Below are 69111 nucleotides of genomic sequence, written 5' to 3'. Positions count from 1 at the left end.
TTAAGATTGTTCAATGCTGGTCGACTACTCTCGACATATCGTAGACACTCGAGTCACGACCCTGGGGTTAAAAAGAAGGTCCCCTTCACCCCGAGTAGTCCGAGTTGCACTGGCTACCCCCCCTCCTAAGTGCAGGAAAAAATAAAATACCTTAATATCAATACCCGAGAATGTGCTGGGGAAACAGCCTCGCCGGTAGCGCAGTGGTTATCGCACCAGACTGGTATTCTGGAGAGCGTGGGTTCGGATCCCAGCCGGCGGGCATTTATTCACCACTTTCTTTTCGACTAAAAAAAATCTTCTTCTCTTTCTATGACCCACTACAACCTCCCCTTTGCTTTCCGAGGTTTTCTTGACTGCCAGCCCTTATTTTCTGTCTTATTTCAGGGAGCCCCTCATTTCCCATTTTTTGATTCGCTACATGCTAAGCGACGGCCTGTGTTCTGGCAGTCTTGGTGCCAAACGGAGCTTAAGAGGGTTCAACGCTTGTCTACTACTCTCGACATGTCGCAGACACTCGAGTCACGATCCTGGGGTTAAAAAGAATGTCCCCTTCAACCCGAGTAGTCCAAGTGGCGCTGGCTACCCCCCCCCCCCCCTAAGTGCAGGAAACACTAAAATATCTTAACACAAATACCCGAGAAAGTGCTGGGGAAACAGCCCCGCCGGTAGCGCAGTATTTATCGCACCAGACCGGCTTTCTGGGGGTCGTGGGTTCGGATCCCACCCGGCGGGCATTTTTTCATCTCTTTCTTTTCGACTCAAAGTATTCTTCATCTCTTTCTATGACCCACTACAAGCTCCCCTTTCTTTCCGAGGCTTTCTTGACTCCCAGCCCTTATTTTCTGTCTTATTTCACGGAGCCCCTCTTTTCCCATTTTCTGATTCGCTACATGCTTAGCGAGGGCCTCTGTTCTGGCAGTCTTGGTGCCAAAGGGAGCATAAGAGGGTTCAACGCGTGTCGACTACTCTCGACATGTCGTAGACACTCGACTCACGACCCGGAGGTTTAAAAAAAGGTCCCCTTCACCCCGAGTAGTCCGAGTGGCGCTGGCTTCCACCCCCAAGTGCAGGAAACAAATAAATGTCTGAACATAAATACCCGAGAAAGTGCTGGGGAAACAGCCCCGCCGGTAGCGTAGTGGTCATCGCACCAGACTGGTATTCTGGAGAACGTGGGTTTGGATCCCACCCGGGGGGCATTTTTTACCACTTTCTTTTCGACTCAAAAAATTATTCTTCTCTTTCTATGACCCACTACAACCTCCCCTTTCTTTCCGAAGTTTTCTTGACTGCCAGCCCTTATTTTCTGTCTTATTTCACGGAGCCCTTCATTTCCCATTTTCTGATTCGCTACTATTTAGCGAGGGCCTCTGTTCAGGCAGTCTTGGTGCCAAAGGGAGCGTAACATTGTTCAATGCTGGTCGACTACTCTCGACATGTCGTAGACACTCGAGGCACGACCCGGGGAATAAAAAGAAGGTCCCCTTCACCCCAAGTAGTCTGAATGGCGCTGGCTTCCACCCCCAAGTGCAGGAAACAAATAAATGTCTGAACATAAATACCCGAGAAAGTGCTGGGGAAACAGCCCCGCCGGTAGCGTAGTGGTCATCGCACCAGACCGGTATTCTGGAGAACGTTGGTTCGGATCCCACCCGGCGGGCATTTTTTCACCACTTTCTTTTCGACTCAAAAGATTCTTCATCTGTTTCTATGACCCACTACAACATCCCCTTTCTTTCCGAGGTTTTCTTGAATCCCAGCCCTTATTTTCTGTCTTATTTCTCGGAGCCCCTCTTTTCGAATTTTCTGATTCGCTAAATGCTTAGCGAGGGCCTCTGTTCTGGCAGTCTTGGTGCCAAAGGGAGCGTAAGAGGGTTCAACGCTTGTCGACTACTCTCGACATGTCGTAGACACTCGAATTACGACCCGGGGGTGAAAAAGAAGGTCCCCTTCACTCCGAGTAGTCCGAGTGGCGCTGGCTACCAACCCCAAGTGCAGGAAACAAAAAAATACCTTAGCATAAATACCCGAGAAAGTGCTTGGGAAACAGCCCCGCCGGTAGCGTAGTGGTTATCGCACCAGACAGGTATTATGGAGGTCGTAGGTTCGGATCCCACCCGGCGGGCAATTTTTCACCACTTTCTTTTCTACTCAAATAATTCTTTTCTCGTTCTATGACCCACTACAACCTCCCCTTTCTTTCCGAGGTTTTCTTGACTCCCAGCCCTTATTTTCTGTCTTAATTCACGGAGCCCCTCTTTACCCATTTTCTGATTCGCTACATGCTTAGCGAGGGCCTCTGTTGAGGCAGTCTTGGTGCCAAAGGGAGCTTAACATTGTTCAATGCTGGTCGACTACTCTCGACATGTCGTAGACACTGGAGTCACGACCCGGTGGTTAAAAGAAGATCCCCTTCACCCCAAGTAGTCTGAGTGGCGCTGGCTACCACCCCCAAGTGCAGGAAACAAATAAATGTCTGAACATAAATACCCGAGAAAGTGCTGGGGCAACAGCCCCGCCGGTAGCGTAGTGGTTATCGCACCAGACCGGTATTCTGGAGAACGTGGGTTCGGGTCCCATCCGGCGGGTATTTTTTCACCACTTTCTTTTCGACTCAAAGAATTCTTCATCTCTTTCTATGACCCACTACAAGCTCCCCTTTGCTTTCCGAGGTTTTCGTGACTGCCAGCCCCTATTTTCTGTCTTATTTCATGGAGATCCTCTTTTTCCAATTTCTGATTCGCTACATGTTTAGCGAGGGCCTCTGTACTGTCAGTATTGGTGCCAAACGGAGCTTAAGAGGGTTCAACGCCGGTCGACTACTCTCGAGATGTCGTAGACACTCGAGTCACGACCCGGGGGTTAAAAAGAAGGTCCCCTTCACCCCGAGTAGTCCGAGTGTCGCTGGCTACCACCCCCAAGGGCAGGAAACAAAAAAATATCTTCACATAAATACTCGAGAAAAAAGCTGGGGAAACAGCCCCGCCGGTAGCGTAGTGGTTGTCGCACCAGACCGGTATTCTGGAGGTCGTGGGTTCGAATCCCACCCGGCGGGCTTTTTTTCACCACTTTCTTTTCGACTCAAAAAATTCTTCTCTTTCTATGACCCACTACAACCTCCCCTTTCTTTCCGAGGCTTTCTTGACTCCCAGCCCTTATTTTCTGTCTTATTTCACGGAGCCCCTCATTTCCCATTTTCTGATTCGCTACATGCTTAGCGAGGGCCTCTGTTCAGGCAGTCTTGGTGCCAAAGGGAGCGCAACATTGTTCAATGCTGGTCGACTACTCTCGACATGTCGTAGACACTCGAGTCACGACCCGGGGGATAAAAAGAAGGTCCCCTTCACCCCAAGTAGTCTGAGTGGCGCTGGCTTCCACCCGCAAGTGCAGGAAACAAATAAATGTCTGAACATAAATACCCGAGAAAGTGCTGGGGCAACAGCCCCGCCGGTAGCGTAGTGGTTATCGCACCAGACCGGTATTCTGGAGAACGTGGGTTCGGGTCCCATCCGGCGGGCATTTTTTCACCACTTTCTTTTCGACTCAAAGAATTCTTCATCTCTTTCTATGACCCACTACACCTCCCCTTTGCTTTGAGAGGTTTTCTTGACGGCCAGCCCTTATTTTCTGTCTTATTTCACGGAGCCCCTCATTTCCAATTTTTGGATTCGCTAAATGCTTAGCGAGGGCCTCTGTTCTGGCAGTCTTGGTGCCAAAGGGAACTTAAGAGGGTTCAACGCTTGTCGACTACTCTCGACATGTCGTAGACACTCGAATTACGACCCGGGGGTGAAAAAGAAGGTCCCCTTCACTCCGAGTAGTCCGAGTGGCGCTGGCTACCAACCCCAAGTGCAGGAAACAAAAAAATACCTTAGCATAAATACCCGAGAAAGTGCTTGGGAAACAGCCCCGCCGGTAGCGTAGTGGTTTTCGCACCAAACCGGTATTCGGGAGGTCGTGGGTTCGGATCCCACCCAGCCGGCATTTTTTCACCGGTTTCTTTTCGACTAAAAAAAATTCATCTCTTTCTCTGACCCACCACAACCTCCCATTTGCTTTCCGAGGTTTTCTGGACTGCCAACCCTTATTTTCTGTCTTATTTAACGGAGCCCCTCATTTCCCATTTTCTGATTCGCTACATGCTTAGCGAGGGCCTCTGTTTTGGCAGTCTTGGCGCCAAAGGGAGCTTAAGAGGGTTCAATGCTGGTCGACCACTCTCGACCTGTCGTAGACACTCGAGTCACTTCCCGGGGGTTAAAAAAAAGTCCCCTTCACCCCGAGTAGTCCGAGTGGCCCTGGCTACCACCCCCAAGTGAAGGAAACAAAAATACCTTAACATAAATACCCGAGAAAGTGCTTGGCAAACAGCCCCACCGGTAGCGTAGTGTTTATTGCACCAGATCGGTATTCTGGAGGTCGTGGGTTCGGATCCCACCCGGCCGGCATTTTTTTCACCGCTTTCTTTTCGACTAAAAAAATTCATCTCTTTCTCAGACCCACCACAACCTCCCCTTTTCTTTCCGAGGTATTCTGGACTGCCAGCCCTTTTTTTCTGTCTTATTTCACGAAGCCCCTCATTTCCAATTTTTTGAATCGCTACATGCTTAGCGAGGGCCTCTGTTCTGGCAGTCTTGGCGCCAAAGGGAGCTTAAGAGGGTTCAACGCTGGTCGACCACTCTCGACATGTCGTAGACACTCGAGTCACCGCCCGGGGTTTAAAAAGAAGGTCCCCTTCACCCCGAGTTGTCCATGTGGTGCTGGCTACCAGCCCCAAGTGCAGGAAACAAAAATACCTTAACATACCCGAGAAAGTGCTGGGGAAACAGCCCCGCCGGTAGCGTAGTGTTTATTGCACCAGATCGGTTTTCTAGAAGGCGAGGGTTCGGATCCCTCCTGGCTGGAATTTTTTAACCACTTTCTTTTCAACTCAAAAATTCTTCATCTCTTTCTCTTACCCAACACAACCTCCCATTTGCTTTCCGAGGTTTTTTTACTGCCAACCTCTATTTTCTGAATTATTTCCCGGAACCCCTCATTTCCTATTTTGTGATTCGCTACATGCTTAGCGAGAGCCTCTGTTCTGGCAGTTTTGGCGCCAAAGGGAGCTTAAGAGGGTTCAACACTGGTCGACCACACTAGTGATGTCGTAGACACTCGAGTCACGGCCCGGGGGTTAAAAAGAAGGTCCTCTTCAGTTCGAGTAGTCCAAGTGGCGCTGGCTACCACCCCCAAGTGCAGGATACCAAAATACCTAACAGAAATACCACAGAAAGTGCTGGGGAAACAGCACCGCCGGTAGCGTAGTGGTTATTGCACCAGACCGGTTTTCTGGAGGTCGTGGGTTCGGATCCCACGTTGCCGGTATTTTCTCACCACTTTCGTTTCGACTCAAAAAATTTTTTATCTCTTTCTCTGACCCACCAGGACCTCCCTTTTGCTTTCCGAGGTTTTCTGGACTGCCAACCCTTAATTTCTGTCTTGTTTCATAGAGTCCCTCATTTCCCATTTTCTGATTCGCTACATGCTTAGCGAGGGCCTCTGTTCTGGCAGTCTTGGTGCCAAAGGGACCTTAAGAGGGTTCAACGCTAGTCGACCACTCTCGACATGTCGTAGACGCTCGAGGCACGGCCCGAGTGTTAAAAAGAAGGTCCCCTTCACCCCGTGTAGTCCGAGTGGCCCTGGCTACCACCCACAAGTGAAGGAAACAAAAATACCTTAACATAAATACCCGAGAAAGTGCTGGGGAAACAGCCCCGCCGGTAGCGTAGTATTTAATGCACCAGATCGGTATTCTAGAGGTCGTGGATTCGGATACCTCCCGGCGGGCATTTTTTCACCACTTTCTTTTCGACTAAAAAATTCTTCATCTCTTTCTCTTACCCAACACAACCTCCCCTTTGTTATCCGAGGTTTCTGGACTGCCAACCCCTATTTTCTGAAATATTTCACGGAGCACCTTATTTCCCATTTTGTGATTCGCTACATGCTTAGCGAGGGCCTTTGTTCTGGCAGTCTTGGCGCCAAATCAAGCTTAAGAGGGTTCAACGCTGGTCGATCACTCTCGACATTTCGTAGACACTCGAGTCACGGCCCGAGTGTTAAAAAGTAAGTCCCCTTCGCCCCAAGTAGTCCGAGTGGCGCTGGCTACCACCCCAAAACAGGAAACAAAAATGCATTAACATAAATACCCGAGAAAGTGCTGGGTAAACAGCCCCGCCGGTAGCCTAGTGGTTTTCGCACCAAACCGGTATTCTGGAGGTCATGGGTTCGGATCCCACCCAGCTGGCATTTTTTCACCGGTTTCTTTTCGACTCAAAAAAATTCATCTCTTTCTCTGACCCACCACAACCTCCCATTTGCTTTCCGAGGTTTTCTGGACAGCCAACCCTTATTTTCTGTCTTATTTAACGGAGCCCCTCATTTCCCATTTTCTGATTCGCTACATGCTTAGCGAGGGCCTCTGTTCTGGCAGTCTTGGCGCCAAAGGGAGCTTAAGAGGGTTCAATGCTGGTCGACCACTCTCGACCTGTTGTAGACACTCGAGTCACTACCCGGGGGTTAAAAAAAAGTCCCCTTCACCCCGAGTAGTCCGAGTGGCCCTGGCTACCACCCCCAAGTGAAGGAAACAAAAATACCTTAACATAAATACCCGAGAAAGTGCTGGGCAAACAGCCCCACCGGTAGCGTAGTGTTTTTTGCACCAGATCGGTATTCTGGATGTCGTGGGTTCGGATCCCACCCGGCCGGCATTTTTTTCACCGCTTTCTTTTCGACTAAAAAAATTCTTCATCTCTTTCTCAGACCCACCACAACCTCCCCTTTTCTTTCCGAGGTATTCTGGACTGCCAACCCTTTTTTTCTGTCTTATTTCACGAAGCCCCTCATTTCCCATTTTTTGAATCGCTACATGCTTAGCGAGGGCCTCTGTTCTGGCAGTCTTGGCGCCAAAGGGAGCTTAAGAGGGTTCAACGCTGGTCGACCACTCTCGACATGTCGTAACACTCGAGTCACGGCGCGGGAGTTAAAAAGAAGGTCCCCTTCACCCCGAGTTGTCCATGTGGTGCTGGCTACCACCCCCAAGTGCATTAAACAAAAATACCTTAACATACCCGAGAAAGTGCTGGGGAAACAGCCCCGCCGGTAGCGTAGTGTTTATTGCACCAGATCGGTTTTCTAGAGGGCGAGGGTTCGAATCCCTCCTGGCAGGCATTTTTTAACCACTTTCTTTTCGACTCAAAAATTCTTCATCTCTTTCTCTTACCCAACACAACCTCCCATTTGCTTTCCGAGGTTTTTTTACTGCCAACCTCTATTTTCTGAATTATTTCCCGGAGCCCCTCGTTTCCCATTTTGTGATTCGCTACATACTTAGCGAGAGCCTCTGTTCTGGCAGTTTTGGCGCCAAAGGGAGCTTAAGAGGGTTCAACGCTGGTCGACCACTCAAGTGATGTCGTAGACACTCGAGTCACGGCCCGGGGGTTAAAAAGAAGGTCCTCTTCAGTTCGAGTAGACAAGTGGCGCTGGCTACCACCCCCAAGTGCAGGATACCAAAATACCTAACAGAAATACCACAGAAAGTGCTGGGGAAACAGCACCGCCGGTAGCGTAGTGGTTATTGCACCAGACCGGTTTTCTGGAGGTCGTGGGTTCGGATCCCACGTGGCCGGCATTTTCTCACCACTTTCGTTTCGACTCAAAAAATTTTTTATCTCTTTCTCTGACCCACCAGGACCTCCCATTTGCTTTCCGAGGTTTTCTGGACTGCCAACCCTTAATTTCTGTCTTGTTTCATAGAGTCCCTCATTTCCCATTTTCTGATTCGCTACATGCTTAGCGAGGGCCTCTGTTCTGGCAGTCTTGGTGCCAAAGGGAGCTTAAGAGGGTTCAACGCTAGTCGACCACTCTCGACATGTCGTAGACGCTCGAGGCACGGCCCGAGTATTAAAAAGAAGGTCCCCTTCACCCCGTGTAGTCCGAGTGACCCTGGCTACCACCCCCAAGTGAATGAAACAAAAATACCTTAACATAAATACCCGAGAAAGTGCTGCGGAAACAGCCCCGCCGGTAGCGTAGTGTTTATTGCACCAGATCAGTATTCTAGAGGTCGTGGGTTCGGATCCCTCCTGGCGGGCATTTTGTCACCACTTTCTTTTCGACTAAAAAATTCTTCATCTCTTTCTCTGACCCACCACAGCCACCCATCTGCTTTCCGAGGTTTTCTGGACTGCCAACCCTTATTTTTTGTCTTATTTCAAGGAGCACCTCGTTTCGCATTTTTGTGATTCGCTGCGTGCTTAACGAAGGCCTCTGTTCTAGCAGTCTTGGTGCCAAAGGGAGCTTAAGAGGGTTCAACGCTGGTCGACCACTCTCGACATGTCGTAGATGCTCGAGTCATGGCCCGAGTGTTAAAAAGAAGGTCCCCTTCACTCCGACTAGTCCGAGTGGGGCTGGCTACCACCCCCAAGTGCAAGAAACAAAAATACCTTAACATACACGAGAAAGTGCAGGGGGAACAGCCCCGACCGTAGCGTAGTGTTTATTGCACCAGACCGGTATTCTATAGGTCTTGGGTTCGGATCCCACCCAGCCGGCATTTTTTCAGCAGTTTCTTTTCGACTAAAAAATTCTTCATCTCTTTCTCTCACCCAACACAACCTCCCTTTTGTTTTCCGAGGTTTGTGGACTGCCAACCCCTATTTTCTGAATTATTTCCCGGAGCCCCTCATTTCCATTTTGTGATTCGCTACATGCTTAACGAAGGCCTCTGATCTAGCAGTCTTGGTGCCAAAAGGAGCTTAATCGGGTTCAACGCTGGTCGACCACTCTCGTGATATCGTAGACACTCGAGTCACGGCCCGGGGGTTAAAAAGAAGGTCCCCTTCAGCCCGAGTAGTCCAAGTGGCGCTGGTTTCCACCCCCAACTGCAGGATACAAATATACCTGACAGAAATACCACAGAAAGTGCTGAGGAAACAGCACCGCCGTTAGCGTAGTGATTATTGCACCAGACCGGTATTCTGGAGGACGTAGGTTCGGATCCCACCCGGCCGGCATTTTCACACCACTTTCTTTCGGACTCAAAAATTCTTCATCTCTTTCTCTGACCCACCAGAACCTCCCATTTGCTTTCAGAGGTTTTCTGGACTGCCAACCCTTAATTTCTGTCTTGTTTCACGGAGTCCCTCATTTCCCAATTTCTGATTCGCTACATGCTTAGCGAGGGCCTCTGTTCTGGCTGTCTTGGCGCCAAAGGGAGCTTAAGGGGGTTGAACTCTGGTCGACCACTCTCGACATTTCGTAGACACTCAAGTCACCGCCCTCGGTTTAAAAAGAAGGTCCCCTTCACCCCGAGTAGTCCGAGTGGCCCTGGCTACCACCCCCTAGTGAAGGAAACAAAAATACCTTAACATAAATACCCGAGAAAGTTCTTGGGAAACAGCCCCGCCGGTAGCGTAGTATTTAATGCACCAGATCGGTATTCTGGAGAACGTGGGTTCGGGTCCCATCCGGCGGGCATTTTTTCACCACTTTCTTTTCGACTCAAAGAATTCTTCATCTCTTTCTCTGACCCACCACAACATCCCATTTGCTTTCCGAAGTTTTCTAGACTGCCAACCCTTATTTTCTGTCTTATTTAAGGGAGCCCCTCATTTCACATTTTCTGATTCGCTACATGCTTAACGAAGACCTCTGTTCTAGCAGTCTTGGTGCCAAAAGGAGCTTAAGAGGGTTCAACGCTGGTCGACCACTCTCGTGATGTCGTAGACACTCGAGTCACGGCCCAGGGGTTAAAAAGAAGGTCCCCTTCAGCCCGAGTAGTCCAAGTGGCGCTGGCTACCACCCCCAAGTGCAGGATACCAAAATACCTAACAGAAATACCACAGAAAGTGCTGGGGAAACAGCACCGCCGGTAGCGTAGTGGTTATTGCACCAGACCGGTTTTCTGGAGGTCGTGGGTTCGGATCCCACGTGGCCGGCATTTTCTCACCACTTTCGTTTCGACTCAAAAAATTTTTTATCTCTTTCTCTGACCCACCAGGACCTCCCATTTGCTTTCCGAGGTTTTCTGGACTGCCAACCCTTAATTTCTGTCTTGTTTCATAGAGTCCCTCATTTCCCATTTTCTGATTCGCTACATGCTTAGCGAGGGCCTCTCTTCTGGCAGTCTTGGTGCCAAAGGGAGCTTAAGAGGGTTTAACGCTAGTTGACCACTCTCGACATGTCGTAGACACTCGAGTCACGACCCGGGGGTTAAAAAGAAGGTCCCCTTCTCCCCGAGTAGTCCAAGTGGCGCTGGCTACAACCCCCAAGTGCAGGATACAAAAATACCTGACAGACATACCACAGAAAGTGCTGGGGAAACACCCCGCCAGTAGCGTAGTGGTTATCGCACCAGACCGGCATTCTGGAGGTCGTGGGGTCGGATCCCAACCGGCGGGCATTTTTTCACCACTTTCTTTTCGACAAAAAAAATTCTTCATCTGTTTCTATGACCAACCACAACCTCCCCTTTGCTTTCCGAGGTTTTCTGGACTGCCAACCCTTATTTTCTGTAATATTTCACAGAGCCCCTCATTTCTTATTTTGTGATTCGCTACATGCTTAGCGAGGGTCTCAGTTCTGGCGGTCTTGGTGCCAAAGGGAGCTTAAGAGGGTTCAGCTCTGGTCGATCACTCTCGACATTTCGTAGACACTCGAGTCACCGCCCGGAGGTTAAAAAGAAGGTCCCCTTCACCCCGAGTAGTCCAAGTGGCCCTGGCTACCACCCCCAAGTGAAGGAAACAAAAATGCCTTAACATAAATACCCGAGAAAGTGCTGGGGAAACAGCCCCGCCGGTAGCGTAGTATATAATGCACCAGATCGGTATTCTAGAGGTCGTGCGTTCGGATCCCTCCCGGCGGGCATTTTTTCACCACTTTCTTTTCGACTAAAAAATTCTTCATCTCTTTCTCTTACCCAACACAACATCCCCTTTGTTTTCCGAGGTTTTTGGACTGCCAACCCCTATTTTCTGAAATATTTCACGGAGCCCCTTATTTCCCATTTTGTGATTCGCTACATGCTTAGCGAGGCCTCTGTTCTGGCAGTCTTGGCGCCAAAGGGAGCCTAAGAGGGTTCAACGCTGGTCGACCACTCTTGACATGTCGTAGACACTCGAGTCATGGCCCGGGGGTTAAATAGAAGGTTCTTCAGCCCGAGTAGTCCAAGTTGCGCTTGCTACAGCCCCCAAGTGTAGGAAACAAAAATACCTAACAGAAATACCACAGAAAGTGCTGGGGAAACAGCACCGCCGGTAGCGTAGTGGTTATTGCACCAGACCAGTATTCTGGAGGTCGTGGGTTCGGATCCCACCCGGCCGGCATTTTTTAACCACTTTTTTTCGACTCAAAAAATTCATCTCTTTCTATGACCCACCACAACCTCCCCTTTGCTTTCCGAGGTTTTCTCGACAACCAACGCTTATTTTCTGAATTATTTCACGGAGCCCCTCGTTTCCCATTTTGTGATTCGCTACATGCTTAGCGAGGGCCTCTGTTCTCGCATTCTTGGCGCCAAAGGGAGCTTAAGAGTGTTCAACGCTGGTCGACAAACTCTCGACATGTCGTAGACGCTTGAGGCACGGCCCGAGTGTTAAAAAGAAGGTCCACTTCGTCCCGAGTAGTCCGAGTGGCACTGGCTACCGTCCCCAAGTGCAGGAAACAAAAATACCTAACAGGAATACCCCAGAAAGTGCTGGGCAAACATCCCGCTGGTAGCGTAGTGGTTATCGCACCAGACCTGTATTCCGCAGGTCGTGGGCTCGGATCCCACCCAGCCGGCATTTTTTCACTATTTTTTTTTCGTCTCAAAAAAATTCTTCGTCTCTTTCTCTGACCCATTACAACCTCCTATTTGCTTTCCGAGGTTTTCTGGACTGCCAACCCTTATTTTCTGTCATATTTCAAGGAGCCCCTCATTTTCCATTTTCTGATTCGCTACAAGCTTAGCGAGGGCCTCTCTTCTGGCAGTCTTGGTGCCAAAGGGAGCTTAAGAGGGTTCAACGCTAGTTGACCACTCTCGACATGTCGTAGACGCTCGAGGCACGGCCCGAGTGTTAAAAAGAAGGTCCCCTTCACCCCGTGTAGTCCGAGTGGCCCTGGTTACCACCCCCAAGTGAATGAAACAAAAATACCTTAACTTAAATACCCGAGAAAGTGCTGCGGAAACAGCCGCGCCGGTAGCGTAGTGTTTATTGCACCAGATCAGTATTCTAGAGGTCGTGGGTTCGGATCCCTCCTGGCGGGCATTTTTTCACCACTTTCTTTTCGACTAAAAAATTTTTCATCTCTTTCTCTGACCCACCACAACCACCCATCTGCTTTCCGAGGTTTTCTGGACTGCCAACCCTTATTTTTTGTCTTATTTCAAGGAGCACCTCGTTTCGCATTTTTGTGATTCGCTGCGTGCTTAACGAAGGCCTCTGTTCTAGCAGTCTTGGTGCCAAAGGGAGCTTAAGAGGGTTCAACGCTGGTCGACCACTCTCGACATGTCGTAGATGCTCGAGTCATGGCCCGAGTGTTAAAAAGAAGGTCCCCTTCACTCCGAGTAGTCCGAGTGGGGCTGGCTACCACCCCCAAGTGCAAGAAACAAAAATACCTTAACATACACGAGAAAGTGCTGGGGGAACAGCCCCGCCCGTAGCGTAGTGTTTATTGCACCAGACCGGTATTCTAGAGGTCTTGGGTTCGGATCCCACCCAGCCGGCATTTTTTCAGCAGTTTCTTTTCGACTAAAAAATTCTTCATCTCTTTCTCTCACCCAACACAACCTCCCTTTTGTTTTCCGAGGTTTGTGGATTGCCAACCCCTATTTTCTGAATTATTTCCCGGAGCCCCTCATTTCCATTTTGTGATTCGCTACATGCTTAGCGAGGGCCTCTGTTCTGGCAGTTTTGGCGCCAAAGGGAGCTTAAGAAGGTTCAATGCTGGTCGACCACTCTCGAGATATCGTAGACACTCTAGTCACGGCCCGGGGGTTAAAAGGAGGTCCCCTTCGCCCCGAGTAGTCCGAGTGGCGCTGGCTACCACCCCCAGTGCAGGAAACAAAAATGCATTAACATAAATACCCGATAAAGTGCTGGGGAAACAGCCCCCCCGGTAGCGTAGTGGTTATCGCCCAGACCGTTATTCTGGAGCTCGTGGGTTCAGATTGCACCCGGCGGGCATTTTTTTCACCACTTTCTTGTCGACTCAAAAAATTCTTCATCTCTTTCTATGACCCACCACAATCTCCCCTTTGCTTTCCGAGGTTTTCTCGATTGCCAACCCTTATTTTCTGTCTTTTTTAAGGGAGCCCCTCATTTCACATTTTGTGATTCGCTACATGCTTAACGAAGGCCTCTGATCTAGCAGTCTTGGTGCCAAAAGGAGCTTAAGCGGGTTCAACGCGTGTCGACCACTCTCGTGATATCGTAGACACTCGAGTCACGGCCCGGGGGTTAAATAGAAGGTCCCCTTCAGCCCGAGTAGTCCAAGTGGCGCTGGTTTCCACCCCCAAGTGCAGAATACAAAAATACCTGACAGAAATACCACAGAAAGTGCTGAGGAAACAGCACCGCCGTTAGCGTAGTGGTTATTGCACCAGACCAGTATTCTGGAGGTCGTGGGTTCGGATCCCACCCGGCCGGCATTTTTTAACCACTTTTTTTCGACTCAAAAAATTCATCTCTTTCTAAGACCCACCACAACCTCCCCTTTGCTTTCCGAGGTTTTCTCGACAACCAACGCTTATTTTCTGAATTATTTCACGGAGCCCCTCGTTTCCCATTTTGTGATTCGCTACATGCTTAGCGAGGGCCTCTGTTCTCGCATTCTTGGCGCCAAAGGGAGCTTAAGAGTGTTCAACGCTGGTCGACCAACTCTCGACATGTCGTAGACGCTTGAGGCACGGCCCGAGTGTTAAAAAGAAGGTCCACTTCGTCCCGAGTAGTCCGAGTGGCACTGGCTACCGTCCCCAAGTGCAGGAAACAAAAATACCTAACAGGAATACCCCAGAAAGTGCTGGGCAAACATCCCGCTGGTAGCGTAGTGGTTATCGCACCAGACCTGTATTCCGCAGGTCGTGGGCTCGGATCCCACCCAGCCGGCATTTTTTCACTATTTTTTTTTCGTCTCAAAAAAATTCTTCGTCTCTTTCTCTGACCCATTACAACCTCCTATTTGCTTTCCGAGGTTTTCTGGACTGCCAACCCTTATTTTCTGTCTTATTTCAAGGAGCCCCTCATTTTCCATTTTCTGATTCGCTACAAGCTTAGCGAGGGCCTCTGTTCTGGCAGTCTTGTGCCAAATCGAGCTTAAGAGGGTTCAACGCTGGTCGACCATTCTCGACATTTTGTAGACACTCGAGTCATGTCCCGGTGGTGTAAAAAAGGTCCCCTTCACCCCGAGTAGTTTGAGTGGCCCTGGCTACAACCCCCAAGTGAAGGAAATAAAAATACCTTACCATAAATACCCGAGAAAGTGCTGGGGAAACAGCTCCGCCGGTAGCGTAGTGTTTATTGCACTAGATCGGTATTCTAGAGTTCGTGTGTTCGGATCCCTCCCGGGGGGCATTTTTTCACCATTTTCTTCTCGACTCAAAAATTCTTCTTTTCTTTGTATTAACCAACACAACCTCCCCTTTGTTTTCCGAGGTTTTTGGACTGCCAACCCCTATTTTCTGAATTATTTCATGGAGCCCTTCATTTCCCATTTTGAGATTCGCTACATGCTTAGCGAGGGCCTGTGTTCTGGCAGTCTTGGCGCCAAAGGGAGCTTAAGAGGGTTCAACGCTGCTCGACCACACTCGACATGTCGTAGACACTCGAGTCACGGCCCGGGGGTTAAAAAGAAGGTTCCCTTCAGCCCGAGTAGTCCAAGTGGCGCTGGCTACCACCCCCAAGTGCAGGAAACAAAATTACCGAACAGAAATACCACAGAAAGTGCTGGCGAAACAGCACCACCGGTAGCGTAGTTCTTATTGCACCAGACCATTATTCTGGAGGTCGTGGGTTCGGATCCCACCCAGCCGGGTTTTTTTCACCATTTTCTTTTCGACTCAAAAAATTCTTCATCTCTTTCTCTGACCCACCACAACCTCCCATTTGCTTTCCGAGGTTTTCTGGACTGCCAACCCTTAATTTCTGTCTTATTTCACCTAGTCCCTCATTTCCCATTTTCTGATTCTCTACATGCTTAGCGAGGGCCTCTGTTCTGGCAGTCTAGGTGCCAAAGGGAGCTTAAGAGGGTTCAACGCTGGTCGACCACTCTCGACATGTCGTAGACGCTCGAGGCACGGCCCGAGTGTTAAAAAGAAGGCCCTTTCGCCCCGAGTAGTTCGAGTGGCTCTGGCTAGCACCCCCAAGTGCAGGAAACAAAAATGCATTAATATAAATACCTGAAAAAGTGCTGGGGAAACAGCCCCGCCGGTAGCGTAGTGGTTATCGCACCAGACAGGTATTCTGGAGGTCGTGGGTTCGGATCTCACCCGGCGGGCATTTATTCCACCACTTTCTTTTCGACTCAAAAAATTCTTCATCTCTTTCTATGACCCATCACAGCCTCCCCTAGGCTTTCCGAGGTTTTCTCCACTGCAAACCCTTATTTTCTGAAATATTTCACGGAGCCCCCATTTCCCATTTTGTGAATCGCTACATGCTTAGCGAGGGCCTCTGTTCTCGTAGTCTTGGAGACAAAGGGAGCTTAAGAGGGTTCAACTCTGGTCGACCACTCTCGACATGTCGTAGACACTCGAGTCACGGCCCGGGGGGTAAAAAGAAGGTCCCCTTCACCCCGAGTAGTCCATGTGGCGCTGGCTACCACCCCAAAGGGCAAGAAAAAAAAAATCCCTTAACATAAACACCCCAGAAAGTGCTGGGGAAACAGCCAAACCGGTAGCGTAGTGGTTATCGCACCAGACCGGCATTCTGGATGTCGTGGGTTCGGATCCCTTTCGGTGGATATTTTTTTCACCACTTTTCGACTCAAAAAAATTTTTCATCTCTTTCTCTGACCCACCACAACCTCCCATTTGCTTTCCGAGGTTTTCTGGACTGCCAACCCCTATTTTCTGAATTATTTCATGGAGCCCCTAATTTCCCATTTTGAGATTCGCTACAAGCTTAGTGAGGGGCCTCTGTTCTGGCAGTCTTGTGTGCCAAAGGGAGCTTAAGAGGGTTCAACGCTGGTCGACCACTCTCGACATTTCGTAGACACTCGAGTCACGGCCCGGGTTTAAAAAGAAGGTCCCCTTCACCCCCGAGTAGTCCGAGTAGCCCTGCCTACCACCCCCCAAGTGAAGGAAACAAAAATACCTTAACATAAATACCCGAGAAAGTGCTGGGGAAACAGCCCCGCCAGTAGCGTAGTAGTTATCGCACCAAACCGGCATTCTGGAGGTCGTGGGGTCAGAACCCACCGGCGGGCATTTTTTCACACACTTTCTTTTCGACTCAAAAAATTCTTCATCTGTTTCTATGACCCACCACAACTTCCCTTTGCTTTCCCGAGGTTTTCTGGACTGCCAACCCTTGTTTTCTATCTTATTTCACAGAGCCCCTCATTTCCCATTTTCTGATTTGCTACATGATTAGCGAGGGCCTCTGTTCTGGCAGTCTTGGCGCCAAAGGGAGCTTAAGAGGGCTCAAGTCTGGTCGACCACTCTCGACATGTCGTAGACACTCGAGTCAGGGCCCGGGGGTTAAAAAGAATGTTCCCTTCAGCTAGAGTAGCCCAAATGGCGCTGGCTACCACCCCCAAGGTGCAGGAAACAAAAATACCTAACAGGAATACCCCAGAAAGTTCTGTGGAAACACGCCACTGTTAGCGTAGTGGTTATCGCACCAGACCAGTATTCTGCAGGTCGTGGGTTCGGATCCCACCCAGCCGGCATTTTTCACCACTTTCTTTTCGACTAAACAATTCTTCATCTCTTTCTCTTACCCAACACAACCTCCCGTTTGTTTTCCGAGGTTTTTGGACTGCCAACCCCTATTTTCTGAAATATTTCACGGAGCCCCTTATTTCCCATTTTGTGATTCGCTACATGCTTAGCGAGGGCCTCTGTTCTGGCAGTCTTGGCGCCAAAGGGAGCCTAAGAGAGTTCAACGCTGGTCGACCACTCTTGACATGTCGTAGACACTCGAGTCACGGCCCGGGGGTTAAAAAGAAGGTTCTTCAGCCCGAGTAGTCCAAGTTGCGCTTGCTACAGCCCCCAAGTGTAGGAAACAAAAATACCTAACAGAAATACCACAGAAAGTGCTGGGGCACCGAAAGCACCGCCGGTAGCGTAGTGGTTATTGCACCAGACCCGTATTCTGGAGGTCGTGGGTTCGGATCCCACCCGGCCGGCATTTTTTAACCACTTTCTTTTCTACTCAAAAAATTCATCTCTTTCTATGACCCACCACAACCTCCCCTTTGCTTTCCGAGGTTTTCTCGACTACCAACGCTTATTTTCTGAATTATTTCACGGAGCCCCTCGTTTCCCATTTTGTGATTCGCTACATGCTTAGCGAGGGCCTCTGTTCTCGCATTCTTGGCGCCAAAGGGAGCTTAAGAGTGTTCAACGCTGGTCTACCAACTCTCGACATGTCGTAGACGCTTGAGGCACGGCCCGAGTGTTAAAAAGAAGGTCCACTTCGCCCAGAGTAGTCCGAGTGGCACTGGCTACCGTCCCCAAGTGCAGGAAACAAAAATACCTAACAGGAATACCCCAGAAAGTGCTGGGCAAACATCCCGCTGGTAGCGTAGTGGTTATCGCACCAGATCGGTATTCCGCAGGTCGTGGGCTCGGATCCCACCCAGCCGGCATTTTTTCACTATTATTTTTTCGACTCAAAAAAATTCTTCGTCTCTTTCTCTGACCCATTACAACCTCCTATTTGCTTTCCGAGGTTTTCTGGACTGCTAACCCTTATTTTCTGTCTTATTTCACGGAGCCCCTCATTTCCCATTTTCTGATTCGCTACAAGCTTAGCGAGGGCCTCTGTTCTGGCAGTCTTGTGCCAAATCGAGCTTAAGAGGGTTCAACGCTGGTCGACCATTCTCGACATTTTGTAGACACTCGAGTCATGTCCCGGGGGTGTAAAAAAGGTCCCCTTCACCCCGAGTAGTTTGAGTGGCCCTGGCTACAACCCCCAAGTGAAGGAAATAAAAATACCTTACCATAAATACCCGAGAAAGTGATGGGGAAACAGCCCCGCCGGTAGCGTAGTGTTTATTGCACTAGATCGGTATTCTAGTGTTCGTGTGTTCGGATCCCTCCCGGCGGGCATTTTTTCACCACTTTCTTCTCGACTCAAAAATTCTTCATTTCTTTGTATTACCCAACACAACCTCCCCTTTGTTTTCCGAGGTTTTTGGACTGCCAACCCCTATTTTCTGAATTATTTCATGGAGCCCCTAATTTCCCATTTTGAGATTCGCTACATGCTTAGCGAGGGCCTGTGTTCTGGCAGTCTTGGCGCCAAATGGAGCTTAAGAGGGCTCAAGTCTGGTCGACCACTCTCGACATGTCGTAGACACTCGAGTCAGGGCCCGGGGGTTAAAAAGAAGGTTCCCTTCAGCTAGAGTAGCCCAAATGGCGCTGGCTACCACCCCCAAGTGCAGGAAACAAAAATACCTAATAGGAATACCCCAGAAAGTTCTGGGGAAACACGCCGCTGGTAGCGTAGTGGTTATCGCACCAGACCGGTATTCTGCAGGTCGTGGGTTCGGATCCCACCCAGCCGGCATTTTTCACCAGTTTCTTTTCGACTCAAAAAAATTCTTCATCTCTTTCTCTGACCCACCACAACCTCCCATTTGCTTTCCGAGGTTTTCTGGACTGCCAACCCTCATTTTGTGTCTTAATTCACGGAGCCCCTCATTTCCCATTTTCTGATAAGCTACAAGATTAGCGAGGGCATCTGTTCTGGCAGTCTTGTGCCAAATCGAGCTTTAGATTGTTCAACGCTGGTCGACCACTCTCGACATGTCGTAGACACTCGAGTCACGGCCGGGGAGATAAAAAGAAAGTTCTTCAGCCCGACTAGTCCAAGTGGCGCTGGCTACCACCCCCAAGTGCAGGAAACAAAAAAATACCTTAGCATAAATACCCGAGAAAGTGCTGGGGAAAGAGCCCCGCCGGTAGTGTAGTGGTCATCGCACCAGACCGGTATTCTGGAGAGCGTGGGTTCGGATCCCACCTGGCGGGCATTTTTTCACCACTTTCTTTTCGACTCAAAAAATTTTTCTCCTTCTCTGACCCACTACAACCTCCCGATTGCTTTGCGAGGTTTTCTTGACTGTCAGCCCTTGTTTTCTGTCTTATTTCACGGAGCCCCTCTTTTCCCATTTTCTGATTCGCTACATGCTTAGCGACGGCCTCTGTTCTGGCAGTCTTGGTGCCAAAGGTAGCTTAAGAGTGTTCAACGCTGGTCGACTACTCTCGACATGTCGTAGACACTCGAGTCCCGACCTGGGGATAAAAAGAAGGTCCCCTTCACCCCGAGTAGTCCGAGTGGCGCTGGCTACCACCCCCAAGTGCAGGAAACCAAAAAAATACCTTAGCATAAATACCCGAGAAAGTGCTGGGGAAACAGCCCCGCGGGTAGCGTAGTGGTTATCGGACCAGACAGGTATTCTGGATGTCGTGGGTTCGGATCCCACCCGGCGGGCATTTTTTCACCACTTTCTTTTCGACTCAAAGTATTCTTCATCTCTTTCTATGACCCACTACAAGCTCCCCTTTCTTTCCGAGGCTTTCTTGACTCCCAGCCCTTATTTTCTGTCTTATTTCACGGAGCCCCTCTTTCCCATTTTCTGATTCGCTACATGCTTAGCGAGGGCCTCTGTTCTGGCAGTCTTGGTGCCAAAGGGAGCTTGAGAGGGTTCAACGCTGGTCGACTACTGTCGGCATGTCGTAGACACTCGAGTCACGACCCGGGGGGTTAAAAAGAAGGTCTACTTCACCCCGAGTAGTCCGAGTGGCGCTGGCTACCCCCCCCCCCCTAAGTGCAGGAAGCAATAAAATATCTTAACACAAATACCCGAGAAAGTGCTGGGGAAACAGCCCCGCCGGTAGCGCAGTATTTATCGCACTAGACCGGTATTCTGGAGGTCGTGGGTTCGGATCCCACCCGGCGGGCATTTTTTCAACTCTTTCTTTTGGACTTAAAAAATTCCTCATCTCTTTCTCTGACCCACTACAACCTCCCGATTGCTTTCCGAGGATTTCTTGACTGCCAGCCCTTTTTTTCTGTCTTATTTCATGGAGCCCCTCATTTCCCATTTTCTGATTCGGTACATGCTTAGCGAGGGCCTCTGTTCTGGCAGTCTTGGTGCCAAAAGGAGCTTAAGATTGTTCAATGCTGGTCGACTACTCTCGACATGTCGCAGACACTCGAGTCACGACCCGGGGGTTAAAAAGAAGGTCCCCTTCACCCCGAGTAGTCCGAGTGGCGCTCGCTACCACCCCCAAGTGCAGGAAACAAAAAAATACCTTCACATAAATACCCGAGAATGTTCTGGGGAAACAGCCCCGCTGGTAGCGTAGTGGTTATCGCACCAGACCAGTATTCTGGAGAGCGTGGGTTCGGATCCCAACCGGCGGGCATTTTTTCATTACTTTCTTTTCGACTAAAAAAATTCTTCCCTTTATATGACCCCCTACAAACTCCCCTTTGCTTTCCGAGGTTTTCTTGACTGCCAGCCCTTATTTTCTGTCTCATTTCACGGAGCCCCTCATTTCCCATTTTCTGATTCGCTACATGCTTAGCGAGGGCCTCTCTTCTGGCAGTCTTGGTGCCAAAGCGAGGTTAAGAGGGTTCAACGCTGGTCGACTACTCTCGACATGTCGTAGACACTCGAGTCACGACCCGGGGGTTAAAAAGAAGGTCCCCTTCACCCCGAGTAGGCCGAGTGGCGCAGGCTACCACCCCCAAGTGCAGGAAACAAAAAAATACCTTAACATAAATACCCGAGAAAGTGTTGGGGAAACAGCCCCGCCGGTAGCGTAGTGGTTATCGCACCAGACCAGTATTCTGGAGGTCGTTGGTTCAGATCCCACCCTGCGGGCATTTTTTCAACACTTTCTTTTCGACTCAAAAAATGCTTCATCTCTTTCTCTGACCCACTACAATCTCCCGATTGCTTTCCGAGGTTTTCTTGACCGCCAGCCCTTATTTTCTGTCTTATTTCACGGAGCCCCTCTTTCCCATTTTCTGATTCGCTACATGCTTAGCGAGGGCCTCTGTTCTGGCAGTCTTGGTGCCAAAAGGAGCTTAAGATTGTTCAATGCTGGTCGACTACTCTCGACATATCGTAGACACTCGAGTCACGACCCGTGGGTTAAAAAGAAGGTCCCCTTCACCGCGAGTAGTCCGAGTGGCGCTGGCTACCACCCCGAAGTGCAGGAAACAAAAAAATTCCTTAACATAGATACCCGAGAAAGTGCTGGGGAAAGAGCCCCGCCGGTAGCGCAGTGGTAATCGCACCAGACTGGTATTCTGGAGAGCGTGGGTTCGGATCCCACTCGGCTGGCATTTTTTCACCACTTTCTTTTCGACTCAAAAAATTCTTCTTCTCTTTCTCTGACCCACTACAACCTCCCGATTTCTTTTCGAGGTTTTCTTGACTGCCAGCCCTTATTTTCTGTCTTATTTTACGGAGCCCCTCATTTCCCATTTTCTGATTCGCTACATGCTTTACGAGGCCCTCTGTTCTGGCAGTCTTGGTGCCAAAGGGAGCTTAAGATTCTTCAATGCTGGTCGACTACTTTCGACATGTCGTAGACACTCGAGTCACGACCCTGGGGTTAAAAAGAAGGTCCCCTTCACCCCGAGTAGTCCGAGTTGCACTGGCTACCCCCCTCCTAAGTGCAGGAAAAAATAAAATACCTTAATACCAATACCCGACAATGTGCTGGGGAAACAGCCCAGCCGGTAGCGCAGTGGTTATCGCACCAGACCGGTATTCTGGAGAGCGTGGGTTCGGATCCCAGCCGGCGGGCATTTATTCACCACTTTCTTTTCAACTAAAAAAATTCTTCTTCTCTTTCTATGACCCACTACAACCTCCCCTTTGCTTTCCGAGGTTTTCTTGACTGCCAGCCCTTATTTTCTGTCTTATTTCAGGGAGCCCCTCATTTCCCATTTTTTGATTCGCTACATGCTAAGCGACGGCCTCTGTTCTGGCAGTCTTGGTGCCAAACGGAGCTGAAGAGGGTTCAACGCTTGTCTACTACTCTCGACATGTCGCAGACACTCGAGTCACGATCCTGGGGTTAAAAAGAATGTCCCCTTCACCCCGAGTAGTCCGAGTGGCGCTGGCTACCCCCCCCCCTAAGTGCAGGAAACACTAAAATATCTTAACACAAATACCCGAGAAAGTGCTGGGGAAACAGCCCCGCCGGTAGCGCAGTATTTATCGCACCAGACCGGTATTCTGGGGGTCGTGGGTTCGGATCCCACCCGGCGGGCATTTTTTCATCTCTTTCTTTTGGACTCAAAAAATTCCTCATCTCTTTCTCTGACCCACTACAACCTCCCGATTGCTTTCCGAGGATTTCTTGACTGCCAGCCCTTTTTTTCTGTCTTATTTCACGGAGCCCCTCATTTCCCATTTTCTGATTCGGTACATGCTTAGCGAAGGCCTCTGTTCTGGCAGTCTTGGTGCCAAAAGGAGCTTAAGATTGTTCAATGCTGGTCGACTACTCTCGACATGTCGTAGACACTCGAGTCTCGACCCGGGGGTTAAAAAGAAGGCCCCCTTCACCGCGAGTAGTCCCAGTGGCACTGGCTACCATCCCCAACTGCAGGAAACAAAAAAAAATACTTTAACATAGATACCCGAGAAAGTGCTGGGGAAAGAGACCCGCCGGTAGCGTAGTGGTCATCGCAACAGACCGGTATTCTGGAGAGCGTGGGTTCGGATCCCACCCGGCGGGCATTTTTTCACCACTTTCTTTTCGACTCAAAAAATTCTTCTTCTCTTTCTCTGACCCACTACAACCTCCCGATTGCTTTTCGAGGTTTTCTTGACTGTCAGCCCTTATTTTCTGTCTTATTTCACGGAGCCCCTCTTTTCCCATTTTCTGATTCGCTACATGCTTAGCGAGGGCCTCTGTTCTGGCAGTCTTGGTGCCAAAGGGAGCTTAAGAAGGTTCAACGCGTGTCGACTACTCTCGACGTGTCGTAGAGACTCGACTCACGACCCGGAGGTTTAAAAAAAGGTCCCCTTCACCCCGAGTAGTCCGAGTGGCGCTGGCTTCCACCCCCAAGTGCAGGAAACAAATAAATGTCTGAACATAAATACCCGAGAAAGTGCTGGGGAAACAGCCCCGCCGGTAGCGTAGTGGTTATCACACCAGACCGGTATTCTGGAGAACGTGGGTTCGGATCCCACCCGGGGGGCATTTTTTACCACTTTCTTTTCGACTCAAAAAATTATTCTTCTCTTTCTATGACCCACTACAACCTCCCCTTTCTTTCCGAAGTTTTCTTGACTGCCAGCCCTTATTTTCTGTCTTATTTCACGGAGCCCTTCATTTGCCATTTTCTGATTCGCTACATGCTTAGCGAGGGCCTCTGTTCAGGCAGTCTTGGTGCCAAAGGGAGCGTAACATTGTTCAATGCTGGTCGACTACTCTCGACATGTCGTAGACACTCGAGTCACGACCCGGGGAATAAAAAGAAGGTCCCCTTCACCCCAAGTAGTCTGAATGGCGCTGGCTTCCACCCCCAAGTGCAGGAAACAAATAAATGTCTGAACATAAATACCCGAGAAAGTGCTGGGGAAACAGCCCCGCCGGTAGCGTAGTGGTCATCGCACCAGACCGGTATTCTGGAGAACGTTGGTTCGGATCCCACCCGGCGGGCATTTTTTCACCACTTTCTTTTCGACTCAAAAGATTCTTCATCTGTTTGTATGACCCACTACAACATCCCCTTTCTTTCCGAGGTTTTCTTGAATCCCAGCCCTTATTTTCTGTCTTATTTCTCGGAGCCCCTCTTTTCCAATTTTCTGATTCGCTAAATGCTTAGCGAGGGCCTCTGTTCTGGCAGTCTTGGTGCCAAAGGGAGCTTAAGAGGGTTCAACGCTTGTCGACTACTCTCGACATGTCGTAGACACTCGAATTACCACCCGGGGGTGAAAAAGAAGGTCCCCTTCACTCCGAGTAGTCCGAGTGGCGCTGGCTACCAACCCCAAGTGCAGGAAACAAAAAAAAAATACCTTAGCATAAATACCCGAGAAAGTGCTTGGGAAACAGCCCCGCCGGTAGCGTAGTGGTTATCGCACAAGACAGGTATTATGGAGGTCGTAGGTTCGGATCCCACCCGGCGGGCAATTTTTCACCACTTTCTTTTCGACTCAAATAATTCTTTTCTCTTTCTATGACCCACTACAACCTCCCCTTTCTTTCCGAGGTTTTCTTGACTCCCAGCCCTTATTTTCTGTCTTAATTCACGGAGCCCCTCTTTACCCATTTTCTGATTCGCTACATGCTTAGCGAGGGCCTCTGTTGAGGCAGTCTTGGTGCCAAAGGGAGCTTAACATTGTTCAATGCTGGTCCACTACTCTCGACATGTCGTTGACACTCGAGTCACGACCCGGGGGATAAAAAGAATGTCCCTTTCACCCCGAGTAGTCCGACTGGCGCTGGCTACCACACCCAAGTGCAGGAAACAAAAAATTGCCTTAACATAAATACTCGAGAAAGTGCTGGGGACACAGCCCCGCTGGTAGCGTAGTGTTTATCGCACCAGACCGGTATTCTGGAGAGCGTGGGTTCGGATCCCACCCGGCGGGCACTTTTTCACCACTTCTATTCGACTCAAAAAATTCTTCTTCTCTTTCTATGACCCACTACAACCTCCCCTTTCTCTCCGAGGTTTTCTTGACTGCCAGCCCTTATTTTCGGTCTTATTTCTTTAGAGCCGCTCTTTTTCCAATTTCTGATTCGCTACATGTTTAGCGAGGGCCTCTGTACTGTCAGCATTGGTGCCAAAGGGAGCTTAAGAGGGTTCAACGCTGGTCGACTACTCTCGACATGTCGTAGACACTCGAGTCACGACCCGGGGGTTAAAAAGAAGGTCCCCTTCACTCCGTGTAGTCCGAGTGGCGCTTTCTACCACCCCCAAGTGCAGGAAACAAAAAAATACCTTAGCATAAATACCCGAGAAAGTTCTGGGAAAACAGCGCCGCCGGTAGCGTAGCGGTTATCGCACCAGACCGGTATTCTGGAGAAAGTGGGTTCGGATCCCACCCGGCGGGCATTTTTTCACCACTTTCTTTTCGACTCAAAAAATTCTTCATCTGTTTCTATGACCCACTACAACCTCCCCTTTGCTTTCCGAGGTTTTCTTGACTGTGAGCCCTTATTTTCTGTCTTATTTTACGGAGCCCCTCATGTCCCATTTTCTGATTCGCTACATGCTTAGCGAGGGCCTCTGTTCTGGCAGTCTTGGTGCCAAAGGGTGCTTGAGAGGGTTCAACGCTGGTCGACTACTCTCGACATGTCGCAGAGACTCGACTCACGACCCGGGGGTGAAAAAGAAGGTCCCCTTCACCCCGAGTAGTCCGAGTGGCACTGGCTACCCCCCCCCCACCCAAGTGCAGGAAACAAAAAAATACCCTAATATAAATACCCGAGAAAGTGCTGGGGAAACAGCCCCGCCGGTAGCGTAGTGGTTGTCACACCATACCGGTATTCTGGAGGTCGTGGGTTCGGACCCCACCCGGCGGGCATTTTTTCACCACTTCTTTCCGACTCAAAAAATTCTTCTTTTCTTTCTATGACCTACTACAACCTCCCCTTTCTTTCCGAAGTTTTCTTGACTGCCAGGCTTTATTTTCTGTCTTATTTAACGGAGCCCCTCTTTTCCAATTTTCTGATTCGCTAAATGCTTAGCGAGGGCCTCTGTACTGTCAGTATTGGTGCCAAAAGGAGCGTAACAATGTTCCATGCTGGTCGACTACTCTCGACATGTCGTAGACACTCGAGTCACGAGCCGGGGAATAAAAAGAAGGTCCCCTTCACTCCAAGTAGTCTGAATGGCGCTGGCTTCCACCCCCAAGTGCAGGAAACAAATAAATGTCTGAACATAAATACCCGAGAAAGTGCTGGGGAAACAGCCCCGCCGGTAGCGTAGTGGTCATCGCACCAGACCGGTATTCTGGAGAACGTTGGTTCGGATCCCACCCGGCGGGCATTTTTTCACCACTTTCTTTTCGACTCAAAATTTTCTTCATCTGTTTCTATGACCCACTACAACATCCCCTTTCTTTCCGAGGTTTTCTTGAATCCCAGCCCTTATTTTCTGTCTTATTTCTCGGAGCCCCTCTTTTCCAATTTTCTGATTCGCTAAATGCTTAGCGAGGGCCTCTGTTCTGGCAGTCTTGGTGCCAAAGGGAGCTTAAGAGGGTTCAACGCTTGTCGACTACTCTGGACATGTCGTAGACACTCGAATTACGAATTACTCGAATTTACGGGGGTGAAAAAGAAGGTCCCCTTCACTCCGAGTAGTCCGAGTGGCGCTGGCTACCAACCCCAAGTGAAGGAAACAAAAAAAAATACCTTAGCATAAATACCCGAGAAAGTGCTTGGGAAACAGCCCCGCCGGTAGCGTAGTGGTTATCGCACCAGACAGGTATTATGGAGGTCGTAGGTTGGGATCCCACCTGGCGGGCAATTTTTCACCACTTTCTTTTCGACTCAAATAATTCTTTTCTCTTTCTATGACCCACTACAACCTCCCCTTTCTTTCCGAGGTTTTCTTGACTCCCAGCCCTTATTTTCTGTCTTAATTCACGGAGCCCCTCTTTACCCATTTTCTGATTCGCTACATGCTTAGCGAGGGCCTCTGTTGAGGCAGTCTTGGTGCCAAAGGGAGCTTAACATTGTTCAATGCTGGTCGACTACTCTCGACATGTCGTAGACACTCGAGTCACGACCCGGTGGTTAAAAGAAGGTCCCCTTCACCCCAAGTAGTCTGAGTGGCGCTGGCTACCACCCCTAAGTGCAGGAAACAAATAAATGTCTGAACATAAATACCCGAGAAAGTGCTGGGGCAACAGCCCCGCCGGTAGCGTAGTGGTTATCGCACCAGACCGGTATTCTGGAGAACGTGGGTTCGGGTCCCATCCGGCGGGTATTTTTTCACCACTTTCTTTTCGACTCAAAGAATTCTTCTTCTCTTTCTATGACCCACTACAAGCTCCCCTTTGCTTTCCGAGGTTTTCGTGACTGCCAGCCCTTATTTTCTGTCATATTTCATGGAGATCCTCTTTTTCCAATTTCTGATTCGCTACATGTTTAGCGAGGGCCTCTGTACTGTCAGTATTGGTGCCAAAGGGAGCTTAAGAGGGTTCAACGCTGGTCGACTACTCTCGAGATGTCGTAGACACTCGAGTCACGACCCGGGGGTTAAAAAGAAGGTCCCCTTCACCCCGAGTAGTCCGAGTGTCGCTGGCTACTACCCCCAAGGGAAGGAAACAAAAAAATATCTTCACATAAATACTCGACAAAGTGCTGGGGACACAGCCCCGCCGGTAGAGTAGTGGTTATCGCACCAGACCGGTATTCTGGAGAGCGTGGGTTCGGATCCCACCCGGGGGGCATTTTTTACCACTTTCTTTTCGACTCAAAAAATTATTCTTCTCTTTCTATGACCCACTACAACCTCCCCTTTCTTTCCGAGTTTTTCTTGACTCCCAGGCCTTATTTTTTGTCTTATTTCACAGAGCCCCTCTTTTCCCATTTTCTGATTCGCTACATGCTTAGCGAGGGCCTCTGCTCTGGCATTCTTGGTGCCAAATGGAGCTTAAGAGTTTTCAAACGCTGGTCGACTACTCTGGACACCTCGTTGACACTCGAGTCACGACCCGGGGGATAAAAAGAATGTCACTCTCACCCCGAGTACTCCGACTGGCGCTGGCTACCACACCCAACTGCAGGAAACAAAAAAATGCCTTAACATAAATACTCGAGAAAGTGCTGGGGACACAGCCCCACCGGTAGCGTAGTGGTTATCGCTCCAGACCGGTATTCTGGAGAGCATGGGTTCGGATCCCACCGGGCGGGAATTTCTTCACCACTTTCTTTTCGACTCAAAAAATTATTCTTCTCTTTCTATGACCCACTAAAACCTCCCCTTTCTTTCCGAAGTTTTCTTGACTGCAAGCCATTATTTTCTGTCTTATTTCACGGAGCCCCTCATTTCCCATTTTCTGATTCGCAACATGCTTAGCGAGGGCCTCTGTTCTGGCAGTCTTGGTACCAAAGGGAGCTTAAGAGGGTTCAACGCTGGTCGACTACTCTCGACATGTCGTAGACACTCGAGTCACGACTCGGGGGTTACAAAGAAGGTCCCCTTCACTCCGAGTAGTCCGAGTTGCGCTGGCTACCAACCGCAAGTGCAGGAAACAAAAAAATACCTTAGCATAAATTCCCGAGAAAGTGCTTGGGAAACAGCCCCGCCGGTAGCGTAGTGGTTATCGCACCAGACAGGTATTCTGGATGTCGTGGGTTCGGATCCCACCCGGCGAGCATTTTTTCACCATTTTCTTTTCGACTCAAAATATTCTTCATCTCTTTTTATGACCTACTACAAGCTCCCCTTTGCTTTTCGAGGTTTTCGTGACTGCCAGCCCTTATTTTCTGTCTTATTTCATAAGGCCCCTCTTTTTCCAATTTCTGATTAGCTACATGCTCAGCGAGGGCCTATGTACTGACAGTATTGGTGCCAAAGGAAGCTTAAGAGGGTTCAACGCAGGTCGACTACTCTCGACATGTCGGAGACACTCGAATTACGACACGGGGGTGAAAAAGAAGGTCCCCTTCACTCCGAGTAGTCCGAGTGGCGCTGGCTACCACCCCCAAGTGCAGGAAACAAATAAATGCCTTAACATAGATACCCGAGAAAGTGCTGGGGAAACAGCCCCGCCGGTAGGGTAGTGGTCATCGCACCAGACCGGTATTCTGGAAAGCGTGGGTTCGGATCCCACCCGGCGGGCATTTTTTCACCACATTCTTTTCGACTCAAAAAATCTTCTTCTCTTTCTATGACCCACTACAACCTCCCCTTTCTTTCCGAAGTTTTCTTGACTGCCAGGCTTTATTTTCTGTCTTATTTAACGGAGCCCCTCTTTTCCCATATTCTGATTCGCTACATGCTTAGCGAGGGCCTCTGTTCTGGCAGTCTTGGTGCCAAAGGGAGCTTAAGAGGGTTCAACGCTGGTCGACTACTCTCGACATGTCGTAGACACTCGAGTCACGACCCGGGGGTTAAAAAGAAGGTCCCCTTCACTCCGTGTAGTCCGAGTGGCGCTTTCTACCACCCCCAAGTGCAGGAAACAAAAAAATACCTTAGCATAAATACCCGAGAAAGTTCTGGGGAAACAGCGCCGCCGGTAGCGTAGCGGTTATCGCACCAGACCGGTATTCTGGAGAAAGTGGGTTCGGATCCCACCCGGCGGGCATTTTTTAACCACTTTTCGACTCAAAAAATTCTTCATCTGTTTCTATGACCCACTACAACCTCCCCTTTGCTTTCCGAGGTTTTCTTGACTGTGAGCCCTTATTTTCTGTCTTATTTCATAAGGCCCCTCTTTTTCCAATTTCTGATTAGCTACATGCTCAGCGAGGGCCTATGTACTGACAGTATTGGTGCCAAAGGAAGCTTAAGAGGGTTCAACGCAGGTCGACTACTCTCGACATGTCGGAGACACTCGAATTACGACACGGGGGTGAAAAAGAAGGTCCCCTTCACTCCGAGTAGTCCGAGTGGCGCTGGCTACCACCCCCAAGTGCAGGAAACAAATAAATGCCTTAACATAGATACCCGAGAAAGTGCTGGGGAAACAGCCCCGCCGGTAGGGTAGTGGTCATCGCACCAGACCGGTATTCTGGAAAGCGTGGGTTCGGATCCCACCCGGCGGGCATTTTTTCACCACATTCTTTTCGACTCAAAAAATCTTCTTCTCTTTCTATGACCCACTACAACCTCCCCTTTCTTTCCGAAGTTTTCTTGACTGCCAGGCTTTATTTTCTGTCTTATTTAACGGAGCCCCTCTTATCCCATATTCTGATTCGCTACATGCTTAGCGAGGGCCTCTGTTCTGGCAGTCTTGGTGCCAAAGGGAGCTTAAGAGGGTTCAACGCTGGTCGACTACTCTCGACATGTCGTAGACACTCGAGTCACGACCCGGGGGTTAAAAAGAAGGTCCCCTTCACTCCGTGTAGTCCGAGTGGCGCTTTCTACCACCCCCAAGTGCAGGAAACAAAAAAATACCTTAGCATAAATACCCGAGAAAGTTCTGGGGAAACAGCGCCGCCGGTAGCGTAGCGGTTATCGCACCAGACCGGTATTCTGGAGAAAGTGGGTTCGGATCCCACCCGGCGGGCATTTTTTAACCACTTTTCGACTCAAAAAATTCTTCATCTGTTTCTATGACCCACTACAACCTCCCCTTTGCTTTCCGAGGTTTTCTTGACTGTGAGCCCTTATTTTCTGTCTTATTTTACGGAGCCCCTCATGTCCCATTTTCTGATTCGCTACATGCTTAGCGAGGGCCTCTGTTCTGGCAGTCTTGGTGCCAAAGGGTGCTTGAGAGGGTTCAACGCTGGTCGACTACTCTCGACATGTCGCAGAGACTCGACTCACGACACGGGGATGAAAAAGAAGGTCCCCTTCACCCCGAGTAGTCCGAGTGGCACTGGCTACCCCCCCCCACCCAAGTGCAGGAAACAAAAAAATACCCTAATATAAATACCCGAGAAAGTGCTGGGGAAACAGCCCCGCCGGTAGCATAGTGGTTGTCACACCATACCGGTATTCTGGAGGTCGTGGGTTCGGATCCCACCCGGCGGGCATTTTTTCACCACTTCTTTCCGACTCAAAAAATTCTTCTTTTCTTTCTATGACCTACTACAACCTCCCCTTTCTTTCCGAGGTTTTCTTGACTGCCAGCACTTATTTTCTGTCTTATTTCTTGGAGCCGCTCTTTTTCCAATTTCTGATTCGCTACATGTTTAGCGAGGGCCTCTGTACTGTCAGTATTGGTGCCAAAGGGAGCTTAAGAGGGTTCAACGCATGTCGACTACTCTCGAGATATCGTAGACACTCGAGTCACGACCCGGGGGTTAAAAAGAAGGTCCCCTTCACCCCGAGTAGTCTGAGTGGCGCTGGCTACCACCCCCAAGTGCAGGAAACAAAAAATTACCTTAGCATAAATACCCGAGAAAGTGCTGGGGAAACAGCCTCGCCGGTAGCGTAGTGGTAATCGCACCAGACAGGTATTCTGGATGTCGTGGGTTCGGATCCCACCCGGCGTGCATTTTTTCACCACTTTCTTTTCGACTCAAAAAATTCTTCATCTCTTTCTATGACCCATTACAAGCTCCCTTTCTTTCCGAGGCTTTCTTGACTCCCAGCCCTTATTTTCTGTCTTAATTCACGGAGCCCCTCTTTTCCCATTTTCTGATTCGCTACATGCTTAGCGAGGGCCTCTGTTCTGGTAGTCTTGGTGCCAAAGGGAGCGTAAGAGGGTTCAACGCTGGTCGACTACTCTCGACATGTCGTAGACACTCGAGTCACGGCCCGGGAGTTAAAAAGAAGTCACCCCGAGTAGTCCAAGTGGCGTTGGCTACCACCCCCAAGTGCAGGAAACAAAAAATACCTTAACACAAAAACCCGAGAAAGTGCTGGGGAAAGAGCCCCGCCGGTAGCGTAGTGGTTATCGCACCAGACCAGTATTCTGGAGGTCGTGGGTTCAGATCCCACCCTGCGGGCATTTTTTCACTACTTTCTTTTGGACTCAAAAAATTCATCTCTCTCTCTGACCCACTACAACCTCCCGATTGCTTTCCGAGGTTTTCTTGACTGCCAGCACTTATTTTCTGTCTTATTTCTTGGAGCCGCTCTTTTTCCAATTTCTGATTCGCTACATGTTTAGCGAGGGCCTCTGTACTGTCAGTATTGGTGCCAAAGGGAGCTTAAGAGGGTTCAACGCATGTCGACTACTCTCGAGATATCGTAGACACTCGAGTCACGACCCGGGGGTTAAAAACAAGGTCCCCTTCACCCCGAGTAGTCCGCGTAGCGCTGCCTACCACCCCCAAGTGCAGGAAACAAATAAATGCCTTAACATAAATATCCGAGAAAGTGCTGGGGACACAGCCCCGTCGGTAGCGTAGTGGTTATCGCACCAGACTGGTATACTGGAGAGCGTGGGTTCGGATCCCACCCGGCGGGGAGTTTTTCACCACTTTCTTTTCGACTCAAAAAATTCTTCTTCTCTTTCTATGACCGACTACAACCTCCCTTTTCTTTCCGAGGTTTTCTTGACTCGTAGCCGTTATTTCCTGTCTTATCTCACGGAGCCCCTCTTTTCCCATTTTCTGATTCACTACATGCTTAGCGAGGGCCTCTGTTCTGGCAGACTTGGTGCCAAAGGGAGCTTAAGAGGGTTCAACGCTGGTCAACTACTCTCGACATGTCGTACACACTCGAGTCACGACCCGGGGGTTAAAAAGAAGGTCCCCTTCACCCCGAGTAGTCCGCGTGGCGCTGCCTACCACCCCCAAGTACAGGAAACAAAAAATACCTTAACATAAATACCCGAGAAAGTGCTGGGGAAACAGCCCCGCCGGTAGCGTAGTGGTTATCGCACCAGACCGGTATTCTGGAGGTCGTGGGTTCGGATCCCACCCGGCGGGCATTTTTTCACCTGTTTCTTTTCGACTCAAAAATTCTTCATCTCTTTCTATGACCCACTACAAGCTCCCCTTTGCTTCCGATGTTTTCTTGACTGCCAGCCCTTATTTTCTGTCTTATTTTACGGAGCCCCTCATTTCCCAATTTTTGACTCGCTACATGCTTAGCGAGGGCCTCTGTTCTGGCAGACTTGGTGCCAAACGGAGCTTAAGAGGGCTCAACGCTGGTCGACTACTCTCGACATGTCGTAGAAACTCGACTCACGACCCGGGGGTTTAAAAAAAGGTCCCCTTCACCCCGAGTAGTCCGAGTGGCACTGGCTACCCCCCCCCAAGTACAGGAAACAAAAAAATACCTTCACATAAATACCCGAAAAAGTTCTGGGGAAACAGCCCCGCTGGTAGCATAGTGGTTATCGCACCAGACCGGTATTCTGGAGGACGTGGGTTCGGATCCCACCCGGCATGCATTTTTTCACCACTTTCTTTTCGACTCAAAAAATTCTTCATCTGTTTCTATGACCCACTACAATCTCCCCTTTGCTTTCCGAGATTTTTTTTACTGTCAGCCAATTTTTTCTGTCTTAATTCACAGAGCCCCTCCTTTCCCATTTTCTGATTCGCTTCATGCTTACGAAGGCCTCTGTTCTAGCAATCTTGGCGACAAAGGGAGCTTAAGGGGGTTCAACGCTGGTCGACCACTCTCGACATGTCGTGGACACTCGAGTCACGGCCAGGGAGTTAAAAAGAAGTCACCCCGAGTAGTCCAAGTGGCGCTGGCTACCACCCCCAAGTGCAAGAAACAAAAAATGCCTAACATAAATACACGAGAAAGTGCTGGGGAAACAGTCCCGCCGGTAGCGTAGTGGTTATAGCACCAGACCGGTATTCTGGAGGTCGTGGGTTCGGATCCCACCCGGCGGGCATTTTTTCACCTGTTTCTTTTCGACTCAAAAATTCTTCATCTCTTTCTATGACCCACTACAAGCTCCCCTTTGCTTCCGATGTTTTCTTGACTGCCAGCCCTTATTTTCTGTCTTATTTTACGGAGCCCCTCATTTCCCAATTTTTGACTCGCTACATGCTTAGCGAGGGCCTCTGTTCTGGCAGACTTGGTGCCAAACGGAGCTTAAGAGGGCTCAACGCTGGTCGACTACTCTCGACATGTCGTAGAAACTCGACTCACGACCCGGGGGTTTAAAAAAAGGTCCCCTTCACCCCGAGTAGTCCGAGTGGCACTGGCTACCCCCCCCAAGTACAGGAAACAAAAAAATACCTTCACATAAATACCCGAAAAAGTTCTGGGGAAACAGCCCCGCCGGTAGCGTAGTGGTTATAGCACCAGACCGGTATTCTGGAGGTCGTGGGTTCGGATCCCACCCGTCGGGCATTTTTTCACCACTTTCTTTTGGACTCAAAAAATTCATCTCTTTCTATGACCCACTACAAGCTTCCTTTTTCTTTCCGAGGTTTTCTTGACTGCCAGCCTTTATTTTCTGTCTTATTTCATGGAGCCCCTCTTTTCCCAATTTCTCATTAGCAACATGCTTAGCGAGGGCCTTTGTTCTGGCAGTCTTGGTGCCAAAGGGAGCTTAAGAGGGCTCAACGCTGGTCGACTACTCTCGACATGTCGTAGACACTCGAGTCACGACCCGGGGGTTAAAAGGAAGGTCCCCTTCACCCCGAGTAGGCCGAGTGGCGCTGGCTACCACCCCCAAGTGCAGGAAACAAAAACATACCTTAACACAAAAACCCGAGAAAGTGCTAGGGAAACAGCCCCGCCGGTAGCGTAGTGGTTATTGCACCAGACCAGTATTCTGGAGGTGATGGGTTCAGATCCCACCCTGCGGGCATTTTTTCACCACTTTCTTTTGGACCCGAAAAATTCATCTCTTTCTCTGACCCTTTACAACCTCCCGATGGCTTTCCGAGGTTTTCTTGAATGCCAGTCCTTATTTTCTGTCTTATTTCACAGAGCCCGTCTTTTCCCATTGTCTGATTCGCTACAGGCTTAGCGAGGACCTCGGTTCTGGAAGTCTTGGTGCCAAAGGGAGCTTGAGAGGGTTCAACGCTGGTCGACTACTCTCGACATGTCGTAGAGACTCGACTCACGACCCGGGGGTTAAAAAGAAGGTTCCCTTCACCCCGAGTAGTCCGAGTGGCACTGGCTACCCCCCCCCCCTAAGTACAGGAAACAAAAAAATACCTTAACACAAATACCCGAGAAAGTGCTGCGGAAACAACCCCGCCGCTAGTGCAGTGGTTATCGCACCAGACCGGTATTCTGGGGAACGTGGGCTCGGATCCCACCCGGCGGGCATTTTTCACCACTTTCTTTTCGTCTCAAAAAATTCTTCATCTGTTTCTCAGACCCACTACAACCCCCCCTTTGCTTTCCGAGGTTTTCTTGACTGTCAGCCCTTATTTTCTTTCTTATTTCACGGAGCCCCTCATTTCCCATTTTCTGATTCGCTACATGCTTAACGAAGGCCTCTGTTCTAGCAATCTTGGCGCCAAAGGAAGCTTAAGGATGTTGAACGCTGGTCGACCGCTCTCCACATGTCATAGACACTCGAGTCACGGCTCGGGAGTGAAAAAGAAGTCACCCCGAGTAGTCCAAGTGGCGCTGGCTACCACCCCAAGTGCAAGAAACAAAAAATACCTTAACATAAATACCCGAGAAAGTGCTGGGGAAACAGCCCCGCCGGTAGCGTAGTGGTTATCGCACCAGACCGGTATTCTGGAGGTCGTGGGTTCGGATCCCACCCGGCGGGCACTTTTTCACCTCTTTCTTTTCGACTGAAAAATTCTTCATCTCTTTCTATGACCCACTACAAGCTTCCCTTTGCTTACGAGGTTATCTTGACTGTCAGTCCTTAATTTCTGTCTTATTTCACAGAGCCTCTCATTTCCCATTTTTTGATTCGCTACATGCTTAGCGAGGGCCTCTGTTCTGGCAGTCTTGGTGCCAAAGGGAGCTTAACATTGTTCAATGCTAGTCGACTACTCTCGACATGTCGTAGACACTCGAGTCATGACTTGGGGGTTAAAAAGAAGGTCCCCTTCACACCGAGTAGTCCAAGTGGCACTGGCTACACCCCCCCTACCACCCAAGTGCAGGAAACAAAAAAATACCTTAAAATAAATACCCGAGAAAGTGCTGGGGAAACAGCCCCTCCGGTAGCGTAGTGGTTGTCGCACCATACCGATATTCTGGAGGTCGTGGGTTCGGATCCCACCCGGCGGGCATTTTTTCACCACTTTCTTTCGGACTGAAAAAATTCATCTGTTTCTATGACCCAATACAACCTCCCCTTTGCTTTCCGAGGTTTTCTTGACTGTCAGCCCTTATTTTCTTTCTTATTTCACGGAGCCCCTAATTTCCCATTTTTTGATTCGCTACATGCTTAACGAAGGCCTCTGTTCTAGCAATCTTGGTGCCAAAGGGAGCTTAAGGATGTTCAACGCTGGTCGACCACTCTCGACATGTCGTAGACACTCGAGTCACGGCCCGGGAGTTAAAAAAAAGTCACCCCGAGTAGTCCAAGTGGCGCTGGCTACCACCCCCAAGTGCAGGAAACAAAAAATACCTTAACATAAATGCACGAGAAAGTGCTGGGGAAACAGTCCCGCCGGTAGCGTAGTGGTTATAGCACCAGACCGGTATTCTGGAGGTCGTGGGTCGGATCCCACCCGTCGGGCATTTTTTCACCACTTTCTTTTGGACTCAAAAAATTCATCTCTTTCTATGACCCACTACAAGCTTCCCTTTGCTTTCCGAGGTTTTCTTGACTGCCAGCCTTTATTTTCTGTCTTATTTCATGGAGCCCCTCTATTCCCAATTTCTCATTAGCAACATGCTTAGTGAGGACCTTTGTTCTGTCAGTCTTGGTGCCAAAGGGAGCTTAAGAGGGCTCAACGCTGGTCGACTACTCTGGACATGTCGTAGACACTCGAGTCACGACCCGGGGGTTAAAAAGAAGGTCCCCTTCATCCCGAGTAGGCCGAGTGGCGCTGGCTACCACCCCCAAGTGCAGAAAACAAAAACATACCTTAACAGAAAAACCCGAGAAAGTGCTAGGGAAACAGCCCCGCCGGTAGCGTAGTGGTTATCGCACCAGACCAGTATTCTGGAGGTCGTGGGTTCAGATCCCACCCTGCGGGCATTTTTTCACCACTTTCTTTTGGCTCAAAAAATTCATCTCTTTCTCTGACCCATTACAACCTTCCTATTGCTTTCCGAGGTTTCCTTGACTGCCAGTCCTTATTTTCTTGTCTTATTTCACGGAGCCCCTCTTTTCCCATTGTCTGATTCGCTACATGCTTAGCGATGGCCTCGGTTCTGGAAGTCTTGGTGCCAAAGGGAGCTTAAGAGGGCTCAACGCTGGTCGACTACTCTCGACATGTCGTAGACACTCGAGTCACGACCCGGGGGTTAAAAAGAAGGTCCCCTTCACCCCGAGTAGGCCGAGTGGCGCTGGCTACCACCCCCAAGTGCAGGAAACAAAAACATACCTTAACACAAAAACCCGAGAAAGTTCTAGGGAAACAGCCCCGCCGGTAGCGTAGTGGTTATCGCACCAGACCAGCATTCTGGAGGTCGTGGGTTCAGATCCCACCCTGCGGGCATTTTTTCACCACTTTCTTTTGGACCCAAAATATTCATCTCTTTCTCTGACCCATTACAACCTCCCGATGGCTTTCCGAGGTTTTCTTGACTGCCAGTCCTTATTTTCGTGTCTTATTTCACTGAGCCCCTCTTTTCCAATTGTATAATTCGCTACATGCTTAGCGAGGGCCTCGGTTCTGGAAGTCTTGGTGCCAAAGGGAGCTTAAGAGGGTTCAACGCTGGTAAACTACTCTCGACATGTCGTACACACTCGAGTCACGACCCGGGGGTTAAAAAGAAGGTCCCCTTCACCCCGAGTAGTCCGAGTGGTGCTAGCTACCACCCCCAATTGCAGGAAACAAAAAAATACCTTAACATAAGTACTCGAGAAAGTGCTGGGGAAACAGCCCCGCCGGTAGCGTAGTGGCTATCGCACCAGACCAGTATTCTGGAGGTCGTGGGTTCGGATCCCACCCGGCTGGCATTTTTTCACCTGTTTCTTTTCCACTCAAAAAATTCTTCATCTCTTTCGATGACCCACTACAAGCTCCCCTTTGCTTCTGAGGTTTTCTTGATGGCCAGCCCTTATTTTCTGTCTTATTTCACGGAGCCCCTCATTTCCCATTTTTTGATTCGCTACATGCTTAGCGAGGGCCTCTGTTCTGACAGTCTTGGTGCCAAACGGAGCTTAAGAGGATTCAACGCTGGTCGACTACTCTGGACATGTCGTAGAAACTCGTGTCACGACTCGGGGGTTAAAAAAAATGTCCCCTTCACCCCGAGCAGTCCGAGTGGCGCTGGCTACCACCCTCAAGTGCAGGAAACAAAGAAATACCTTCACATAAATACCCGAAAGAGTTCTTGGGAAACAGCCCAGCTGGTAGCATAGTGGTTATCGCACCAGACCGGTATTCTGGAGGATGTGGGTTCGGATCCCACCCGGCGGGCATTTTTTCACCACTTTCTTTTCGATTCAAAAAATTCTTCATCTGTTTCAATGACCCACTACAACATCCCCTTTGATTTCTGAGGTTTTCTTGACTGTCAGCCCTTATTTTCTGTCTTATTTCACGGAGCCCCTCATTTCCCATTTTCTGATTCCCTACATGCTTAACGAAGGCCTCTGTTCTAGCAGTCTTGGCGCCAAAGGGAGCCTAAGGGGGTTCAACGCTGGGCGACCACTCTCGACATGTCGTGGACACTCGAGTCACGGCCTGGGAGTTAAAAAGAAGTCACCCCGAGTAGACCAAGTGGCGCTGGCTACCACCCCCAAGGGCAGGAAACAAAAAATACCTTAATACAAATGCACGAGGAAGTGCTGGGGAAACCGTCCCGCCGGTAGCGTAGTGGTTATAGCACCAGACCGGTATTCTGGAGGTCGTGGGTTCGGATCCCACCCGTCGGGCATATTTTCACCACTTTCTTTTAGACTCAAAAAATTCATCTCTTTCTAAGACCCACTACAAGCTTCCCTTTGCTTTCCAAGGTTTTCTTGACTGCCAGCCTTTATTTTCTGTCTTATTTCGTGGAGCCCCTCTTTTCCCAATTTCTCATTAGCAACATGCTTAGCGAGGGCCTTTGTTCTGGCAGTCTTGGTGCCAAAGGGAGCTTAAGAGGGCTCAACGCTGGTCGACTACTCTCGACATGTCGTAGACACTCGAGTCACGACCCGGGGGATAAAAAGAAGGTCCCCTTCACCCCGAGTAGACCGAGTGGCGCTGGCTACCACCCCCAAGTGCAGGAAACAAAGACATACCTTAACACAAATACCCGAGAAAGTTCTGTGGAAACAGCCCAGCTGGTAGCATAGTGGTTATCGCACCAGACCGGTATTCTGGAGGACGTGGGTTCCGATCCCACCCGGCGGGCATTTTTTCACCACTTTCTTTTCGACTCAAAAAATTCTTCATCTGTTTCAATGACCCACTACAACCTCCCCTTTGATTTCCGAGGTTTTCTTGACTGTCAGCCCTTATTTTCTGTCTTATTTCACGGAGCCCCTCATTTCCCATTTTCTGATAACCTACATGCTTAGAGAGGGCCTCTGTTCTGGCAGTCTTGGTGCCAAAGGGAGCTTAACATTGTTCAATGCTGGTCGACTACTCTCGACATGTCGTAGACACTCGAGTCACGACCCGTGGGTTAAAAAGACGGTCCCCTTCACCCCGAGTAGTCCCAGTGGCGAAGGCTAAAACCCCCAAGTGCCGGAAACAAAAAAAATACCTTAACATAACTACCCGAGAAAGTGCTGGGGAAACAGCCCCGCCGGTAGCGTAGTGGTTATCGCACCAGACCGGTATTCTGGAGGTCGTGGGTTCGGATCCCACCCGGCGGGCATTTTTTCACCACTTTCTTTTGGACTCAAAAAATTCATCTCTTTCTATGACCCACTACAAGCTTCCTATTGCTTTCCGAGGTTTTCTTGACTGCCAGCCTTTATTTTCTGTCTTATTTCATGGAGCCCCTCTTTTCCCAATTTCTCATTAGCAACATGCTTAGCGAGGGCCTTTGTTCTGGCAGTCTTGGTGCCAAAGGGAGCTTAAGAGGGCTCAACGCTGGTCGACTACTCTCGACATGTCGTAGACACTCGAGTCACAACCCGGGGGTTAAAAAGAAGGTCCCCTTCACCCCGAGTAGGCCGAGTGGCGCTGGCTACCAACCCCAAGTGCAGGAAACAAAAACATACCTTAACACAAAAACCCGAGAAAGTGCCAGGGAAACAGCCTCGCCGTTAGCGTAGTGGTTATCGCAGCAGACCAGTATTCTGGAGGTCGTGGGTTCAGATCCCCCCATGCGGGCATTTTTTCAGCACTTTCTTTTGGACTCAAAAAATTCATCTCTTTTACTGACCCATTACAACCTCCCGATTGCTTTCCGAGGTTTTCTTGACTGCCAGTCCTTATTTTCTTGTCTTATTTCACGGAGCCCCTTTTTTCCCATTGTCTGATTCGCTACATGTTTATCGAGGGCCTCGGTTCTGGAAGTCTTGGTGCCAAAGGGAGCTTGAGAGGGTTCAACGCTTCTCGACTACTCTCGACATGTCGTAGAGACTCGACTCACGACCCGGGGGTTAAAAAGGTCTCCTTCACCCCGAGTAGTCCGAGTGGCACTGGCTACCCCCCCCCAAGTAAAGGAAACAAAAAAATACCTTAACATAAATACCCGAGAAAGTGCTAGGGAAACAGCCCCGCCGGTAGTGTAGTGGTTATCGCACCAGACCGGTATTCTGGAGAGCGTGGGTTCGTATCCCACCCGGCGGGCATTTTTCACCACTTCCTTTTCGACTAAAAAAATTCTTCTTCTGTTTCTATGACCCACTACAACCTCCCCTTTCTTTCCGAAGTTTTCTTGACTGCCAGCGCTTATTTTCTGTCTCATTTCACGGAGCCCCTCATTTCCCATTTTCTGATAACCTACATGCTTAGAGAGGGCCTCTGTTCTGGCAGTCTTGGTGCCAAAGGGAGCTTAACATTGTTCAATGCTGGTCGACTACTCTCGACATGTCGTAGACACTCGAGTCACGACCCGGGGGTTAAAAAGACGGTCCCCTTCACCCCGAGTAGTCCCAGTGGCGCAGGCTAAAACCCCCAAGTGCCGGAAACAAAAAAAATACCTTAACACAAATACCCGAGAAAGTGCTGCGGAAACAGCCCCGCCGCTGGCGCAGTGGTTATCGCACCAGACCGGTATTCTGGGGAACGTGGGTTCGGATCCCACCCGGCGGGCAGTTTTTCACCACTTTCTTTTCGACTAAAAAAATTCTTCTTCTCTTTCTATGACCCACTACAACCTCCCCTTTCTTTCCGAGGTTTTCTTGACTCGTAGCCCTTATTTCCTGTCTTATTTCACGGAGCCCCTCTTTTCCCATTTTCTGATTCGCTAGATGCTTAGCGAGGGCCTCTGTTCTGGCAGTCTTGGTGCCAAAGGAAGCTTGAGAGGGTTCAACGCTGGTCGACTACACTCGACATTTCGTAGAGACTCGACTCACGACCCGGGGGTTTAAAAAAAGGTCTCCTTCACCCCGAGTAGTCCGAGTGGCACTGGCTAGCCCCCTACCCCCCAGGGTACAGGAAACAAAAAAATACCTTAACATAAATACCCGAGAAAGTGCTGAGGAAACAGCCCCGCCGGTAGCATAGTGGTTATCGCACCAGACCGGTATTCTGGAGAGCGTGGGTTCGTATCCCACCCGGCGGGCATTTTTCACCACTTTCTTTTCGACTCAAAAAATTCTTCATCTGTTTCAATGACATACTATAACCTCCCCTTTGCTTTCCGAGGTTTTCTTGACTGTCAGCCCTTATTTTATGTCTTATTTCACGGAGCCCCTCATTTCCCATTTTCTGATTCGCTACATGCTTAGCGAGGGCCTCTGTTCTGGCAGTCTTGGTGCCAAAGGGAGCTTGAGAGGGTTGAACGCTGGTCGACTACTCTCGACATGTCGTAGAGACTCGACTCACGACCCGGGGGTTAAAAAGAAGGTCCCCTTCACCCCGAGTAGTCCGAGTGGCGCTGGGCACAACCCCTTAAGTGCAGGAAACAAAAAAATACCTTCACATAAATACCCGAGAAAGTTCTGGGGAAACAGCCCCGCCCGTAGCGTAGTGGTTATCGCACCAGACCGGTATTCTGGAGAGCGTGGGTTCGTATCCCACCCGGCGGGCATTTTTCACCACTTTCTTTTCGACTCAAAAAATTCTTCATCTGATTCTATGACCCACTACAACCTCCCCTTTGCTTTCCGAGGTTTTCTTGACTGTCAGCCCTTATTTTCTTTCTTAGTTCACGGAGCCCCTCATTTCCCATTTTCTGATTCGCTACATGCTTAACGAAGGCCACTGTTCTAGCAATCTTGGCGCCAAAGGGAGCTTAAGGATGTTCAACGCTGGTCGACCACTCTCGACATGTCGTAGACACTCGAGTCACGGCCCGGGAGTGAAAAAGAAGTCACCCCGAGTAGTCCAAGTGGCGCTGGCTACCACCCCCAAGTGCAAGAAACAAAAAATACCTTAACATAAATACCCGAGAAAGTGCTGGGGAAACAGCCCCGCCGGTAGCGTATTGGTTATCGCACCAAACCAGTATTCTGGAGGTCGTGGGTTCGGATACCACGCGGCGGGCATTTTTTCACCACTTTCTTTTCGACTCAAAAAATTCTTCATCTGTTTCTATGACCCACTACAACCTCCCCTTTGCTTTCCGAGGTTTTCTTGACTGTCAGCCCTTATTTTCTGTCTTATTTCACGGAGCCCCTCATTTCCCATTTTTTGATTCGCTACATGCATAGCGAGGGCCTCTGTTCTGGCACTCTTGGTGCCAAACGGAGCCTAAAAGGGTTCAACGCTGGTCGACTACTCTCGACATGTCGTAGACACTCGAGTCACGACCCGGGGGTTAAAAAGACGGTCCCCTTCACCCCGAGTAGTCCGAGTGGTGCTGGGCACAACCCCTTAAGTGCAGGAAACAAAAAAATGCCTTCACATAAATACCCGAGAAAGTTCTGGGGAAACAGCCCCACTGGTAGCATAGTGGTTATCGCACCAGACCGGTATTCTGGAGAACGAGAGTTCGGATCCCACCCGGCGGGCATTTTTTCACCACTTTCTTTCCGACTCAAAAAATTCTTCATCTGTTTCTATGACCCACTACAACCTCCCCTTTGCTTTCCGAGGTTTTTTTACTGTCAGCCCTTATTTTCTGTCTTACTTCACAGAGCCCCTCCTTTCCCATTTTCTGATTCGCTACATGCCTAACGAAGGCCTCTGTTCTAGCAATCTTGGCCACAAAGGGAGCTGAAGGGGGTTCAACGCTGGTCGACCACTCTCGACATGTCGTGGACACTCGAGTCACGCCCCGGGAGTTAAAAAGAAGTCACCCCGAGTAGTCCAAGTGGCGCTGGCTAACACCCCCAAGTGCAGGAAACAAAAAATACCTTAACATAAATACACGCTAAAGTGCTGGGGAAACAGTCCCGCCGGTAACGTAGTGGTTATAGCACCAGACCGGTATTCTGGAGGTCGCAGGTTCGGATCCCACCCGGCGGGCATTTTTTCACCACTTTCTTCTGGACTCAAAAAATTAATCTCTTTCTACGACCCACTGCAAGCTTCCCTTTGCTTTCCGAGGTGTTCTTGACTGCCAGCCTTTATTTTCTGTCTTATTTCATGGAGCCCCTCTTTTCCCAATTTCTCATTAGCAACATGCTTAGCGAGGGCCTTTGTTCTGGCAGTCTTGGTGCCAAAGGGAGCTTAAGAGGGCTCAACGCTGGTCGACTACTCTCGACATGTCGTAGACACTCGAGTCACGACCCGGGGGTTAAAAAGAAGGTCCCCTTCACCCCGAGTAGGCCGAGTGGCGCTGGCTACCAACCCCAAGTGCAGGAAACAAAAACATACCTTAACACAAAAACCCGAGAAAGTGCTAGGGAAACAGCCTCGCCGGTAGCGTAGTGGTTATCGCAGCAGACCTGTATTCTGGAGAGCGTGGGTTCGTATCCCACCCGTCGGGCATTTTTCACCACTTTCTTTTCGACTCAAAAAATGCTTCTTCTGTTTCTATGACCCACTACAACCTCCCCTTTCTTTCCGAAGTTTTCTTGACTGCCAACGCTTATTTTCTGTCTCATTTCACGGAGCCCCTCATTTCCCATTTTCTGATAACCTACATGCTTAGAGAGGGCCTCTGTTCTGGCAGTCTTGGTGCCAAAGGGAGCTTAACATTGTTTAATGCTGGTCGACTACTCTCGGCATGTCGTAGACACTCGAGTCACGACCCGGGGGTTAAAAAGACGGTCCCCTTCACCCCGAGTAGTCCCAGTGGCGCAGGCTACCACCCCCAAGTGCCGGAAACAAAAAAATACCTTAACACAAATACCCGAGAAAGTGCTGCGGAAACAGCCCCGCCGCTGGCGCAGTGGTTATCGCACCAGACCGGTTTTCTGGGGAACGTGGGTTCGAATCCCACCCGGCGGGCAGTTTTTCACCACTTTCTTTTCGACTCAAAAAATTCTTCTTCTCTTTCTATGACACACTACAACCTCCGCTTTCTTTCCGAGGTTTTCTTGACTCGTAGCCCTTATTTCCTGTCTTATTTCACGGAGCCCCTCTTTTCCCATTTTCTGATTCGCTAGATGCTTAGCGAGGGCCTCTGTTCTGGCAGTCTTGGTGCCAAAGGGAGCTTGAGAGGGTTCAACGCTGGTCGACTAGACTCGACATGTCGTAGAGACTCGACTCACTACCCGGGGGTTTAAAAAAAGGTCCCCTTCACCCCGAGTAGTCCGAGTGGCACTGGCTAGCCCCCCCCCCCAAGTACTGGAAACAAAAAAATACCTTAACATAAATACCCGAGAAAGTGCTGGGGAAACAGCCCCGCCGGTAGCGTAGTGGTTATCGCACCAGACCGGTATTCTGGAGAGCGTGGGTTCATATCCCACCCGCGGGCATTTTTCACCACTTTCTTTTCGACTCAAAAAATTCTTCATCTGTTTCTATAACCCACTACAACCTCCCCTTTGCTTTCCGAGGTTTTCTTGACTGTCAGCCCTTATTTTCTTTCTTAGTTCACGGAGCCCCTCATTTCCCATTTTCTGATTCGCTACATGCTTAACGAAGGCCTCTGTTCTAGCAATCTTGGCGCCAAAGGGAGCTTAAGGATGTTCAACGCTGGTCGACCACTCTCGACATGTCGTAGACACTCGAGTCACGGCCCGGGAGTGAAAAAGAAGTCACCCCGAGTAGTCCAAGTGACGCTGGCTACCACCCCCAAGTGCAAGAAACAAAAAATACCTTAACATAAATACCCGAGAAAGTGCTGGGGAAACAGCCCCGCCGGTAGCGTATTGGTTATCCCACCAAACCAGTATTCTGGATGTCGTGGGTTCGGATACCACGCGGCGGGCATTTTATCACCACTTTCTTTTCGACTCAAAAAATTCTTCATCTGTTTCAATGACCCACTACAACCTCCCCTTTGCTTTCCGAGGTTTTCTTGACTGTCAGCCCTTATTTTCTGTCTTATTTCACGGAGCCCCTCATTTCCCATTTTTTGATTCGCTACATGCATAGCGAGGGCCTCTGTTCTGGCACTCTTGGTGCCAAACGGAGCCTAAAAGGGTTCAACGCTGGTCGACTACTCTCGACATGTCGTAGACACTCGAGTTTCGACTCAAAAAATTCTTCATCTCTTTCTATGACCCACTACAAGCCCCCTTTTCTTCCGAGGCTTTCTTGACTGCCAGCCCTTATTTTCTGTCTTATTTCACGGAGCCCCTCATTTCCCATTTTTTGATTGGCTACATTCTTAGCGAGGGCCTCTGTTCTGGAAGTCTTGGTGCCCAACGGAGCTTAAGAGGGTTCAACGATGGTCGACTACTCTCGACATGTCGTAGAAACTCGACTCACGACCTGGGGGTTTAAAAAAGGTCCCCTTCACCCCGAGTAGTCCGAGTGGCACTGGCTACCCCCCCCCCAAGTACAGGAAACAAAAAAATACCTTCACATAAATACCCGAGAAAGTTCTGGGGAAACAGCCCCGCTGGTAGCATAGTGGTTATCGCACCAGACCGGTATTCTGGAGGACGTGGGTTCGGATCCCACCCGGCGGGCATTTTTTCACCACTTTCTTTTCGACTCAAAAAATTCTTCCTCTGTTTCAATGACCCACTACAACCTACCCTTTGCTTTCCGAGGTTTTCTTTACTGTCAGCCCTTATTTTCTGTCTTATTTCACGGAGCCCCTCATTTCCCATTTTCTGATTCCCTACATGGTTAACGAAGGCCTGTGTTCTAGCAGTCTTGGCGCCAAAGGGAGCCTTAGGGGGTTCAACGCTGGTCGACCACTGTCGACATGTCGTGGACACTCGAGTCACGGCCCGGAGGTTAAAAAAATGTCCCCTTCACCCCGAGTAGTCCGAGTGGCGCTGGGCACAACCCCTTAAGTGCAGGAAACAATAAATACCTTCACATAAATACCCGAGAAAGTTCTGGGGAAACAGCCCCACTGGTAGCATAGTGGTTATCGCACCAGACCGGTATTCTGGAGAACGTGGGTTCGGATCCCACCCGGCGGGCATTTTTTCACCACTTTCTTTCCGAATCAAAAAATTCTTCATCTGTTTCTATGACCCACTACAACCTCCCCTTTGCTTTCCGAGGTTTTTTTACTGTCAGCCCTTATTTTCTGTCTTACTTCACAGAGCCCCTCCTTTCCCATTTTCTGATTCGCTACATGCTTAACGAAGGCCTCTGTTCTAGCAATCTTGGCGACAAAGGAAGCTTAAGGGGGTTCAACGCTGGAAGACAACTCTCGACATGTCGTGGACACTCGAGTCACGGCCCGGGAGTTAAAAAGAAGTCACCCCGAGTAGTCCAAGTGGCGCTGGCTACCACCCCCAAGTGCAGGAAACAAAAAATACCTCAACATAAATACACGCTAAAGTGCTGGGGAAACCGTCCCGCCGGTAGCGTAGTGGTTATGGCACAAGACCGGTAATCTGGAGGTCGTGGGTTCAGATCCCACCCGGCGGGCATTTTTTACCACTTTCTTTTGGACTCAAAAAATTCATCTCTTTCTATCACTCACTACAAGCTTCTCTTTGCTTTCCGTGGTTTTCTTGACTGCCAGCCTTTATTTTCTGTCTTATTTCATGGAGCCCCTCTTTTCCCAATTTCTCATTAGCAACATGCTTAGCGAGGGCCTTTGTTCTGGCAGTCTTGGTGCCAAAGGGAGCTTAAGAGGGCTCAACGTTGGTCGACTACTCTCGACATGTCGTAGACACTCGAGTCACGACCCGGGGGTTAAAAAGAAGGTCCCCTTCACCCCGAGTAGGCCGAGTGGCGCTGGCTACCAACCCCAAGTGCAGGAAACAAAAACATACCTTAACACAAAAACCCGAGAAAGTGCTAGGGAAACAGCCTCGCCGGTAGCGTAGTGGTTATCGCAGCAGACCAGTATTCTGGAGGTCGTGCGTTCAGATCCCCCCCTGCGGGCATTTTTTCACCACTTTCTTTTGGACTCAAAAAATTCATCTCTTTCTCTGACCCATTACAATCTCCCGATTGTTTTCCGGGGTTTTCTTGACTGCCAGTCCTTATTTTCTTGTCTTATTTCACGGAGCCCCTCTTTTCCCATTGTCTGATTCGCTACATGCTTAGCGAGGGCCTCGGTTCTGGAAGTCTTGGTGCCAAAGGGAGCTTGAGAGGGTTCAACGCTGGTCGACTAATCTCGACATGTCGTAGAGACTCGACTCACGACCCGGGGGTTAAAAAGAAGGTCTCCTTCACCCCGAGTAGTTCGAGTGGCGCTGGCTACCACCTCCAAGTGCCGGAAACAAAAAAATACATTAACACAAATACCCGAGAAAGTGCTGCGGAAACAGCCCCGCCGGTAGCGTAGTGGTTATCGCACCAGACCAGTATTCTGGAGGTCGTGGGTTCGGATCCCACCCGGCGGGCATTTTTTCACCTGTTTCTTTTCGGCTCAAAAAGTTCTTCATCTCTTTCTATGACCCACTACAAGCTCCCCTTTGCTTCCGAGGTTTTCTTGACTGCCAGCCCTTATTTTCTGTCTTATTTCACGGAGCCCCTCATTTCCCATTTTTTGATTCGCTACATGCTTAGCGAGGGCCTCTGTTCTAGCAATCTTGGCGCCAAAGGAAGCTTAAGGATGTTCAACGCTGGTCGACCACTGTCGACATGTCGTAGACACTCGAGTCATGGCCCGGGAGTTAAAAAAATGTCCCCTTCACCCCGAGTAGTTCGAGTGGCGCTGGCTACCACCCCCAAGTGCAAGAAACAAAAAATACCTTAACATAAATACCTGAGAAAGTGCTGGGGAAACAGCCCCGCCGGTAGCGTATTGGTTATCGCACCAAACCAGCATTCTGGAGGTCGTGGGTTCGGATCCCACCCGGCGGGCATTTTTTCACCACTTTCTTTTCGACTCAAAAAGTTCTTCATCTGTTTCAATGACCCACTACAACCTCCCCATTGCTTTCCGAGGTTTTCTTGACTGTCAGCCCTTATTTTCTGTCTTATTTCACGGAGCCCCTCATTTCCCATTTTTTTATTCGCTACATGGTTAGCGAGGGCCTCTTTTCTGGCAGTCTTGGTGCCAAACGGAGCTTAAGAGGGTTCAACGCTGGTCGACTACTCTCGACATGTTGTAGACACTCTTGTCACGACCCGGGGGTAAAAAAAATGTCCCCTTCACCCCGAGTAGTTCGAGTGGCGCTGGCTACCACCCTCAAGTGCAGGAAACAAAAAAATACCTTCACATAAATACCCGAGAAAGTTCTGGCGAAACAGCCCCGCTGGTAGCATAGTGGTTATTGCACCAGACCAGTATTCTGGAGGTCGTGGGTTCAGATCCCACCCTGCGGGCATTTTTTCACCTGTTTCTTTTCGACTCACAAAAATTCATCTCTTTCTCTGACCCATTACAACCTCCCGATTGCTTTCCGAGGTTTTCTTGACTGCCAGTCCTTATTTTCTTGTCTTATTTCACGGAGCCCCTCTTTTCCCATTGTCTGATTCGCTACATGCTTAGCGAGGGCCTCGGTTCTGGAAGTCTTGGTGCCAAAGGGAGCTTGAGAGGGTTCAACGCTGGTCGACTACTCTCGACATGTCGTAGAGACTCGACTCACGACCCGGGGGTTAAAAAGAAGGTCTCCTTCACCCCGAGTAGTCCGAGTGGCACTGGCTACCCCCCCCCCCCCAAGTACAGGAAACAAAAAAATACCTTAACATAAATACCCGAGAAAGTGCTAGGGAAACAGCCCCGCCGGTAGCGTAGTGGTTATCGCACCAGACCGGTATTCTGGAGAGCGTGGGTTCGTATCCCACCCGGCGGGCATTTTTCACCACTTTCTTTTCGACTCAAAAAATTCTTCTTCTGTTTCTATGACCCACTACAACCTTCCCCTTTCTTTCCGAAGTTTTCTTGACTGCCAGCGCTTATTTTCTGTCTCATTTCACGGAGCCCCTCATTTCCCATTTTCTGATAACCTACATGCTTAGAGAGGGCCTCTGTTCTGGCAGTCTTGGTGCCAAAGGGAGCTTAACATTGTTCAATGCTGGTCGACTTCTCTCGACATGTCCTAGACACTCGAGTCACGACCCGGGGGTTAAAAAGACGGCCCCCTTCACCCCGAGTAGTCCCAGTGGCGCAGGCTACAACCCCCAAGTGCCGGAAACAAAAAAATACCTTAACACAAATACCCGAGAAAGTGCTGCGGAAACAGCCTCGCCGCTGGCGCAGTGGTTATCGCACCAGACCGGTATTCTGGGGAACGTGGGTTCGGACCCCACCCGGCGGGCAGTTTTTCACCTCTTTCTTTTCGACTCAAAAAATTCTTCATCTGTTTCTATGACCCACTACAACCTCCCCTTTGCTTTCCGAGGTTTTCTTGACTGTCAGCCCTTATTTTCTTTCTTATTTTAAGGAGCCCCTCATTTCCCATTTTCTGATTCGCTACCTGCTTAACGAAGGCCTCTGTTCTAGCAATCTTGGCGCCAAAGGGAGCTTAAGCATGTTCAACGCTGGTCGACCACTCTCGACATGTCGTAGACACTCGAGTCACGGCCCGGGAGTGAAAAAGAAGTCACCCCGAGTAGTCCAAGTGGCGCTGGCTACCACCCCCAAGTGCAAGAAACAAAAAATACCTTAACATAAACACCCGAGAAAGTGCTGGGGAAACAGCCCCGCCGGTAGCGTATTGGTTATCGCACCAAACCAGTATTCTGGAGGTCGTGGGTTCGGATCCCACACGGCGGGCATTTTTTCACCACTTTCTTTTCGAATCAAAAAATTCTTCATCTGTTTCAATAACCCACTACAACCTCTCCTTTGCTTTCCGAGGTTTTCTTGGCTGTCAGCCCTTATTTTCTGTCTTATTTCACGGAGCCCCTCATTTCCCATTTTCTGATTCCCTGCATGCTTAACGAAGGCCTGTGTTCTAGCAGTCTTGGCGCCAAAGGGAGCCTAAGGGGGTTCAACGCTGGTCGACCACTGTCGACATGTCGTGGACACTCGAGTCACGGCCCGGGAGGTAAAAAAAAATGTCCCCTTCACCCCGAGTAGTTCGAGTGGCGCTGGATACCACCCTCAAGTGCAGGAAACAAAAAAATACCTTCACATAAATACCCGAAAAAGTTCTGGCGAAACAGCCCCGCTGGAAGCATAGTGGTTATGGCACCATACCAGTATTCTGGAGGTCGTGGGTTCAGATCCCAACCTGCGGGCATTTTTTCACCTGTTTCTTTTCGACTAAAAAAATTCTTCATCTCTTTCTATGACCCACTACAACCTCCCGATTGCTTTCCGAGGTTTTCTTGACTGCCAGTCGTTATTTTCTTGTCTTATTTCACGGAGCCCCTCTTTTCCCATTGTCTGATTCGCTACATGCTTAGCGAGGGCCTCGGTTCTGGAAGTCTTGGTGCCAAAGGGAGCTTGAGAGGGTTCAACGCTGGTCGACTACTCTCGACATGTCGTAGAGACTCGACTCACGACCCGGGGGTTAAAAAGAACGTCTCCTTCACCCCGAGTAGTCCGAGTGGCACTGGCTACCCCCCCCCCCCAAGTACAGGAAACAAAAAAATACGTTAACATAAATACCCGAGAACGTGCTAGGGAAACAGCCCCGCCGGTAGCGTAGTGGTTATCGCACCAGACCGGTATTCTGGAGAGCGTGGGTTCGTATCCCACCCGGCGGGCATTTTTCACCACTTTCTTTTCAACTCAAAAAATTCTTCTTCTGTTTCTATGACCCACTACAACCTCCCCTTTCTTTCCGAAGTTTTCTTGACTGCCAGCGCTTATTTTCTGTCTCAATTCACGGAGCCCCTCATTTCCCATTTTCTGATAACCTACATGCTTAGAGAGGGCCTCTGTTCTGGCAGTCTTGGTGCCAAAGGGAGCTTAAGGATGTTCAACGCTGGTCGACCACTCTCGACATGTCGTAGACACTCGAGTCACGGCCCGGGAGTTAAAAAGAAGTCACCCCGAGTAGTCCAAGTGGCGCTGGCTACCACCCCCAAGTGCAAGAAACAAAAAATACCTTAACATAAATACCCGAGAAAGTGCTGGGGAAACAGCCCCGCCGGTAGCGTATTGGTTATCGCACCAAACCAGTATTCTAGAGGTCGTGGGTTCGGATCCCACCCGGCGGGCATTTTTTCACCACTTTCTTTTCGACTCAAAAAGTTCTTCATCTGTTTCAATGACCCACTACAACCTCCCCTTTGCTTTCCGAGGTTTTCTTGACTGTCAGCCCTCTTTTTCTGTCTTATTTCACGGAGCCCCTCATTTCCCATTTTTTTATTCGCTACATGGTTAGCGAGGGCCTCTTTTCTGGCAGTCTTGGTGCCAAACGGACCTTAAGAGGGTTCAACGCTGGCCGACTGCTCTCGACATGTCGTAGACACTCGAGTCACGACCCGGGGGTAAAAGAATGCCCCCTTCACCCCGAGTAGTTCGAGTGGCGCTGGCTACCACCCTCAAGTGCACGAAACAAAAAAATACCTTCACATAAATACCCGAGAAAGTTCTGGCGAAACAGCCCCGCTGGTAGCATAGTGGTTATTGCACCAGACCAGTATTCTGGAGGTCGTGGGTTCAGATCCCACCCTGCGGGCATTTTTTCACCTGTTTCTTTTCGACTCACAAAAATTCATCTCTTTCTCTGACCCATTACAACCTCCCGATTGCTTTCCGAGGTTTTCTTGACTGCCAGTCCTTATTTTCTTGTCTTATTTCACGGAGCCCCTCTTTTCCCATTGTCTGATTCGCTACATGCTTAGCGAGGGCCTCGGTTCTGGAAGTCTTGGTGCCAAAGGGAGCTTGAGAGGGTTCAACGCTGGTCGACTACTCTCGACATGTCGTAGAGACTCGACTCACGACCCGGGGGTTAAAAAGAAGGTCTCCTTCACCCCGAGTAGTCCGAGTGGCACTGGCTACCCCCCCCCCCAAGTACAGGAAACAAAAAAATACCTTAACATAAATACCCGAGAAAGTGCTAGGGAAACAGCCCCGCCGGTAGCGTAGTGGTTATCGCACCAGACCGGTATTCTGGAGAGCGTGGGTTCGTATCCCACCCGGAGGGCATTTTTCACCACTTTCTTTTCGACTCAAAAAATTCTTCTTCTGTTTCTATGACCCACTACAACCTTCCCCTTTCTTTCCGAAGTTTTCTTGACTGCCAGCGCTTATTTTCTGTCTCATTTCACGGAGCCCCTCATTTCCCATTTTCTGATAACCTACATGCTTAGAGAGGGCCTCTCTTCTGGCAGTCTTGGTGCCAAAGGGAGCTTAACATTGTTCAATGCTGGTCGACTTCTCTCGACATGTCCTAGACACTCGAGTCACGACCCGGGGGTTAAAAAGACGGCCCCCTTCACCCCGAGTAGTCCCAGTGGCGCAGGCTACAACCCCCAAGTGCCGGAAACAAAAAAATACCTTAACACAAATACCCGAGAAAGTGCTGCGGAAACAGCCTCGCCGCTGGCGCAGTGGTTATCGCACCAGACCGGTATTCTGGGGAACGTGGGTTCGGACCCCACCCGGCGGGCAGTTTTTCACCTCTTTCTTTTCGACTCAAAAAATTCTTCATCTGTTTCTATGACCCACTACAACCTCCCCTTTGCTTTCCGAGGTTTTCTTGACTGTCAGCCCTTATTTTCTTTCTTATTTCAAGGAGCCCCTCATTTCCCATTTTCTGATTCGCTACCTGCTTAACGAAGGCCTCTGTTCTAGCAATCTTGGCGCCAAAGGGAGCTTAAGCATGTTCAACGCTGGTCGACCACTCTCGACATGTCGTAGACACTCGAGTCACGGCCCGGGAGTGAAAAAGAGTCACCCCGAGTAGTCCAAGTGGCGCTGGCTACCACCCCCAAGTGCAAGAAACAAAAAATACCTTAACATAAACACCCGAGAAAGTGCTGGGGAAACAGCCCCGCCGGTAGCGTATTGGTTATCGCACCAAACCAGTATTCTGGAGGTCGTGGGTTCGGATCCCACACGGCGGGCATTTTTTCACCACTTTCTTTTCGAATCAAAAAATTCTTCATCTGTTTCAATAACCCACTACAACCTCCCCTTTGCTTTCCGAGGTTTTCTTGGCTGTCAGCCCTTATTTTCTGTCTTATTTCACGGAGCCCCTCATTTCCCATTTTCTGATTCCCTGCATGCTTAACGAAGGCCTGTGTTCTAGCAGTCTTGGCGCCAAAGGGAGCCTAAGGGGGTTCAACGCTGGTCGACCACTGTCGACATGTCGTGGACACTCGAGTCACGGCCCGGGAGGTAAAAAAAAATGTCCCCTTCACCCCGAGTAGTTCGAGTGGCGCTGGATACCACCCTCAAGTGCAGGAAACAAAAAAATACCTTCACATAAATACCCGAAAAAGTTCTGGCGAAACAGCCCCGCTGGAAGCATAGTGGTTATGGCACCATACCAGTATTCTGGAGGTCGTGGGTTCAGATCCCAACCTGCGGGCATTTTTTCACCTGTTTCTTTTCGACTCAAAAAATTCTTCATCTCTTTCTATGACCCACTACAACCTCCCGATTGCTTTCCGAGGTTTTCTTGACTGCCAGTCGTTATTTTCTTGTCTTATTTCACAGAGCCCCTCTTTTCCCATTGTCTGATTCGCTACATGCTTAGCGAGGGCCTCGGTTCTGGAAGTCTTGGTGACAAAGGGAGCTTGAGAGGGTTCAACGCTGGTCGACTACTCTCGACATGTCGTAGAGACTCGACTCACGACCCGGGGGTTAAAAAGAACGTCTCCTTCACCCCGAGTAGTCCGAGTGGCACTGGCTACCCCCCCCCCCCCAAGTACAGGAAACAAAAAAATACGTTAACATAAATACCCGAGAACGTGCTAGGGAAACAGCCCCGCCGGTAGCGTAGTGGTTATCGCACCAGACCGGTATTCTGGAGAGCGTGGGTTCGTATCCCACCCGGCGGGCATTTTTCACCACTTTCTTTTCAACTCAAAAAATTCTTCTTCTGTTTCTATGACCCACTACAACCTCCCCTTTCTTTCCGAAGTTTTCTTGACTGCCACCGCTTATTTTCTGTCTCAATTCACGGAGCCCCTCATTTCCCATTTTCTGATAACCTACATGCTTAGAGAGGGCCTCTGTTCTGGCAGTCTTGGTGCCAAAGGGAGCTTAAGGATGTTCAACGCTGGTCGACCACTCTCGACATGTCGTAGACACTCGAGTCACGGCCCGGGAGTTAAAAAGAAGTCACCCCGAGTAGTCCAAGTGGCGCTGGCTACCACCCCCAAGTGCAAGAAACAAAAAATACCTTAACATAAATACCCGAGAAAGTGCTGGGGAAACAGCCCCGCCGGTAGCGTATTGGTTATCGCACCAAACCAGTATTCTGGAGGTCGTGGGTTCGGATCCCACCCGGCGGGCATTTTTTCACCACTTTCTTTTCGACTCAAAAAGTTCTTCATCTGTTTCAATGACCCACTACAACCTCCCCTTTGCTTTCCGAGGTTTTCTTGACTGTCAGCCCTCTTTTTCTGTCTTATTTCACGGAGCCCCTCATTTCCCATTTTTTTATTCGCTACATGGTTAGCGAGGGCCTCTTTTCTGGCAGTCTTGGTGCCAAACGGAGCTTAAGAGGGTTCAACGCTGGTCGACTGCTCTCGACATGTCGTAGACACTCGAGTCACGACCCGGGGGTAAAAGAATGCCCCCTTCACCCCGAGTAGTTCGAGTGGCGCTGGCTACCACCCTCAAGTGCACGAAACAAAAAAATACCTTCACATAAATACCCGAGAAAGTTCTGGCGAAACAGCCCCGCTGGTAGCATAGTGGTTATTGCACCAGACCAGTATTCTGGAGGTCGTGGGTTCAGATCCCACCCTGCGGGCATTTTTTCACCTGTTTCTTTTCGACTAAAAAAATTCTTCATCTCTTTCTATGACCCACTACAAGCTCCCCTTTGCTTCTGAGGTTTTCTTGACTGCCAGCCCTTATTTTCTGTCTTATTTCACGGAGCCCCTCATTTCCCATTTTTTGATTGGCTGCATTCTTAGCGAGGGCCTCGGTTCTGGCAGTCTTGGTGCCAAACGGAGCTTAAGAAGGTTCAACGCTGGTCGACTACTCTCGACATGTCGTAGAAACTCGACTCACGACCCGGGGGTTTAAAAAAGGTCCCCTTCACCCCGAGTAGTCCGAGTGGCACTGGCTACCCCCCCCCCCCAAGTACAGGAAACAAAAAAATACCTTCACATAAATACCCGAGAAAGTTCTGGGGAAATCGCCCCGCTGGTAGCATAGTGGTTATCGCACCAGACCGGTATTTTGGAGGACGTGGGTTCGGATCCCACCCGGCGGGCATTTTTTCACCACTTTCTTTTCGACTCAAAAAATTCTTCATCTGTTTCAATGACGCACTACAACCTCCCCTTTGCTTTCCGAGGTTTTCTTGACTGTCAGCCCTTATTTTCTGTCTTATTTCACGGAGCCCCTCATTTCCCATTTTCTTATTTCCTACATGCTTAACGAAGGCCTGTGTTCTAGCAGTCTTGGCGCCAAAGGGAGCCTAAGGGGGTTCAACGCTGGTCGACCACTGTCGACATGTCGTGGACACTCGAGTCACGGCCCGGGAGTAAAAAAAATGTCTCCTTCACCCCGAGTAGTCCGAGTGGCGCTGGGCACAACCCCTTAAGTGCAGGAAACAAAAAAATACCTTCACATAAATACCCGAGAAAGTTCTGGGGAAACAGCCCAACTGGTAGCATATAGGTTATCGCACCAGACCGGTATTCTGGAGAACGTGGGTTCGAATCCCACCCGGCGAGCATTTTTTCACCACTTTCTTTCCGACTCAAAAAATTCTTCATCTGTTTCTATGACCCACTACAACCTCCCCCTTGCTTTCCGAGGTTTTTTTACTGTCAGCCCTTATTTTCTGTCTTACTTCAAAGAGCCCCTCCTTTCCCATTTTCTGATTCGCTACATGCTTAACGAAGGCCTCTGTTCTAGCAATCTTGGCGACAAAGGGAGCTTAAGGGGGTTCAACGCTGGTCGACCACTCTCGACATGTCGTGGACACTCGAGTCACGGCCCGGGACTTAAAAAGAAGTCACCCCGAGTAGTCCAAGTGGTGCTGGCTACCACCCCCAAGTGCAGGAAACAAAAAATACCTTAACATAAATACACGCTAAAGTGCTGGGGAAACAGTCCCGCCGGTAGCGTAGTGGTTATAGCACCAGACCGGTATTCTGGAGGTCGTGGGTTCGGATCCCACCCGGCGGGCATTTTTTCACCACTTTCTTTTGGACTCAAAAAATTCATCTCTTTCTATGACCCACTACAAGCTTCCCTTTGCTTTCCAAGATTTTCTTGACTGCCAGCCTTTATTTTCTGTCTTATTTCATGGAGCCCCTCTTTTCCCAATTTCTCATTAGCAACATGCTTAGCGAGGGCCTTTGTACTGGCAGTCTTGGTGACAAAGGGAGCTTAAGAGGGCTCAACGCTGGTCGACTACTCTCGACATGTCGTAGACACTCGAGTCACGACCCGGGGGTTAAAAAGAAGGTCCCCTTTACCCCGAGTAGGCCGAGTGGCGCTGGCTACCAACCCCAAGTGCAGTAATCAAAAACATACCTTAACACAAAAACCCGAGAAAGTGCTAGGGAAACAGCCTCACCGGTAGCGTAGTGGTTATCGCAGCAGACCAGTATTCTGGAGGTCGTGGGTTCGGATCCCACCCGGCGGGCATTTTTTCACCACTTTCTTTTCGACTCAAAAAATTCTTCATCTGTTTCAATGACCCACTACAACCTCCCCTTTGCTTTCCGAGGTTTTCTTGACCGTCAGCCCTTATTTTCTGTCTTATTTCACGGAGCCCACCTTTCCCATTTTCTGATTCGCTACATGCTTAACGAAGGCCTCTGTTCTAGCAATCTTGGCGACAAAGGGAGCCTAAGGGGGTTCAACGCTGGTCGACCACTCTCGACATGTCGTGGACACTCGAGTCACGGTCCGGGAGTTAAAAAGAAGTCACCCCGAGTAGTCCAAGTGGCGCTGGCTACCACCCACAAGTGCAGGAAACAAAAACATACCTTAACACAAAAACCCGAGAAAGGGCTAGGGAAACAGCCCCGCCGGTAGCGTAGTGGTTATCGCACCACACCAGTATTCTGGAGGTCGTGGGTTCAGATACCCCCCTGCGGGCATTTTTTCACCACTTTCTTTTGGACTCAAAAAATTCATCTCTTTCTCTGACCCATTACAACCTCCCGATTGCTTTCCGAGGTTTTCTTGACTGCCAGTCATTATTTTCTTGTCTTATTTCACGGAGCCCCTCTTTTCCCATTGTCTGATTCGCTACATGCTTAGCGAGGGCCTCGGTTCTGGAAGTCTTGGTGCCAAAGGGAGCTTAACATTGTTCAATGCTGGTCGACTACTCTCGACATGTCGTAGACACTCGAGTCACGACCCGGGGGTTAAAAAGAAGGTCCCCTTCACCCCGAGTAGTCCGAGTGGCGCTGGCTACCACCCCCAAGTGCCGGAAACCAAAAAATACCTTAACACAAGTACCCGAGAAAGTGCTGGGGAAACAGCCCCGCCGGTAGCGTAGTGGTTATAGCACCAGACCGGTATTCTGGAGGTCGTGGGTTCGGATCCCACACGGCGGGCATTTTTTCACCACTTTCTTTTAGACTCAAAAATTCATCTCTTTCTATGACCCACTACAAGCTCCCCTTTGCTTCCGAGGTTTTCTTGACTGCCGGCCCTTATTTTCTGTCTTATTTCACGGAGCCCCTCATTTCCCATTTTTTGATTCGCTACATGCTTAGCGAGGGCATTTGTTCTGGCAGTCTTGGTGCCAAACGGAGCTTAAGAGGGTTCAACGCTGGTCGACTACTCTCAAAATGTCGTAGACACTCGAGTCACGACCCGGGGGTTAAAAAGAAGGTCCCCTTAACCCCGAGTAGGCCGAGTGGCGCTGGCTACCAACCCCAAGTGCAGGAAACAAAAACATACCTTAACACAAAAACCCGAGAAAGGGCTAGGGAAACAGCCCCGCCGGTAGCGTAGTGGTTATCGCACCATACCGGTATTCTGGAGAGCGTGGGTTCGGATCCCACCCGGCGGGCATTTTTTCACCACTTTCTTTTCGACTCAAAAAATTCTTCCTCTGTTTCAATGACCCACTACAACCTACCCTTTGCGTTCCGAGGTTTTCTTGACTGTCAGCCCTTATTTTCTGTCTTATTTCACGGAGCCCCTCATTTCCCATTTTCTGATTCCCTACATGCTTAACGAAGGCCTGTGTTCTAGCAGTCTTGGCGCCAAAGGGAGCCTAAGGGGGTTCAACGCTGGTCGACCACTGTCGACATGTCGTGGACACTCGAGACACGGCCCGGGAGTTAAAAAAAATGTCCCCTTCACCCCGAGTAGTCCGAGTGGCGCTGGGCACAACCCCTTAAGTGCAGGAAACAAAAAAAATACCTTCACATAAATACCCGAGAAAGATCTGGGGAAACAGCCCCACTGGTAGCATAGTGGTTATCGCACCAGACCGGTATTCTGGAGAACGTGGGTTCGGATCCCACCCGGCGGGCTTTTTTTCACCACTTTCTTTCCGAATCAAAAAATTCTTCATCTGTTTCTATGACCCACTACAACCTCCCCTTTGCTTTCCGAGGTTTTTTTACTGTCAGCCCTTATTTTCTGTCTTACTTCACAGAGCCCCTCCTTTCCCATTTTCTGATTCGCTACATGCTTAACGAAGGCCTCTGTTCTAGCAATCTTGGCGACAAAGGGAGCTTAAGGGGGTTCAACGCTGGTCGACCACTCTCGACATGTCGTGGACACTCGAGTCACGGCCCGGGAGTTAAAAAGAAGTCACCCCGAGTAGTCCAAGTGGCGCTGGCTACCACCCCCAAGTGCAGGAAACAAAAAATACCTTAACATAAATACACGCTAAAGTGAAGGGGAAACAGTCCCGCCGGTAGCGTAGTGGTTATGGCACCAGACCGGTATCTGGAGGTCGTGGGTTCGGATCCCACCCGGCGGGCATTTTTTACCACTTTCTTTTGGACTCAAAAAATTCATCTCTTTCTATGACCGACTACAAGCTTCCCTTTGCTTTCCGAGGTTTTCTTGACTGCCAGCCTTTATTTTCTGTCTTATTTTATGGAGTCCCTCTTTTCCCAATTTCTCATTAGCAACATGCTAAGTGAAGGCCTTTGTTCTGGCAGTCTTGGTGCCAAAGGGAGCTTAAGAGGGCTCAACGCTGGTCGACTACTCTCGACATGTCGTAGACACTCGAGTCACGACCCGGGGGTTAAAAAGAAGGTCCCCTTCACCCCGAGTAGGCCGAGTGGCACTGGCTACCAACCCCAAGTGCAGGAAACAAAAACATACCTTAACACAAAAACCCGAGAAAGTGGTAGGGAAACAGCCTCGCCGGTAGCGTAGTGGTTATCGCAGCAGACCAGTATTCTGGAGGTCGTGCGTTCAGATCCCCCCTGCGGGCATTTTTTCACCACTTTCTTTTGGACTCAAAAAATTCTTCTGTTTCTATGACCCACTACAACCTCCCCTTTCTGTCCGAAGTTTTCTTGACTGCCAGCGCTTTTTTTCTGTCTCATTTCACGGACCCCTCATTTCCCATTTTCTGATAACCTACATGCTTAGAGAGGGCCTCTGTTCTGGCAGTCTTGGTGCCAAAGGGAGCTTAACATTGTTCAATGCTGGTCGACTACTCTCGGCATGTCGTAGACACTCGAGTCACGACCCGGGGGTTAAAAAGACGGTCCCCTTCACCCCGAGTAGTCCCAGTGGCGCAGGCTACCACCCCCAAGTGCCGGAAACAAAAAAATACCTTAACACAAATACCCGAGAAAGTGCTGCGGAAACAGCCCCGCCGCTGGCGCAGTGGTTATCGCACCAGACCGGTTTTCTGGGGAACGTGGGTTCGAATCCCACCCGGCGGGCAGTTTTTCACCACTTTCTTTTCGACTCAAAAAATTCTTCTTTTGTTTCTATGACCCACTACAACCTCCCCTTTCTTTCCGAGGTTTTCTTGACTCGTAGCCCTTATTTCCTGTCTTATTTCACGGAGCCCCTCTTTTCCCATTTTCTGATTCGCTAGATGCTTAGCGAGGGCCTTTGTTCTGGCAGTCTTGGTGCCAAAGGGAGCTTGAGACGGTTCAACGCTGGTCGACTACACTCGGCATGTCGTAGACACTCGAGTCACGACCCGGGGGTTTAAAAAAAGGTCCCCTTCACCCCGAGTAGTCCGAGTGGCACTGGCTAGTCCCCCCCCCAAGTACAGGAAACAAAAAAATACCTTAACATAAATACCCGAGAAAGTGCTGGGGAAGCAGCCCCGCCGGTAGCGTAGTGGTTATCGCACCAGACCGGTATTCTGGAGAGCGTGGGTTCGTATCCCACCCGGCGGGCATTTTTCACCACTTTCTTTTCGACTCAAAAAATTGTTCATCTGTTTCAATGACCCACTACAACCTCCCCTTTGCTTTCCGAGGTTTTCTTGACTGTCAGCCCTTATTTTCTGTCTTATTTCACGGAGCCCCTCATTTCCCATTTTTTGATTCGCTACATGCTTAGCGAGGGCCTCTCTTCTGGCAGTCTTGGTGCCAAACGGAGCCTAATAGGGTTCAACGCTAGTCGACTACTCTCGACATGTCGTAGACACTTGAGTCATGACCCCGGGGGTAAAAAAAATGTCCCGTTCACCCCGAGTAGTTCGAGTGGCACTGGCTATCACCCTCAAGTGCAGGAAACAAAAAAATACCTTCTCATAAATACCCGAGAAAGTTCTGGCGAAACAGCCCCGCTGGTAGCATAGTGCCTATCGCACCAGACCAGTATTCTGGAGGTCGTCTTGTCAGATCCCACCCTGCGGGCATTTTTTCACCTGTTTCTTTTCGACTCAAAAAATTCTTCATCTCTTTCTATGACCCACTACAAGCTCCCATTTGCTTCCGAGGTTTTCTTGACTGCCAGCCCTTATTTTCTGTCTTATTTCACGGAGCCCCTCATTTCCCATTTTTTGATTGGCAACATTCTTAGCGAGGGCCTCTGTTCTGGCAGTCTTGGTGCCAAACGGAGCTTAAGAGGGTTCAACGCTGGTCGACTACTGTCGACATGTCGTAGAAACTCGACTCACGACCCGGGGGTTTAAAAAGGTCCCCTTCACCCCGAGTAGTCCGAGTGGCACTGGCTACCCCCCCCCCAAGTACAGGAAACAAAAAAATACCTTCACATAAATACCCGAGAAAGTTCTGGGGAAACAGCCCCGCTGGTAGCATAGTGGTTATCGCACCAGACCGGTATTCTGGAGGACGTGGGTTCGGATCCCACCCGGCGGGCATTTTTTCACCACTTTCTTTTCGACTCAAAAAATTCTTCCTCTGTTTCAATGACCCACTACAACCTACCCTTTGCGTTCCGAGGTTTTCTTGACTGTCAGCCCTTATTTTCTGTCTTATTTCACGGAGCCCCTCATTTCCCATTTTCTGATTCCCTACATGCTTAACGAAGGCCTGTGTTCTAGCAGTCTTGGCGCCAAAGGGAGCCTAAGGGGGTTCAACGCTGGTCGACCACTGTCGACATGTCGTGGACACTCGAGTCACGGCCCGGGAGTTAAAAAAAATGTCCCCTTCACCCCGAGTAGTCCGAGTGGCGCTGGGCACAACCCCTTAAGTGCAGGAAACAAAAAAAATACCTTCACATAAATACCCGAGAAAGATCTGGGGAAACAGCCCCACTGGTAGCATAGTGGTTATCGCACCAGACCGGTATTCTGGAGAACGTGGGTTCGGATCCCACCCGGCGGGCATTTTTTCACCACTTTCTTTCCGAATCAAAAAATTCTTCATCTGTTTCTATGACCCACTACAACCTCCCCTTTGCTTTCCGAGGTTTTTTTACTGTCAGCCCTTATTTTCTGTCTTACTTCACAGAGCCCCTCCTTTCCCATTTTCTGATTCGCTACATGCTTAACGAAGGCCTCTGTTCTAGCAATCTTGGCGACAAAGGGAGCTTAAGGGGGTTCAACGCTGGTCGACCACTCTCGACATGTCGTGGACACTCGAGTCACGGCCCGGGAGTTAAAAAGAAGTCACCCCGAGTAGTCCAAGTGGCGCTGGCTACCACCCCCAAGTGCAGGAAACAAAAAATACCTTAACATAAATACACGCTAAAGTGCTGGGGAAACAGTCCCGCCGGTAGCGTAGTGGTTATGGCACCAGACCGGTATCTGGAGGTCGTGGGTTCGGATCCCACCCGGCGGGCATTTTTTACCACTTTCTTTTGGACTCAAAAAATTCATCTCTTTCTATGACCCACTACAAGCTTCCCTTTGCTTTCCGAGGTTTTCTTGACTGCCAGCCTTTATTTTCTGTCTTATTTTATGGAGTCCCTCTTTTCCCAATTTCTCATTAGCAACATGCTTAGCGAAGGCCTTTGTTCTGGCAGTCTTGGTGCCAAAGGGAGCTTAAGAGGGCTCAACGCTGGTCGACTACTCTCGACATGTCGTAGACACTCGAGTCATGACCCGGGGGTTAAAAAGAAGGTCCCCTTCACCCCGAGTAGGCCGAGTGGCACTGGCTACCAACCCCAAGTGCAGGAAACAAAAACATACCTTAACACAAAAACCCGAGAAAGTGCTAGGGAAACAGCCTCGCCGGTAGCGTAGTGGTTATCGCAGCAGACCAGTATTCTGGAGGTCGTGCGTTCAGATCCCCCCTGCGGGCATTTTTTCACCACTTTCTTTTGGACTCAAAAAATTCTTCTGTTTCTATGACCCACTACAACCTCCCCTTTCTGTCCGAAGTTTTCTTGACTGCCAGCGCTTTTTTTCTGTCTCATTTCACGGAGCCCCTCATTTCCCATTTTCTCATAACCTACATGCTTAGAGAGGGCCTCTGTTCTGGCAGTCTTGGTGCCAAAGGGAGCTTAACATTGTTCAATGCTGGTCGACTACTCTCGACATGTCGTAGACACTCGAGTCACGACCCGGGGGTTAAAAAGACGGTCCCCTTCACCCCGAGTAGTCCCAGCGGCGCAGGCTTCAACCCCCAAGTGCCGGAAACAAAAAAATACCTTAACACAAATACCCGAGAAAGTGCTGCGGAAACAGCCCCGCCGCTGGCGCAGTGGTTATCGCACCAGACCGGTATTCTGGGGAACGTGGGTTCGGATCCCACCCGGCGGGCAGTTTTTCACCACTTTCTTTTCGACTCAAAAAATTCTTCTTCTCTTTCTATGACCCACTACAACCTCCCCTTTCTTTCCTAGGTTTTCTTGACTCGTAGCCCTTATTTTCTGTCTTATTTCACAGAGCCCCTCCTTTCCCATTTTCTGATTCGCTACATGCTTAACGAAGGCCTCTCTTCTATCAATCTTGGCGACAAAGGGTACCTAAGGGGGTTCAACGCTGGTCGACCACTCTCGACATGTCGTGGACACTCGAGTCACGGCCCGGGAGTTAAAAAAAAATGTCCCCTTCACCCCGAGTAGTCCGAGTGGCGCTGGGCACAACCCCTTAGGTGCAGGAAACAAAAAAATACCTTCAGATAAATACCCGAGAAAGTTCTGGGGAAACAGCCCCACTGGTAGCATAGTGGTTATCGCACCAGACCGGTATTCTGGAGAACGTGGGTTCGGATCCCACCCGGCGGGCATTTTTTCACCACTTTCTTTTCGACTCAAAAAATTCCTCATCTGTTTCTATGACCCACTACAACCTCCACTTTGCTTTCCGAGGTTTTTTTACTGTCAGCCCTTATTTTCTGTCTTATTTCACAGAGCCCCTCCTTTCCCATTTTCTGATTCGCTACTTGCTTAACGAAGGCCTCTCTTCTAGCAATCTTGGCGACAAAGGGAGCCTAAGGGGGTTCAACGCTGGTCGACCACTCTCGACATGTCGTGGACACTCGAGTCACGGCCCGGGAGTTAAAAAGAAGTCACCCCGAGTAGTCCAAGTGGCGCTGGCTACCACCCCCAAGTGCAGGAAACAAAAACATACCTTAACACAAAAACCCGAGAAAGTGCTAGGGAAACAGCCCCGCCGGTAGCGTAGTTGTTATCGCACCAGACCAGTATTCTGGAGGTCGTGGGTTCAGATACCCCCCTGCGGGCATTTTTTCACCACTTTCTTTTGGACTCAAAAAATTCTTCATCTCTTTCTGTGACCCACTACAAGCACCCTTTGCTTTCCGAGGTTTTCTTGACTGCCAGCCCTTATTTTCTGTCTTCTTTCATGGAGCCCCTCTTTTCCCAATTTCTGATTCGCAACATGCTTATCGAGGGCCTCTGTTCTGGCAGTCTTGGTGCCAAAGGGAGCTTAACATTGTTCAATGCTGGCCGACTACTCTCGACATGTCGTAGACACTCGAGTCACGACCCGGGGGTTAAAAAGAAGGTCCCCTTCACCCGAGTAGTCTGAGTGGCGCTGGCTACCACCCCCAAGTGCCGGAAACCAAAAAATACATTAACACCAATACTCGAGAAAGTGCTGAGGAAACAGCCCCGCAGGTAGCGTAGTGGTTATCGCACCAGACCAGTATTCTGGAGGTCGTGGGTTCGGACCCCACCCGGCGGGCATTTTTTCACCTGTTTCTTTTCGACTCAAAAAATTCTTCATCTCTTTCTATGACCCACTACAAGCTCCCCTTTGCTTCCGAGGTTTTCTTGACTGCCAGCCCTTATTTTCTGTTTTATTTCATGGAGCCCCTCATTTCCCATTTTCTGATTCGCTACATGCTTAACGAAGGCCTCTGTTCTAGCAATCTTGGCGCCAAAGGGAGCCTAAGGGGGTTCAACGCTGGTCGACCACTCTCGACATGTCGTGGACACTCGAGTCACGGCCCGGGAGTTAAAAAAAATGTCCCCTTCACCCCGAGTAGTCCGAGTGGCGCTGGCTACCACCCTCAAGTGCAGGAAACAAAAAAATTCCTTCACATAAATACCCGAGAAAGTTCTGGCGAAACAGCCCCGCTGGTAGCATAGTGGTTATCGCACCAGACCAGTATTCTGGAGGTCATGGGTTGAGATCCCACCCTGCGGGCATTTTTTCACTACTTTCTTTTGGACTCAAAAAATTCATCTCTTTCTATGACCCACTACAACTCCCCTTTCTTTCCGAGGTTTTCTTGACTCGTAGCCCTTATTTCCTGTCTTATTTCACGGAGCCCCTCTTTTCCCATTTTCTGATTCACTACATGCTTAGCGAGGGCCTCTGTTCTGGCAGACTTGATGCCAAAGGGAGCTTAAGAGGGTTCAACGCTGGTCAACTACTCTCGACATGTCGTACACACTCGAGTCACGACCCGGGGGTGAAAGAGAAGGTCCCCTTCACCCCGAGTAGTCCGAGTGGTGCTGGCTACCACCCCCAATTGCAGGAAACCAAAAAATACCTTAACATAAATACCCGAGAAAGTGCTGGGGAAACAGCCCCGCCGGTAGCGTAGTGGTTATCGCACCAGACCGGTATTCTGGAGAGCGTGGGTTCGTATCTCACCCGGCGGGCATTTTTCACCACTTTCTTTTCGACTCAAAAAATTCTTCTTCTCTTTCTATGACCCACAACAACCTCCCCTTTCTTTCCCAAGTTTTCTTGACTGCCACGCTTATTTTCTGTCTCATTTCACGGAGCCCCTCATTTCCCATTTTCTGATTCCCTACATGCTTAGAGAGGGCCTCTGTTCTGGCAGTCTTGGTGCCAAAAGGAGCTTAACATTGTTCAATGCTGGTCGACCACTCTCGACATGTCGTGGACACTCGAGTCACGGCCCGGGAGTTAAAAAGAAGTCACCCCGAGTAGTCCAAGTGGCGCTGGCTACCACCCCCAAGTGCAGGAAACAAAAAATACCTTAACATAAATACACGATAAAGTGCTGCGGAAACAGTCCCGCCGGTAGCGTAGTGGTTATAGCACCAGACCAGTATTCTGGAGGTCGTGGGTTCAGATCCCCCCTGCGGGCATTTTTTCACCACTTTCTTTTGGACTCAAAAAATTCATCTCTTTCTCTGACCCATTACAACCTCCCGATTGCTTTCCGAGGTTTTCTTGACTGCCAGACCTTATTTTCTTGTCTTATTTCACGGAGCCCCTCTTTTCCCATTGTCTGATTCGCTACATGCTTAGCGAGGGCCTCTGTTCTGGAAGTCTTGGTGCCAAAGGGAGTTTGAGAGGGTTCAACGCTGGTCGACTACTCTCGACATGTCGTAGAGACTCGACTCACGACCCGGGGGTAAAAAGAAGGTCTCCTTCACCCCGTGTAGTCCGAGTGGCACTGGCTACCCCCCCCCCCCCCCAGTACAGGAAACAAAAAAATACCTTAACATAAATACCCGAGAAAGTGCTGGGGAAACAGCCCCGCCGGTAGCGTAGTGGTTATCGCACCAGACCGGTATTCTGGAGAGCGTGGGTTCGTATCCCACTCGGCGGGCATTTTTCACCACTTTCTTTTCGACTAAAAAAATTCATCTATTTGTATGACCCAATACAACCTCCCCTTTGCTTTCCGAGGTTTTCTTGACTGTCAGCCCTCATTTTCTTTCTTATTTCACGGAGCCCCTCATTCCCATTTTCTGATTCGCTATATGCTTAACGAAGGCCTCTGTTCTAGCAATCTTGGCGCCAAAGGGAGCTTAAGGATGTTCAACGCTGGTCGACCAGTCTCGAAATGTCGTAGACACTCGAGTCACGGCCGGGGAGTTAAAAAGAAGTCACCCCGAGTAGTCCAAGTGGCGCTGGCTACCACCCCCAAGTGCAAGAAAGAAAAAATACCTTAACATAAATACCCGAGAAAGTGCTGGGGAAACAGCCCCGCCGGTAGCGTAGTGGTTATCGCACCAGACCAGTATTCTGGAGGTCGTGGGTTCGGATCCCACCCGGCGGACATTTTTTCACCACTTTCTTTTGGACTCAAAAAATTCTTCATCTCTTTCTGTGAACCACTACAAGCACCCTTTGCTTTCCGAGGTTTTCTTGACTGCCAGCCCTTATTTTCTGTCTTGTTTCATGGAGCCCCTCTTTTCCCAATTTCTCATTCGCAACATGCTTAGCGAGGGCCTCTGTTCTGGCAGTCTTGGTGCCAAAGCGAGCTTAACATTGTTCAATGCTGGTCGACTACTCTCGACATGTCGTAGACACTCGAGTCACGGCTCGGGGGTTAAAAAGAAGGTCCCCTTCACCCCGAGTAGTCCGAGTGGCACTGGCTACCACCCCCAAGTGCCGGAAACCAAAAAATACCTTAACATAAATACCCGAGAAAGTGCGGTGGAAACAGCCCCTCCGGTAGCGTAGTGGTTATCGCACCAGACCGGTATTCTGGAGAGCGTGGGTTCGTATCCCACCCGGCGGGCAGTTTTTCACCACTTTCTTTTCGACTCAAAACATTCTTCTTCTCTTTCTTTGACCCACTTCAACCTCCCCTTTCTTTCCGAAGTTTTCTTGACTGCCAGCGCTCATTTTCGGTCTCATTTCACGGAGCCCCTCATTTCCCATTTTCTGATTCCCTACATGCTTAGAGAGGGCCTCTGTTCTGGCAGTCTTGGTGCCAAAGCGAGCTTAACATTGTTCAATGCTGGTCGACTACTCTCGACATGTCGTAGACACTCGAGTCACGACTTGGGGGTTAAAAAGAAGGTCCCCTTCACACCGAGTAGTCCGATTGGCACTGGCTACACCCCCCCCCCCACCCAAGTGCAGGAAACAAAAAAATACCTTTATTTAATACCCGAGAAAGTGCTGGGGAAACAGCCCCGCCGGTAGCGTAGTGGTTGTCGCACCATACCGATATTCTCGAGGTCGTGGGTTCGGATCCCACCCGGCGGGCATTTTTTCACCACTTTCTTTTGGACTCAAAAAATTCATCTGTTTCTATGACCCAATACAACCTCCCCTTTGCTTTCCGAGGTTTTCTTGACTGTCAGCCCTTATTTTCTTTCTTATTTCACGGAGCCCCTCATTTCCCATTTTCTGATTCGCTACATGCTTAACGAAGGCCTCTGTTCTAGCGATCTTGGCGCCAAAGGGAGCTTAAGGATGTTCAACGCTGGTCGACCACTCTCGACATGTCGTAGACACTCGAGTCACGGCCGGGAGTTAAAGAGAAGTTACCCCGAGTAGTCCAAGTGGCGCTGGATACCACCCCCATGTGCAAGAAACAAAAAATACCTTAACATAAATACCCGAGAAAGTGCTGGGGAAAAAGCCCCGCCGGTAGCGTATTGGTTATCGCACCAAACCAGTATTCTGGAGGTCGTGGGTTCTGATCCCACCCGGCGGGCATTTTTTCACCAGTTTCTTTTCGACTCAAAAAGTTCTTCATCTGTTTCAATGACCCACTACAACCTCCCCTTTGCTTTCCGAGGTTTTCTTGACTGTCAGCCCTTATTTTCTGTCTTATTTCACGGAGCCCCTCATTTCCCATTTTTTTATTTGCTACATGGTTAGCGAGGGCCTCTTTTCTGGCAGTCTTGGTGCCAAACGGAGCTTAAGAGGGTTCAACGCTGGTCGACTACTCTCGACATGTCGTAGAAATTCGACTCACGACCCGGGGGTTTAAAATAGGTCCCCTTCACCCCGAGTAGTCCGAGTGGCACTGGCTACCCCCCCCCCCCCCAAGTACAGGAAACAAAAAAATACCTTCACATAAATACCCGAGAAAGTTCTGGGGAAACAGCCCCGCTGGTAGCATAGTGGTTATCGCACCAGACCGGTATTCTGGAGGACGTGGGTTCGGATCCCACCCGGCGGGCGTTTTTTCACCACTTTCTTTTCGAC

General features: G+C 49.7%; 19 non-coding genes across 19 annotated transcripts; all 19 read left to right on the top strand.

Moving 5' to 3' along the window:
* Positions 1–2985: 2985 nt before the first annotated feature.
* On the top strand, positions 2986–3058 carry Trnat-ggu (transfer RNA threonine (anticodon GGU)). Its single transcript has one exon. It is a non-coding gene; the product is annotated as a tRNA-Thr (tRNA).
* An 8233-nt stretch (positions 3059–11291) lies between these two features.
* On the top strand, positions 11292–11364 carry Trnat-agu (transfer RNA threonine (anticodon AGU)). Its single transcript has one exon. It is a non-coding gene; the product is annotated as a tRNA-Thr (tRNA).
* A 5933-nt stretch (positions 11365–17297) lies between these two features.
* Trnat-cgu (transfer RNA threonine (anticodon CGU)) lies at positions 17298–17370 on the top strand. Its single transcript has one exon. It is a non-coding gene; the product is annotated as a tRNA-Thr (tRNA).
* A 3172-nt stretch (positions 17371–20542) lies between these two features.
* Trnat-agu (transfer RNA threonine (anticodon AGU)) lies at positions 20543–20615 on the top strand. Its single transcript has one exon. It is a non-coding gene; the product is annotated as a tRNA-Thr (tRNA).
* Positions 20616–31719: 11104 nt separating this feature from the next.
* Trnat-agu (transfer RNA threonine (anticodon AGU)) lies at positions 31720–31792 on the top strand. Its single transcript has one exon. It is a non-coding gene; the product is annotated as a tRNA-Thr (tRNA).
* An 854-nt stretch (positions 31793–32646) lies between these two features.
* Trnat-ggu (transfer RNA threonine (anticodon GGU)) lies at positions 32647–32719 on the top strand. Its single transcript has one exon. It is a non-coding gene; the product is annotated as a tRNA-Thr (tRNA).
* A 2698-nt stretch (positions 32720–35417) lies between these two features.
* Trnat-ggu (transfer RNA threonine (anticodon GGU)) lies at positions 35418–35490 on the top strand. The gene has a single exon. It is a non-coding gene; the product is annotated as a tRNA-Thr (tRNA).
* A 1317-nt stretch (positions 35491–36807) lies between these two features.
* On the top strand, positions 36808–36880 carry Trnat-agu (transfer RNA threonine (anticodon AGU)). The gene has a single exon. It is a non-coding gene; the product is annotated as a tRNA-Thr (tRNA).
* Positions 36881–37270: 390 nt separating this feature from the next.
* Positions 37271–37343, top strand: Trnaa-agc (transfer RNA alanine (anticodon AGC)). Its single transcript has one exon. It is a non-coding gene; the product is annotated as a tRNA-Ala (tRNA).
* A 391-nt stretch (positions 37344–37734) lies between these two features.
* Positions 37735–37807, top strand: Trnat-agu (transfer RNA threonine (anticodon AGU)). The gene has a single exon. It is a non-coding gene; the product is annotated as a tRNA-Thr (tRNA).
* A 1780-nt stretch (positions 37808–39587) lies between these two features.
* Positions 39588–39660, top strand: Trnat-ggu (transfer RNA threonine (anticodon GGU)). The gene has a single exon. It is a non-coding gene; the product is annotated as a tRNA-Thr (tRNA).
* An 8042-nt stretch (positions 39661–47702) lies between these two features.
* Positions 47703–47775, top strand: Trnat-agu (transfer RNA threonine (anticodon AGU)). Its single transcript has one exon. It is a non-coding gene; the product is annotated as a tRNA-Thr (tRNA).
* A 390-nt stretch (positions 47776–48165) lies between these two features.
* Positions 48166–48238, top strand: Trnaa-agc (transfer RNA alanine (anticodon AGC)). Its single transcript has one exon. It is a non-coding gene; the product is annotated as a tRNA-Ala (tRNA).
* A 392-nt stretch (positions 48239–48630) lies between these two features.
* On the top strand, positions 48631–48703 carry Trnat-agu (transfer RNA threonine (anticodon AGU)). The gene has a single exon. It is a non-coding gene; the product is annotated as a tRNA-Thr (tRNA).
* Positions 48704–51881: 3178 nt separating this feature from the next.
* Trnat-agu (transfer RNA threonine (anticodon AGU)) lies at positions 51882–51954 on the top strand. The gene has a single exon. It is a non-coding gene; the product is annotated as a tRNA-Thr (tRNA).
* A 2712-nt stretch (positions 51955–54666) lies between these two features.
* On the top strand, positions 54667–54739 carry Trnat-agu (transfer RNA threonine (anticodon AGU)). The gene has a single exon. It is a non-coding gene; the product is annotated as a tRNA-Thr (tRNA).
* Positions 54740–55130: 391 nt separating this feature from the next.
* On the top strand, positions 55131–55203 carry Trnat-agu (transfer RNA threonine (anticodon AGU)). Its single transcript has one exon. It is a non-coding gene; the product is annotated as a tRNA-Thr (tRNA).
* A 9644-nt stretch (positions 55204–64847) lies between these two features.
* On the top strand, positions 64848–64920 carry Trnat-agu (transfer RNA threonine (anticodon AGU)). Its single transcript has one exon. It is a non-coding gene; the product is annotated as a tRNA-Thr (tRNA).
* Positions 64921–67149: 2229 nt separating this feature from the next.
* Positions 67150–67222, top strand: Trnat-agu (transfer RNA threonine (anticodon AGU)). Its single transcript has one exon. It is a non-coding gene; the product is annotated as a tRNA-Thr (tRNA).
* Positions 67223–69111: the final 1889 nt, after the last annotated feature.

The sequence above is a fragment of the Haemaphysalis longicornis genome, unplaced genomic scaffold (assembly GCF_048455015.1).
Source record: "Haemaphysalis longicornis isolate Haplotype H1 unplaced genomic scaffold, Haemaphysalis longicornis Haplotype H1 scaffold_11, whole genome shotgun sequence".
In the NCBI taxonomy this organism is placed as follows: domain Eukaryota; kingdom Metazoa; phylum Arthropoda; class Arachnida; order Ixodida; family Ixodidae; genus Haemaphysalis; species Haemaphysalis longicornis.
The sequence above is the reverse complement of the archived record's forward strand: the minus strand, read 5'-3'. Positions and strand labels throughout refer to the sequence as shown.